Source organism: Heterocephalus glaber, unplaced genomic scaffold (genome assembly GCF_053883595.1).
Source record: "Heterocephalus glaber isolate CG9 unplaced genomic scaffold, H.glaber_assembly_v1.0 deba00001805, whole genome shotgun sequence".
Taxonomy (NCBI): domain Eukaryota; kingdom Metazoa; phylum Chordata; class Mammalia; order Rodentia; family Bathyergidae; genus Heterocephalus; species Heterocephalus glaber.
The window spans coordinates 3,966,903-4,019,268 of record NW_028258480.1 but is presented as its reverse complement, the minus strand read 5'-3'; the positions used below and the strand labels follow the sequence as shown (position 1 = coordinate 4,019,268).

Sequence of the window (52,366 nt, the reverse complement as noted above, 5' to 3'; positions counted from 1 at the left end):
CCTAACTTTATCATCTAGTTGTATAACTTTGAGAAAAGTTCATTGAACCTTCCTTGAATTGCTCTCTCTGTTTAACATGGAAATAACAATATGAACTCATTGAAAGCTACACAGATTAATTATTTAATGTCTACGAATTAGGCTGCATTGCAGCACCATGTTGCCCTAGACAGGAACCAGAATGACCTTGCCACTGACAGCTCTGATACCTCCAAACAAGATGAGTCCTCTCCAGGGTTGGCTAATTCAGTGAGCCAGGCCCTTGTGACAAAGGCTGGCAGAGCACATCTGTGTGTGGACGCTTGTCCCTGCCCATTGATGTTTCATAGACATATGCTCACATCAAGCATGGGCAAAGGTGGTGGTCTTGGTGTGTTAACTTCCACCAATCTCAGTGTACTCCTGTAGTCAGGAAAGTTCACCCCACAAGAAGATCACAGGAGAATGAAGAAAGTAAATGCTTTAACAAGGAAGAGGAGACAGCTGACAAGCGGGTGATTTACAGGTTATCCAGTCAACTCCCCCCCAAAGATTATGTGGAAATATGGAATTACTAGTCGTTAAATATTGTTTCAAAGGATTACTTTGCTACAAATTAAGGGTAATTTTTAAAAGTTTATAAAACTCTTCCCCAAAGTGAAAACATGATGGTTTTCCTTTAAATGTAGAGTGGAAACTGAGCATAAAACATAAAACGGTGTCTACTGACATGAGCAAAATTTAATTTTTAAATTAAAATTCTTCAAGTGTTTCAGGGTTTGAGTTTTCTATAAAGCAAAGAATGAGATAACTTAGAGTTTTATTGGAGGCCTGGCATTTGGATTTCCCTGTCCTGTAAAGAGTAGAAGTTTATGATTTTAAGAACAGGAAATACTGGTAGACCTTTGGAGGTTGCAATATGCCTTATACATCTAACAATAACCTAATCCACTCATAACTGTTATTAAGTTTGTACTATTATCCAGGTACCCTGCTAGGTCTTTTAGATGTGCGATTCCATATAAAAGCCAAAATGTTCTGCAGGAGGATTCCTCATCACCAGTGTGTGAAAGAGGAAGTTAGGAGCGGGAGGAATTACTAACATGCCCAGGACCTACTTGGTACAGGCACCAGGACTTGGAATGGTCAGTCGGTTTCCAGAGCTGCATACACCAGTCTAGTTTTGGCATCCACGTTCATTTCCTTCCCACTACTGCGCTGGACACCAGCGAGTCCAGCTCGTGACTTCTGCACATGTCCGGGGATCAGCAGGAGGGCAGGGCTGTGTGTGCAGCGCCCATGTCCCACCTCAGCCTTTGCTGATCTGCAGACGTTTTGATGCTGCTTTCAGTCACCCTGTCAGCCCTACCTCAGCCACACCGTAAAGTGCCTCAAGGACAAACCCTAAGAACCAGTGGTCAGTTGCTCTTATCTTTGGCCTCTTCAGCACAGCTCTGTCCTTTCCGAGAGTCCCACAAAATCATTACCACATTGGCCTAAGTTTTCAAATTATCTTTCGTGTACTTTTGAATGTTGGTAAGTTTTATTCATGTGAATCTTTCACATTCTTCATTTTCTTTTCCCCTGAGATGTTTTGCTTATTTTTCTTTTGCTGGTAAATTAATGTTGGTATCCAATTTCATCCTTTAACACATAAAAATCGGTATTTATAATTCATATGTATGTATATAAATTTTATGTAATATTTTTTCCAATGTGTCTTACTGAATTTGAGGCAGTTTAGATTAGTTTTAGGTGATATTCATGGATGTTCACAATGTAAATTTTAGCTATATTTAAACAAAAGTGATTTTTTATAGTTTTGGTAATCAAAACAGTATATTGTTATATAACCGTCTACTTCCTTATTTTTATTTTAATATTTATAAGCTATCTCTACTATTTTTCAAAAACAAATGACAAAGAATATTAGAATGAGACTGATATTCTATCATGTTAGGGAAAATAAAATAGCTCATATGTTACCAATCCTTTTTAAGTCAAAAGTAACTTTTAATTGCATCCAATGTCTTCTCAGTGCTGTGAATAAGATAGATATTAGTCTGTCATTTTTCCCTCATTCTTTGTATGTCATGTATTATAATAATATTTTAATATTAAACATATTTAACATTTGTAGTAGTCAGCTTTCCATCACTATAGGAAATAAGCAATGGAGAAAGCAAACAGAGCTGCTTCCCCCACAGTGTTGGAGGCCCCAGGTGCTGACCATGAACTCCATGCTTGGGTCTGTGGTGAGGAGCTCAGCATGGTGGAGCACCTGGCCCAGCAGTACCACTTGCCTCGTGATCTGGAAGTGAAGGGAGACAAAGAAGGAAATTCCCATCATGCTCTGTGTACCCTTGGGCATCATTCAAGGTCCAAACCATGGCACTGTCTGAGGGAAAATGTGATTCCTTGAATGATTCGTTTAAGATAATTTGATGGCTGTACTTCATTATTAATTTGTTCCCATGGCTGATTGCATTTATATGGATCATCTGTATGTTTTGATATTTAGAATTTTGTTGAAGAAGAAATTTATCAAATTGTTTCATCTGTTCACTTATTGTTAATTTTGGTATAATTTTTAAACCTTCTAAAGTCAAGTTTGGAAGCAAAGTCAAAAAGCCAAACAGGTGAATTTTGTAAAACAGAGTCCAACCAAGCTGACTCAACCTCGTTTAGCTAAATAGAAAGTCATTGTCCCATTGTTGGAAACAAATGAACTAATAAATTCTTATCATTGTCTTACAAACATTTTAAATTCTTCTTTGCCTTTATTTTACAACTTTTAGTAGATACTTAAAATGAAAATAGTATTTAGTTCCTTTATTTGAATATCATGTCTATTTTGTTACTATATTAACATTATTTTATTTTAGAAATTTGGAAAATTCTATCTCTCTAACAATTTTAGGACCCTTACTCTTCAATATGTTTTGAAAAATTTGATAAATTCTATTATAGATTCAGGTAGTAGAATTCTTATGGGGTTTTTTTTGAAAATGGTACATTTATCTGCAAACTTTTGTGTTTCAAGTCATTTATCTCTTTAACAATTCTTTTTAAGAGTAATATTAATAAGTTTTATGCATCATACTTGTTTAACATTTTTATCTGATTTTTTTTCCTAGTTTATTATTTCGGGATCTTTGACAGTTGCAGCAGGAATGAGAACTACAAGAAATTTGGTGAGCAATGTTTCTGTTTTATTTTATTTTATTTTTCTATCAAAAGAGGAAAGACAATAGGATATGCTTTCAGGAAGAATGAAAAGGGGAGCTTGTTTTTATGATTTTAAAAATTCAAGAGCAATTGTGATTTTTACTTTGAAGAATTTGTCTTTCCATAATTGTAGTCAAATGATTGGACAGTCAGAATTCAACTTTTGTGGTGCTGAATATTTTGCAAAGGTAGCAGCTAAGGGAGTCCTTACACACATGCAGAGCGATTCAAGACAAGAAATCTCAAGCAGAGTCGTCAAACAACCCTTCAGTTTCACATCAGATTCACGGCAATCATATCAAGTCATGGAGTGGCATAATGTTTATTCACTGATTGATTAGAATAGTATTTCAACTCCATCCCGAAAAGATTTTTAGTTTTCATTGTCAAGATAATTTTTTACTTAAGAAGACACAAATATAGAGTATTGTTATGAAGAGAGTATATCTCCTTTCAGAATAAAAAGAGAAGCCCGGATCTCTAGAATATTTTAGAGTCTAAATTCATATGTAAGTTATCCCTGCCTAAAACACAAACATAAAACTTTACAGCATGATCAATATGGCCTTTGCAAATCTGGCAACACCTGCCTCACTAGCAGCTCTTCAAGCTATACCTATTAAAATGTATCTACTGTGTGTAACATTTACACCAGACATATTTCCCTGAACAATTTTGCGTTCTTATATAAACTTACTTTACCATGAAAGAAGACTGGACAAAGTGAAATTCTCACCAGAGACATAATAGGCAAAAGCTGCAGAGTCATGAGGGATGTGAAGCGCTTAGTAACTAGGATTCTGGCTCTTGCAACAGAGCACAGTAAGAGGCATGGAGACAGCTGTGCAGCTGAAATGCAGGGGACTTTGAAATCCCTGCTAAGACATTCAGATTTTATCTCTTGTGCTCATTGGTGTCATCTGAAGAGTTGAGCTATGAGTAACAAGATTGTGGTTTTTCCTAACCACAGACTAGACTTAAGATGTCTGTAGTAAGAGGCATGTTAGGAGACTAATGAAATAATCAATATTTAGACAATGAAGTGTTTTGGGAAAGACATGGAGGGCTTCACATGATGAAGCAGATGTGCCTAAACTTCTGTTAAGTGACGTTCTTTCCTCTCTAGGTCCAGGTCACGGTATGCTTGGACATCACCAGCTATGTGCCGGCTCTCATGTACACACTCATCACTTTCTTCAGCTTTCTCATATTTTCAGGAAACTGCAGAGAATTAAGATGTCCTAGGATGACTTTGTTCGTTCTAATGGTGAGCGCCTCTTCGTTCCTGGGACACTGTGGTATAACCAAGTGTGTGCAGCGCTGGCTCTGTCCAGAACATCCATCCACTCGTGCAATGCTGATTCCCTTGGGGCAGTGGAAGTGACTGAGAAATAGAACAATCTCCTATTTAGGAGTCAGGCCCGAGTCTTATCTCCAGCTGTTCCTCCTCTCAATATGAGAAGGCAGCTCATAGTTACAGAAACCCACCTCCAGAGTAATGACTGTGCTGGGCAGCTTTGCATCGTTCTCATGTTTACTTTTAAAACAGTGGTCAGTATACATTGTTTCCTCATCTAGAATGGAAGGCAGTGTCTGTCCCAGCATGGCCCCAGGGCTTTGTGTTGGAGCCCAGTGGAGGCCTGTGTCTCTCTACAGGTGAAGGGAAACTGTCCCGGGCACTGACCTCCATGTTGTCAGCAGCCTGCAGGTTTTCTAGAGACCTTAGGATGATCTTGCAACATTCAGCACTTTTAGCTTCCACATTCTGCTACTGCAAAGTTCTCAATCTCTCCTCTGAATTTTACTATTTTTTTTGCATCATTTGCCCTCGTCGGATGGTATCCTCAGTGTGTAATTCGAATTACAGCTGAAATGCACTTTCATAAGAAGTCAAACTTCTGAGTCAGTGCAGGGAAACAAGTTATTGCTGGACATTGGTGGGCACTGAAATGGACAATTAAACCAATTATATTAATTATTTTAGAGTCTGGATGGACTAATACTCATGTATAGTGTGCTGGAATTCTGCCTTGCTGTGCCCCTTTCTGTCTTTGGATACAAAGTAATCTGCAGTAACCTCAGTGGAGTGAGTATTGGTCTTCATTTGAATCTATGTCTAGTAGTTTTCTGTTTCTATGTAATTAATTGCACAAAACAAATGCCTGCAATTGCTCACTCTCCATGGGTCATGGGTCAGGGCACAGCTGTGCTGGGTCTCCCACTCAGGGCCATCTAAAGCTGAGCACACATCGCTGGCCGGGCTGTGGACCCATCTGAAGCCTGGTCCTCCTCCATGCTGTGGGCAGAAACCACTCCATCTCAGGTGCAAACTCACAACCATGTACATCTTCTTTGGGGACAGCAGGACAGCAAACATCTCAAGTTCTTTCAGGCGCTTTCACAGATTTCACAGGATTGGGTCAGATTCACCAAGGATGAGTTTCCAATGCACTCAAAGCCAGCAGCCTTCTCACAGGAGAGATCTCCCATCACAGTCACCAGGCTGACCACATTCACAAGGGGACCATCACAGGAAGGTGAAGCTTGGGTGGTAGGGAATTTGTGCCTGTCTGAAGGGCTGAAGGCAAGCAGTTTTCCCCTCCTCAGCACCTCCAAGTTCATCCCTTCTGAGTTCAGACCAGTGAATGCCTCACCCGAGAATTCCCCAGACAGTGCCCGGTGTTGCTCCGTTACCCTTTTTTTTTTTTTTTTTTTTTTTTTTTGGTACCAGGGATCGAACTCAGGTCCTTGCATTTGCATAGCAGGCAGCGAAACCACTGAACTAAATCCCTGGCCCCTCCATTACCCTATTATGCCAGCCTTCTCTGGGCCCCAAAGAAATGCCAGGGCTCAGACTTCCTGTCAGCGTGCACACTGCCACGATCTCACCCTAGGTCTGCAAAGGAGAGCCTCTTGGCTAAAGAACAGGGAGGGAGGGAGAGAGAGAGAGAGAGAATGGAAAGTGACCAAGAAAGAGCCCCAGGGAGTGAGGGAGGGAGGGAGAGAGAGAGAATGGAAAGTGACCAAGAAAGAGGCTGTAGGAAGAATATTGCTAAGTACCCTCCAAATGTTGTTAGTTCTAGAATGAGGTGCCATGGCTTCATTATCCAAAGGCCCAGGGGACAGAGGAAAGTCACAGTCAAACATAGTAGTGAAATCATGGTACAATGCGATTGTTCCTGTGGTGCTCATTTGAGCCCTCGGTACCTCGCTGCCTCTTTTTGGGGTTCTGAGGGAACACTGCATCTCACAGCCTGCGAGCTCCCCCACAGAGGAGAGATGTACCAGATCGCCTTTGTTCTTAAAAGTGGATTTTGCACCGTAAGACTCAAGAACTGTGAGTCAGAAATTGCTGGAATTTGTAACTTCATTTAGGGAAGACTTTTATTTTAATTAATTGAAGCATTTGGGCTGGAGACATAAACCTTGATAACCTTTACAGCCTGATATCTGTGTCTGGCTCCGTCTGCTCTACTGCACTTCCAGAGCCAGGCGATGCTCACTCACCTCCTCTGTGAGCCACAGAGCTGTGTGCTCGGGGCGCTCGATGCCCAAGTCTGCATGTGGTCCTGGTTCCCTCGCTGCCCCACCAACTCCGTCTCACACTGAGACTGAGGAAGGATTTTCCTTAGTTTCACGGTGATTCCGGCCAATCTGAGCCAGAGTGGTTTTTTGCCATATTCATTCTTAGCCAGCAAACCATGTTTTGGAGATGTCATCACTAGCATAAGCAACTTCGTTAGAAAGGAGAGCTCTACCTTTTCCATAGCACCATTGTTATCCAATTTAATAGACATTGTCATCCAGAAGAAACATTAATTCATCATAAGCCTCAGCCACAATCCAGATCTTAGACCAAGATCTGCCAGAGAATGTGTGTCCTAGACAGCCTGAGCTAGGGGAGGACTGAGACGTGCACACACTGATCCAGAGACTGAATTCAGAGAAGAAGGAGTGAAGCTGATAGTGAGCAGGGAGGGGAGCCTGGGATTCTCCAGTAGCTCACCTGTGCCACTGAGGTTAGCTTCACAGGCTGCAGCGGCATCATCAGATCCTCACACGGCACAAGCAGCCTCTCCTGCACCCCCAGGAGGAGCTTCAAGGGCTCCACCAGCTGCAGAGAAAAGTGCTCCAGACATTGAGCCCAAGCTTCATGCATGGCCTCCAGCTGGAATCCGCCAGGATCAGCTCTGATTTATTTTTGTGTGTTTGTGAATAAATTCAGAGTCTTGGCAAATTGTTCAACTCACTCCTTAGCAGCATATCAGATTTTGAACAAAATAAATCATGGAATTTACTGGTCAGCAGCATTTGAATAGTTTTCATGCATCCTCACATGTTGACCTCAGGAGAGACTGGTGCAGAAGCTTAACTGGGCAAAGTGATGTTACTGAAATGAGCCCTCCACACTGACTGTGCTTCTACCTCCCTTGTAGGTCCTCTTATTTGTTTGACCTCTTGTCTTTTTATTCATGTTGCTATGGACTGAGTTTTTGGGTTGTCTCAACTTCGTATGTTGAAATCTAACTGTGAATGTTAGGTACTTGTGCCACTGGGATGTGATTAGGCCCGAGGCTGGCACCTGCGTGGGTGGGGTCAGTGCCCTGACGAAGCTCCCAGAGGACTGGGGTGCACCTCGATACCATGTGCAGGGACAGCAAGAAGACAGAGAGAGACCTGTGAGCCAAACGTGTGTGCCCCGCAGACATGATGATGTGCCAGAGCCTTGAACCTGACCTTCCGTCTCCCAAACTGTGAGGAGTGAGTGGGTGGTGATTCACTTGCTCTACAGCATTTTTAAATCAAACTGGCTCACACTGAGACAAGCACTGTCTACCACCTGTCATCATTATAAAGCCATAGTTTTCACTTTTTACTAAAAAGTCATCAGGGAGCTGATTTTTAAAGAGGATGGGACTCTTATGTCCCCAAACATGCACACTGGACAGTGTCAACATCCACTCAGCTTTGCATTGTGTCTTGTATTCCCAGCCTACGCTCATTAGTCACTTGCATCACACAGGTTACAGCTTAATGCCACAAACTCTGCTATCGATGCATAAATTTACATTTACTGGAAAGACATAATTGTAGTAAATTACTAGGTGAATTGATTCTGAATATGTGTCAAAGCTCTTATTCATGACAGAATGAGTTTAGAACTTGAGCGAGTTTGACAGAACATGGTTTGAACCTTTTTTTTTTTTTGTACTGGGGATCGAACTTGGGACCTTGTACTTGCGAGGCAGGTACTGGAACCACAGAGATAAATCCCCTGCCACTCCATTTTTTTTTTTTTTTTAGTTTATTAGTCCATCTGTGTAATACATAATGTTTACATTCCTAGTGGGAAATTGATACATATACATAACAATATCCATGTAGTTGATACTGAGAGAGCCACAAATCTTATCAATACTATAAAACTGTTATCACCTTATTTGCTGGCATAAATTAATAATTTGAACACAGAAATTTCAAAAAATTTTCAGATTTAAGCCATAGAACAAAATTTTAAAATAATATATGTGAGGCAAATAGCAATTCATCGAGGCTATTGCTTTGATACAAAAATGAGTTTTCTTCTAGTTGGAATCACCCAAATATTCAGAGATCAGAAGGACCAGAGGCCTGTTTCTAGCTATAAAAATTTCCCTCTCGCAGGGAGTCTGTTCTCTGAAAAGGATATTTTCTCCTTTTTGTATATCACACTTCCCTTTTCTTCTCCGTTATGTAAAGTAACTTCCCACTAACACGAGAAGTGTGAGGAGGTTTAGGAAATGATTTGTGGCAGGCTCTACCCTTTGTTTCCTGTTGAATTAGGAGCAGATGGACAGGTTTACTTAAAACTAACTGCAGTCTTCCTGTTGCTCAGCAAAATTTATCCACACGCAATTATGAGAAAGGCTAACATGCATGCAAAATTATTTTTTTCCTTCTTCACTCGAAGCATTTAGGACTTTGAACCTCTTTCCCTTAAGATAATATCTACAAATTGGGGATGTATTTGAGGACTACCGGAAAATTTAGAGGAAGAAAAAGGAGACAAATTTTACTTATTACCTCCTACCTTTGGTTTTCCAAAACTCCAAAAATAATATACCACTAAAGAGATTATGTTAGATACTTCAGAAAGATATTTCAATAGAGAAGGGTTCCCAGGGGAATTACAATATTAAGAGGAAGCAGATGTCCTCACATGACACAGGAGGATGCCTCTGATCTCGAGGGAGATAGATAGGTGATAAAATCCCCAGATAGACCTGGGAAACAGAACCTGGCAGGGAAACTAAAGCCCTGGTGAGTGTTTTGGGTCCAAAGAGTCGGGATCTTCCTATTTTCCTAGACGACATCCTTGGAACAGGAAAGGCCGGAAGGAGAACAGCCCGGGAGCTCCAGTAAAGGGAGATATTTTATGGAGACTGCGCACAAAGAGCAGGGTGTACAGCTGGGGGACCACCCCTCCTTGGCATGCACCTCTGCCTGCTTTAGGGCTCTGTCTCAGGAAGTTGATAGAACAGGATGCCTGTGACCCACACTCCTTGTGTCGCCTCTGATTTAACATACATGGACTAATATTTGCAGCAAACCAGCTGAAGTGCTCAGCCTGGAAGAAAGGTATCAAAGTGGATGGAGACATTCATGTCATTTTACCCTTCCAAACCCTTCTCATCCTGGCACTCAGGAGAAAACATCCACCTCTTTTTTCCTCCCTCAAGAGGGTAAGAAATGTGTAGAATGAATCCATCACTGGGGAATTTTTAGTTCTCTGGGGGCACTGATTTCTGTCTCATCTGACCCAGAGCACTACAGGAACCAGCAGTTTTCAGGCCATGGGGCAGGGCGGTGGGGGGGGGGCAGCCTAGGAAAAAGATGAGCACCCCTGCCTCAGCCCTGGAGAGACTGAGCTACAGCAGAGGACACTGGGGCCACAGAGGTGACAGTGCTCGGGAGCATGCAGGAAACCTCTTCCCACAAAACTGAACACATCCCAGAGGAGCTGCATCCCCATAGGATTTGGCATCCCTGAAACCACAGCTTTGCTGATGCAGAGGCTGACCCAGCACAAGCCAATGTGTAATGATGAGAGGCTCATGTTTTCTCAACGCCCAAATCCCAGCAAAGGATCATGAAGCACACTGCAGAGCATGGCTCAACCGAAACAAGATAATTCTCCGGGAACCACCCCGCAACCGTGGAGATCCACAAACCGTGCAATCTTGAAAAGACCTTTGCACACTTGTACTCCAATCATTCTTATGTTATTCTTCTTTGCATCATATAGCAGCTGCTGGATTGATTTCTCATAGTCCCTTATAATTTTAAAGAAATTTTCCTTTTCCTGATCACTAATTGCAATCTTACCTTCTATGTCTGAAATTCTGTCCTCACATTGTTTCATTCTGCTGTGTAAGCTTTCAATGGAGTTTTTTAATCTCCTGGAAATCTGTTTGTATCTGTTTTATGAATTCCATTAGTCTCCTATGTTGGGATTCTATCATGTTCCTCAGTTCCTCTATTTTTTTATCTGTGTCTTCTCTAGATTTATTTCTTTGTTTGTTTATTTATTTTTTATTTATTTATTTATTTTTGGTACCAGGGATCGAACTTGGGTCCTTGAGCTTGTGCAGCAGGAACCAAAACCACTGAGCTAAATCCCTGGCCCCTCTCTAGATTTATTAATCATGTCTTACACTATGGGCACAATCTCTGCTGTTATCTGAGAAATTATTTCTGATTTCATTTTTTCCAGATCCTCTTTTGTTGTCAGTTCAGGGAGTCCACACGGTTGAGTATCAGTGTTCCATCTCGTTTCCCTTTGCAGTTGCTTTAGGTGATCTGGAAGTGTGGTTTTGAGACTTGTTTGCATGTCTTCTCATTTCTATGGGGGGGGCAGTGTTACAGCAGCCCAGAAGCCTTCTCCTGGGCTCTGTGAGTGGCTCACCTCCTCTGCACTGGGGGAGGGGGGATGGTACAGCGGCCCAGAAGCCTTCTCCTGGGCTCTGTGAGTGGCTCACCTCCTCTGCACTGGGGGAGGGGGGATGGTACAGTGGCCCAGAAGCCTTCTCCTGGGCTCTTTGTGAGTGGCTCACCTCCTCTGCACTGGGAGGTGTGGTACAGCAGCCCAGAAACCTCCTCCTGAGTTCTGGGAGAGGCTCACCTCCTCTGTGCTGGGGGAACAGGGGGTGGTACACAGCCCAGAAGCCTCCTCCTGGGTGCTGTGAGCGGCTCACATTTTCTGCCAGGAATGTCATCTTTATACTTCTCTAAGATTATGCAAATTTACAGAGAAGAGTCAGGTATAGTGGTACACATTTGTAAATATAGGCTGAGGCATAAGAATTGCAAGTTCAAGCCTAACCTGGACAATTTAAGAGAAACCTTGTTTCAAAATACAAAGTAAAAAAGGGGGGCTAGGAATACAGCTCAGTGTGAAGACCTTGAGTTCAAGCTCTGTACTGGAAAGAATGTTTTTACACTGAGGAAACAGACTGGACAGGACAGCTCTGCTGGGGTGGGCAATTTAACAGGCTTAGCCAATTTCCCTGTAGGAGAAGCAGATGTGGTGGTCCCCTTAGGGACCAAACTCCTTCTTTGTCTGAGCTCAGGAGCAGAGGAACACCCACAACTCAGTGGATTCTGTCAGAGACCCAGGCTCAGTCAGGACAGGATGGGACCATGGTGACAGGCCCACTAGGAAGCTGAGTGAGGGAAGCCTGAACTTCCCTCAGGAAGCTCCTGCCCTGAAGCTAGCCAAGGGAGTGTGGTCTGGCCAAGGTTGTCATGCCCCTCCCCTGTCCCTTCCCTTCGCTCCCCTGGCCCCAGGATGGACCTGGACAACCTTCCTGGAGTCCTCCTTGGTTATCTGGTGGCTGCTCTCTTCCAGTCAGCAGCTCCTGGCACTTCAAATACTTTTGCTGCTTCTTTGAAGATGGGGAGAACCACCCAAACATGGCTACACTCAGGGAGGGAGGGATCTGGACCTATTATTAACATTCTCAATCTTCCCAACCCCCAATAGTTTTGATGAATGCATCTAGACCTTCCAAAGATTCTCCACTTCCAGCCTGCCATTTTTTTGGTCTGGTGGAGGTTCGGGTAACCCTACTTTCTCACTAAATCGCTGCCCTGATAGCTGGGGCTGTCCTAGAGCCCCAAACCCACTTCAACCAATCGCGGGCCTGCTCTCAGACCAATCAAAAGGCCGAAATATGAACCAGTCATAATCCTGCTTGTACCAATCCCTGACCTGCAGCTGCTATGTAAGCAGAAGCAGTGCACATTTCTCCATTTTGTCCAGGAGGCTTCCTCTGGTGTAGTCCTGTCTCTGCGCTGAGGCAGCACAGGTCCTGTTAAAAAAAAAAAAAGAAAAAGACATGCTTTGGTGGTCCTGTAAACCTGCTTGTGATTTATTTCTCAGGTAGCATAGGCTCAGGTCCCGTAGGCTTCTTATGATTCTTACTCTCTTTCTGTGGATCCAGCAATCACTTCAAGAGTGAGGAGAACTGGAGATGTTAGCCCTAAAGGGAGAGGCCAGAGACCCTCAGCCAAGGAAGAGGACTCTCAGACCAGCAGCCAGCAGTATGACTGACATCGTCCAGCATGCACAGAGCTGAGTGGCATTCTGAGTACCCGAAGGGCTGCACTTTGCTGATTCACAATTTTTATCTGAATTGAACCAAAGAACCCTCAACTGACTGGAACAGAAGGGGGAAAAGCAAAGCTGAGGAGGACAGAATGGAAGTGTTGCTGCCTCTCACCACAGATTTTGGAGCAAACCCAGTCTCTCCCTCAGACTCATGTCTCGCACTTAAGATACGGGATTATAATTAGCAACCACTGTGTCTTCTGGCCCTGAGGGAAAAAGCCAACCTTCTAAATGGTGTTTCTTGCCTCCTATCTTTACTAGAAGACTCAGAGTATGGAGGAAAGAGCAGAACACATCTTAGCATAAGGACCCGAGTTCAATCCCTGGTACCAAAAAAAAAAAAAAAAAAAAAAAAAAACCACATCTGTCCTCCGAGGGGAGAGTGCAGGTCCACCCTGGAAAGGAGGAAGGGAGCTCGAGGCACAGGCTCTGCAGAAGCAATGCTGGTCCTGGTTTCTTTGACCAATACACCAGACGCAGGTGCCAAAGAACACCCAGCCCAAGGCTGAAGGGCACAGGGACCTGCCTTCCTCATGAAACCATCCCAAGTGTGAGTCTGCTGAATTTGTGCAGGTCTTGCTAAATCTTCCCATCTGTGCCTCTCACAGTTTCACTACTTCTCCTGAAGAGGCCAGGCTTTCCTGAGGACAAAAAAAAGGAACAAGTGTTGAATTGCAAATAGTATACCTTGGCACTCTCAAACAAGTACACACACATTCCCTCACCATTTCATCCATCACAATGCCTACTGTAAATTTGACCTATGAAGCTGGAGGAAATTAAATATATTTATATATTTATTTCTAGTACCATACATTATGCTTGATTTTACATTACACTATGAGTAAGATACACTGTATGGCATCAAGAAATTTGTAGTCCAAAACAGGAAATGGAGGTGACAGTAAAATTTAAGTTCATAATGTTCATAGCATTTAGTTATGTTTAAGCAGAGAATAAACCTACCTTCTTCTCTTTAAGTTCATGGAAAATACGGAGAGAGAAAGAGAGAAAGAATGTGTGTGAAATAGGGCAGATAGTCTTTCCCGTGGAATTCCTGCCATGGGAGTCTCCATCCCCTGTGTTTCCATTCCAGCCTCAACCTTCAAGGCCAGGAACCAGCTTCACAACCAGTTACTAGCGTATTACCACGAACACTATGAAAACTAAAATGAGTGTAAGGGGCTATAATGAACTACTTTATGCCAACAAGTAATGCAATTAGATGAAATGAGAAAAAGAATCACAGGAAAATATAAATTGGCAAAAGTACCCCAAGAAGAGTTAGAAAACAGAAGAAAAAAATTAGAAAATACAAAAGGAGTTATAACAAGTGAAATGTAGGTTGTATTCAAAACCTGCCCAGACAGTAAAACTTAGGCTCAGATAGCTTAATTTTGATATTAAAGCAAAAACGTCTTTTACAAACACATTCACAGAACAGGGTGGAGGAGGGGACACTCCCAGCTTATCCCTAATGTGAAGGGAGATATTGGAAGAAATAAAGTTTCAGAGAAACCCCTGGCGGCTGGGTCCTCCCGAGCTCACTACAGCTGGGAGGTGACAGCCCCGGGCGTCTCCCACCCGGGTGTCCGTCCTAACCCGGGAGGACAAAGCCCCAGGGTCCTGTTTCCCTCTTGTACCAAGGAGACCCTTTCTGTCGGACGGCGTCTGCAGCACCTCTGTGGCTCCAGGAAGCCCTGTCCGTCTCCCTCCCAGGCGGGCACGGAGCGGGGCTTTGTCCTCTCCTGGTCCCCACGATTCTCCTTCCCTTTAATTTGCTCTGATAAATCTTCAAGATCACTTTCACGTGTCTCCAATTTATTACCATTGCACTGATAGCTTTGGATGGCGCGCCCCCTGTCGACCGAAAAGAGCAAAAAAATCAGTTTTTGTTTTGCTAAGCGGAGGCATTGAACCTGAATTTTGTCCCTCCCCCTCTTTTTCGCAGTTGCCTATTTATCCAATTTGCAAGATCTGGAGACTCTTTCTCTTATGTCATGTTCAATAACTGATTCTAAAGTTTTTGCTACTTTGAACAAAGTATTTATTACTTGAGTATTAACAGTTGATTTCCATTCCCTTTACCAGAACCATCACTTAAATTTATAAGTAAATTTCTGGCAATGTTTTTATTTTTAATTTTTTTATTCATTAACTTTATTGGCACATTTTAGGTATACATTATGATCGCACTCATCATTGGGATCTTGTACCTGGACATGATGCATCTTGGTTCTTGTTTTTGCCCATTCCCCTGCCCTCCCTTCACCTCCTCCACCCTCCCTATTTACAGAAACTTTGTTTCTATTTTTTCCTTCTTTTCTCATATTTTTTCTTTTTCTTCTTCCCCCTTTCCCCTTCCCCTTTGGACCTTTATTTCCTATTTCACATTAACTATTATACATTTTGGTCCTCATTTACACTTTTAGAAACAGAAACTCTAAACCTGTTGGAAGAGAGATTAGGTAGAGCTCTCGAAGAGATTGGCATAGGAAAAGGCTTTATGAACAAAACCTCAGTCGCATGTGAACTAGCACAAGGAATCAAGAACTGGGATCCCATCTTATTAAAAAGCTTCTGCACAGCAAGAGAAACTACCAACAGAGCTAAGAGACAACCCACAATCTGGGGGGAAAAAATTTATCAGCTGTTCTTCAGACAAAGGTCTACTATCTAGAATCTGTAAAGAACTTTTAAAAATCTGGCAATGTTTTTAGTTAACGATGCACCTGTGTCTTCACTGTATGTCACATCTGATGCAAAATCCTCTAACAACAGCAGGGTTCATGCTGTGCTCACTCATGGGCCCCATAAAACAGTGTCTACAAATGTGTGGTTTGTCTCAGGGACAGGAGATAACATGGTCACAGCATTAGGGTTCTGATAGGCCTCCGCCTAAAGGCTGCCTCACAGCAAGGGGCACAAAGGGGCCTTCCCTGCCTCTCTGTGTGTGACAGAACCACAGTAGAGCTCCACAGAACCAGAACCCCCTAAATGGTGACCCAGTTGGGCCCTTGCAGCTGGCTTGTTGGGTGGCAGATTTCTTGCCGCATGAGCAGCCCATGGAGGCCATCTGTCCATCTCACTGAGACCACACGCAAATCTCTAACCCACCGTGATGAATACTCAATGCTCCGGGGTTGGCACAAACCACTTAGTGCCTCCACCCACACTGAGCCTCAGGGAAAGGGTTAATCAGGACCTTCCTGCCTCAATCGAGGACCAGCACCTGCAGGAGCAGCAGCAAAACACCTTGCAACAACTGTCCCTGCTGGAGTTCCCCTGATGACAAAGCATATCTATGAGTGGAACAACACTGATTGGCTTTGGACAAATCATCCTTGTGTCTGATTTCTGACAGTAACTGTTGTAGTTTTGAAATTTTGCTCTGATGCTGCACCTATTATTTGTTTGTTCTTTTATGTGGCTGAGTGGTATTTCATTGCATGAGCATTTCGTAGTGTGTTTGTCCTGTCACATATGAGCTGTTTTAGACTATTGTGAGTAAAGCCGTGTGAATGTCACATCATGCATGTACATGTCTTGTGTACACATACAGTACATTCACATTTCTTGAATCGAAATGTAAATAAGAATATATATTGTATCTTTGTAGTAAAATTTCAAACCAGTTTTCAACAAAGGCATGGCATTCCAAATTTCTACAAGATCGTCAAAACAGTTGCAATTGGTCAGCATCCTTACTACTCCTTGTTATTTCCAGGGGGTTTGCTTTTCAAAAATAATTTTATCCGGTATAGGGGGATAAATATGAATGGCACTTATTGTAATTGATATTAATTTGCCTTTCCTGCATTAATGATGAGATTCAGCAACTTCTCATGTGCTTATTGGTCATTTGTACACATGCTATTTACAATATCTTCTTGTGGTTATGTTCTGCAGATTTCTTTCTCGTATCTATGGGTGGATTCTCTCCATTTTGTGCTTTTTCTATGGGTATTTTAGCTTTACCTTCTACCTTCTGTCAAATTATATTCAGGATATGTTTTGCTTGTGGAACATAAAAATTTTCATGTATATCACAATTTTGGAAAATGCTCAACCATGTCTCATGAAATATTACTTAAAAATCTCCTTCATTCTTTGCATTCTCCGGATACTGCAACTGAATATGCATTAACCATCCTAACTTTAATCTATATGCATTCTTGTCAAATTTAGCTTTTGTTTAATAGCATTGTAAATAATTTCTTCAGCGTAGTGTTGAATTTAACTACCTCTACAACTGGAAATTTCCCTGTGCTTATGCCAGGCTTTTTTCATTCATGTAAATTTTTTCAAAAATGTTTCCTGTAAGTTACGTGCTGTGTCTGTTTTCAAAACTGCGTAGCAATTTGCCGTCATATTTTGGTGCTTGTGTCTTAAGCTAAGGGCCTAGCTCTCCACAGGTGCTGGGCCAGACGCTTCCAGTTTGAGGCTCCTGATATCTTGGGAGTGGCTTCTCTTCCTGCGGGGATGCGCGTGCTCGGCTCGGGGCGTCCCTGCGTCTCTGCCCCCTAGAGGGCGCTGGACCTGTTGTGACTGCCCAGTGTTTCCAGACTCAAATTGTCCCCAGGGAGAAATTACCACCATTTGAGAACACTGGGCTGCAAGAAGCGTTGCAGAGCAATGGAAAGGTTTGGACAGAAACACCCGAGGAGTTAGGTGGAGTCCCTGCGGACGCTGTGTTGGCACTTTTCCTTGTTTCATCCCAGAGTTCTCCATCGTGTTCTTAGCAGGGCTTGAGCACTCACGCTGAAGCTAATGAAGCCCAGGAGCTGCACAGTGCAGGTCCCGTTGTCTGCATGAATGGGATGGCTGCACCACTGACTCCTGGTGCATCGTGGGTATGGGATGACAAAAGGGATTTTCTGACAGGAATCTTGTCCTTACGCCCTCCTCCCCGGGTGCTTCAGTGCATACACACAGTGTGTTTCTGTTCTTTGCTTTATGGTGCCCAACAAAAACTAGTATTCATATTCCCTACATTAATGGACCTATTTTCATTTGTTATCCAGCACACTTTCTAGAAAACTTTATATTCCTAGCTCTCACAGAGGAACTTACTGTGACCCCATTTCCCTTTCCTAGGAAATGTCCTCCCTTTCTGGTTGACGGTTCACTGAAGTTAAAAGCCTTTGTACAAAGAGTTCGGGTGCGTATTGGCACCCCGACACTGGTCCAGGCCAAGGTCCTTTGACTGCTGAGTAATCAGGCTCCTCTCTGCTTTCCTCCAGGTGAACTTGAGAAAATATAGTGGGTTAGAAAACACATGTCACCACATTATCACAGGTGACACACCATGCCAGAGAAAGAGAAACCGTTCTTCAGATATTGAGATAAGAAGGAGGAAATATCTCAGCTGCAAGACTCTACTGACTTGGAGGATCAGAATCCTACAGAAATGACCCAGTGAATACAAATATAGGACAAGTATTGAAACGGGAAGCTATTCATCTTTTATGCACATCTGCTCTATTTTCCCCTCCATTGCTCCCTGAGCTGCTTCCGTCTCTCATGGACCCTGACACAGACTGAAACATAACTAAATATGAGACACAGGAACTGCTATATTTACATTTCAATGTCTATGAAACACGGCCAACCTGCTATCCCTAGGCAAAACACATAATTGCCCCTGTTGGTTTGTGGCATTCGAAAGTTCCAGGAGGTGCTAGCAAGTTGGTCAAAACAATTCTGCCCTGAATCATCTGCAGGAGGTAAAGACACTGAAACCCACTGTGTGAGCCTGACTCAACTCTTGCCATGGCTTTGTGCAATCTTACACGGTAATGACACATTTGGGGAAATTATATGTCTTGGACTATAGGAAAGATGTATGTAAACAACAAAGAGGAATTAAAAATTACACATGGCCTCAGAAATAAAAGGTTTTCTTCCCTTATTTAAAAATGTTATTTCCTCAAAGCAAATTCTACTACAAAGGAGATCTAAGCTACAGTTTCAGTACCATGAAGGTGACTGAGCACCACTCAGTTTCAGAAATATTTCTAAGAGTGAGAGAGATAATGCTCAGAAAAAGAAACATAAAACAGGCATGTATGTGTAGGCAATATGGGTCTTGAAACTCAGAATGAGGTTAGAATGTCCCTCTGGGCAGAGGAGAATAAATATGCTCTCGATCTGATAGATGAGCGTGCAAACTTATGGAAAGAAATGGTGCAGTAAGAGCCTCCCAGACCGTGAGCCTCACTGCTCACAGTTAAAAATAAACCAAGTATTGTACACTGGGGTGAAAAGAAAGTTGCCTTGAGGGCATCTTAGGAATCATCATGATTCCATAAGTTATAGTCCAATGGGTGTAAATGCACCTTCATTCCATTTGGGAAGAGAGCCTCTGGACTCCCTGCTTGGGAAGGGCTGCCTTGGGAATGGTTACTGGGGTTATTTCACCAAGCACGGGCACCGAGGCACTCAGAAGCCACTGCAGTCATTGTCCACGGGAATGACCAGTGATCAAGCTGGTAGGAGACAGTAGCCTTGTCCACGTGGTGCTGGTTTTACAGGTATACAGAATGCAAGAGTGATGGGACCATAGATGCCTCCTCACAGATTTCAGTGGAAGACCTGTGTCTTAGTTAGGGCTCTCTAGAAGAGCAGAATAAATATAAGATACATGCATAATTATATAAAGAAATGTATTAGGAAACTTACAGGATCGGAAGCAGTAGAGTCTCAGTGGCCATCTGCAGACTCAGAGGTGGACAAATCCAAAACGGCTTTGTGCACATTGAAGAGCCAGACGATCATGGAGCAGTTGCCTGTTGAAGGCCTGGAGCCTGTGGTGTCACAGGTATGAGGCTCAGAAGCCTGAAGAGTCTATGCCAGAAGGTTGAACAAGCAGGAGACAAATGTCCAAAGTCAAGGGTGGAGGAACCTTTCCTTCTTCCTTTCTTTTTTATTCCATCCAGGCTACAAGCCAATTGATTGGTTCCATCCATATCCGGGGTGGGGCTTCGGCACCCAATTGGCTGGCCTACATGTCCGTCTTCCGCAGACATCCAGGCCTTCACTAACCTGCTAGGCAGTTCTCACTGGAATCAAGTTAGTATGTCCGATTAATGATATCAGCCTGTGAAGGTGATCAAAAATGTGTGGTAGGACCAGAGCCCACAAGCATGAGATGTGTGAAGCCTGTGAATGAAGCTGAAGGTGCAGTGGAGGCTCCAGGAAATTGAGGATGCTGGGAACATGGAACCTCTACCAAGCAAAGCTGCAGACCATTAGCAGAGTTAGCCCAAGAGATAGAGGCCATGTGAGCTACACCTAGCAAGGCACTCCGGGGTGCAGGGGGCTGACCAAGCTTTGTGGAATTCAAGTCTCACCACCAAGTACCCCAAAGGCTGCACATGGAGTGACCGGATTTAATATTTGCCCTGCTGTGTTTCAGGCCTGCTTTAGTCTGATGACTTTCTATCCCACTATTCCTCTATTTTGGAATGAAAATGTTTGCCCTTTGCTATTGTATTTTGGGCCCAGATAACTTGGTTTTTAAAAATCACAGGGCTTCCCATCTAGGAGTTGCATTGAGTCTGAGCAGAGATTTTGGGTTTTCCCTCCTTTCTGTCTCCAAGGGCATTGCCTGAAAACAGAACAGAGAATACTTCATAATGAAGAAGTGGGTCTGGGTGTGGTAGCAGATGCCTGCAATCCCAGCACAATGCGAGCTTGAGGCAGGAGGGTTGCAAGTTTGAGACCACCAAGTGCAACTTAGCAATTTAGCAAGATTTTGTCTCAAAATTTTTAAAAAAGGAGATATGCACCACAGTGCCCGATTTTACCCATGTGCTGACTTCAGCAGCTTTCGCAAGGCTCCTCAAGAAATGTCAGGTATCAAATTGCTCCAGCGGCTTGCAAACCTGCCCATTGTCTCTCCCTGGGCGGATCCTTCTCAGTGCTGAGGATGAAGGAGGCCATCTGTATTTATGAAGAGAAGCTGTCTTTGTTTGGGTAACAGATTGGGTTTGTCTCCCTGAGGTACTTTTAGGTCAGAAGGAATACAGCAAGGGACAAGAAAATATTATAATCTAAGAAGTACAAATACCTATCATCAGATAATTTTAGAATGCTACTGAAAAGATCAGATGGCAATCTGCCATCCATCCTATCTGTAAAAACAGAAACGTTACGAAGAATTGTGCAATGACAAGTGTTTGAGGAGATAAGTATGCTTGAACATTATGCAGTGTATACTCGTATGGAACACTAAGTGGTATCCCAGTCATTATGATCTTAATTATCAGTTTACAAAATTGAAAAACTCTGTAGTGTGTTACTAACTTTGTTGTAAAGACAATTATTATTTCACTATAGGATAGAATTTTCTTGAAATTATAGCAATGTTTACCAATAACACATAGACTTCTTCAAATCTCCTTTCCTGTCTTCTCATTTGATAATAATAAGGTACACTGGCAATTCAATTTCATCTCTGCTTGAAGACTCCAAATAAGTGGCTACAAGGCTGGATTGACTATTGGCGAGAACTGTCTGAAGAGTTGGAATGTTTGAGTCTGCGTTTTGGCGTTCTGAACATTAATGACTATGGTTTGGCCACACCAATGATAGTTCAGACAAGTTTTGTTTAAACTGAGAAGGATTCTGTGAATGTTTTCCAAAAATCACTAGTCTTCAGGTTAAAGTGGGACTCCATTTTTTATTTATTCCCTTTTTCTCTTTTATTAGTGCATGTTTGTGATGCGTAATGAACACATTTACAGTGGGGAGTTGGTACGTGCACATATTTCACTTATTTACTTCCTCTTCCCTCCTTTCTATTCCCTCTCCTTCCACCTCTAGAACTCTTTAGGGCTACTTCCCTGAATCCTGTCATCTAGCTTTTATTTTACTTATACCTTGTGATGTTTCTTTCTCTACCAATGTATTGAATGAGGGAAACTGACCACCATCGCTTTCCTCTTTGCCATGGTTTGGACAGTGCCTGTCCCCAAGAACCTTGTGTTGGAGACTGTCCTCCGTGTGGCAGTGGGCACATTGAGAGTTGGGGCCTAACAGTAGATGATTAGTTGTTCGGTCACTGTTCTAAGAAGATATTAAGGTACTGTTCATGGGACCCTGGTTGGTTCCCATTGTGATGGGCTTTTATAAGAAGGCAGTGCTGGCTCCTTTCAACTCTGTCCCTATGTCTGACCATTTTGTCTCAACCTCTTCTACACATTCCCACCATTAAAGCATCCACCATGCTGAGATGCAAGCAAAGGGCCCTCATTAGAGCCACCAGAGGCTGGAGCCATGCTTTTGGATTTTCACAACTATGACCTAAGTGAACCTCTTTTCTTTACAAAATTAGCCAGCCTGAAGCATTTTGTCAGAGCAATTGAAAATTGGATAATATAGCACTTTGATAAGGTAAACATTGTCCTCATTCATAAATGAGGACTCATAGGTTCAAAAGAAAACAAGGTCATACCATAAATAATAGCAACTGAATATGTCTCAACAAAACGCTAGGCTCTTTGGATGCCTGGTGCTTCACTGAGTTAGAATGGTGGCGTGTTAATTACTGCTCCGCAACCAACATGTTGACATGGTGTGGGCCTTCTTGATGAATGCCCAGCAGTGTGATTTTGTGTAAAGACCACATTTAGACTGTGTGACATAAGTGTGATATTAAGATAATGGCTTTTCATATTCTTCTAAATGCCATTAATTTACTTTGCTTCATTAGGTCCTTTCAACAGAGTCTGGGTCACAGCACAATCTCATACTGATGTCCATGTTTTCATACGAAAGACCAGAAGTTGCAGCTACTGAGTTTTCAGCCTATTTCAAAATAGATACACACCCATATGATGGACAAAAGGTCATATGACATTGCTGACATGAAGAAGGAACTACATATTCTGCTTTCTCAAGAATTCTTAGCACAGTTTTTAGGATTTAGGAAAAAATCTACTACAAGGAGAATGCAGAATTAAAGTGGAGTGCACGAAAGTGGCTGTATCTACGCACAGAACCTGAGAATCTTCATCAGCACCTGATCCTCATCGGACACAGGGCCGACACTGCAGGCCTGAAGAAGGTAGGTGTAGAGCTGTTCTTGCCTGGCTGTGGAGCTGGTGGGTTTTCATGTATTGTTTCTGTAATGTGTAAGAGAGGAGTGAGAACAACTCAGGCCGCTTCCCATGGCACAGCTGGTACTGTGGGGTGGGAAGGTTCGGTGCACCCTTACCTCAGACGTTTAGGGCAGTGGTGGGAAGCTATGGCCCATGTGCCACAGCAGGCTGTAATCAGTGAAAGCTCTAAAAGGTCCGCCATCCCTGACTGAGGAGATTTGAGGCACAGCCTTGGATGGGGAGGCCTGGAGCAGAGAAGCCCAGAGGCCTCTTGTGGACGAAGCTGTGCTGCTACACAAGCTTGTTTCAGTTGCTTCACTTTCAAATCCCATGGCTACTGAGTGACTGTAAACAGGATTTTCAAGTTCTAGTAACGATTTTCTGCTAACTTCTTTTCTTTCTGTACTTTATTATTTTTCTTCAACTTGTTAATTTTATAACTCAACGTTCAGAAAATATCTGCCGAAGGCACAGTTTGGTGGAGATGGGGTAGGGCAAAGACAGGGCCTCGGCTGGTGCACGTAGACTGGCTGTGGGAGAGACGACGCCCAGCCTGGTTCTCCAACATCTGGTGCCTTGTTGGGGCACAGGAGCCACAGCACTGTGAAGCTTCCTAGCATTGTGGAGACAGCAAGAAGGCTGGAGGAAATTGTACTAATGCAATCTTTCCTCAGAGGATGTGAAAGAGCAGGGGGACTCCCTTCCTCAGGAGCACGCGTATTAATTAACACACGAGCTGAAAGTACAGTGTAGACCTCTCACACAGTGCCCCTGTCCTTTCCTCTTCGTCTCCTAGCAAATCACACAGGTCCAGACCCGTTCTGCACCTCTACTTCGTTATATAACTCTGTCGAGGTGCTTTGTGTCTGGTCCCATTAGAATGATGTGAATATACAAAGCAGGAAGCATAGTGTGAGTGGCGCTGCCGATCCACAGGAGTTTGGAACCAAAGGAAGGAGTGGTTCTCCTACTGCACCGTCTCTGCACCAGGAGGAAAAGTAAGGACAGCACTAGACCCTTGGACATCACAGTCTTCCAAAACCATGTGTTGGATTCTTCCCTGATCCGGAAGGAATGTCCCACCGGTTCACGTAATATTCTCTGCAATTTTGGTTGCCTTGATATTGCACAATTGGAATATAGGACTCAGTAAACATATATTTTTGTGTCTGGAGAATTTATTTGCCTTAGGGAAAAACAGATGGATTTCTGTGATGGGAAAGTAGGACACAGCTACCTGAATTTATAGCCAGAGATTCATAGAAAAATATAGTACCAGCCTTGAAAGTCCAGAATCTGAGCTATGTTAGCAGAGATTATGGAAAGATCACAGGAGACCCTTGAAAGCATCACTGTGATGCTGTGTCTGTCCTGAGGAAGCAGATCCTCTTGATACCAAGGCACAAACCAGAAGAACCCCCGGGTTTGTTTGATATCACCATAACCAAATTCATTGCGCTCCCCGCAACAAGGTCAAATAGTTCTAGAAAGTCATGGGTTAAGGAATAATTCTTGGGAACCTGGAAGGCCAAAGGGGTTGGAGACTCACCAACAAAGGCTGTGTTAGGGGTAGACACAGGCTCATATGAGATGTTGGACGAAGCACATCTGATTGACAAGGTGCAGCACAGTTACACATTTTAGGTGGTCTTCTCTTCTGAAAAATTGTCTTCTGTACATGTAGGCCACCAGATGTTCTGGGTTCTGTAAATCTTTTTTATTAGTACTTATTTGCAGTACATAAAGAATACATTTATCATGGGGAATTTGTAATTAACACATCTCAGTACCTTTAAAAATCCATTTCCTCTCTCCTCCAGCCAACCCCTTCCTCCTTCCCATTTACAAAAGCTCCATTTCCAAATTTTTTCAGTTGTTTTTTCCCTGTTAATTCCCTTTTCATTCTGTCCCTCCCTCTGCCCTGTCACTTGTTCCCTTCCCATTTAAAGTATTTCTTCGTACTTCCCAATATCGGTCATCTATTTTGCTCATTATTTATACTTTGAGTTTTTCACACAAGAGAAACCATGTGATCTTTAAACTTATGTGTTTGATTTGTTCACTTAGGATTTTGGTATTGAGGTGCATCCATTTACCTAAAAATGTCCCAGGTTTATCTTTCTTTATGGCAGAGTAGTACTCCATGGTAAATAAATACCATATTTTCTTTATCCAGTCATCTGTTGATGAGCATATGGGCTGTTTCCAAAATGTAGCTACTGTAAGTTGTGCTAGGTTCTCTAAATTGTAAGAGTTGCTGTTTTGAAAGTCCTGTGACTTATATCTTTTTAGTTCTTTTTTCCAGGAATATTTAGCCCTTTATTTAATTATAAGAATGCAAAACATTCGATGACAGAAGAAGAGAAAACTTCAGCTTTCTCCCGGGCAGTGAGGAAGTGAGGGGCAGGCGACATTTCATGGAGAATGGTGTCCAATCCTTTGGGTGGTTTTGGGCAGTGGTGTCAGTGGGAAAATGAGGATGAGATGCTCAGCTGGGCAACCTTCTGAGTTAGTGTTTGTGTTACACTGATTGAAAGCAAGTGAGCCAAACGGTTTATTTAGATTTTTGCTAAGTTACAATAAGGTAGCACCTGTATTTTCTAAATCCTTGAATTGAAGTCACTGGTGAGAAATCAGGACAGAGTCTTTTTTGGATGAAAGGGGATAAACCAAAGTTCACACACTCAGTTTGACAGAAACGGTCATCATTCCTTACCTTTACAACATGTGTGGGTTCTGTGGCCTAAGAAGGAAAGAGATTTCTTCACCCCTTCCTTCCTGGCACAGGGGCAGTAGCCTGAGCCACGGCAGGTTTGTCGGGAGAGGCCAGGACTGCGTGACATAGTCGGTGTGGGAGAAGAGCAGGTGCTGGGGCCGGTTTTCCTTTTGTTGCTGCTGCTGGAGGCCAAGAAGAAAATCATGAGATTCCTGCAAAAGAGTTCAACACATGCCATGCAGATGCCCTGATACAGTGGTGAAAATATTGCTTTGAAAAAACAAAAATAAGACACATAGAATTGGGGCTTCAAAAATAAAAGGAAAGAGATTCGAGATAAAGATACTAGATGATGGCAAAAAAGCAGATTTTCTCCTAACCCAAGTACTTTTTTGTTTTGGGTAAGAATAGAGGCATGAAAGACAGTGTGTTAGAAGGAGTGTAGCACAATGGCTCTTGCATTTTACCTGATCCTCTGATATTAGTGTGGGATGATTAGACATAGGGAGCCAGCAGTGAATACAGAAGCAAGCTGAGAGGTGATCAACACAGAGTGGAGACTTTCCCACATAAGGTGGGAGAGACACAGACCTGTAAACGGGCTGGTAGCAGCAGAAGGAAATGACCGATTGGACAGAGAAGATGGGTAAGGTGGAACTGCTGACAAACTGTGAAGTTTCTAACAGGCACTACTGCGTTAATAGTTGGGTCTTCATGAAGATGAGCGCTGGGCGTTCCTCCACCCTCCATGGCTCTTCTAAACTTTACCATCTGCTCCTCTCAGGGAACACTCACTGGGCCTGGAGACAGTCTCCTCATGTAATTTCCCTTGGCTGTAGACTTTTCTGAAAGAGAGTTCCTAGAAGGCCGGAGAGCATCTACTCAAGTCTTTCAGTGTTGGAAGTTAGAATTCCCACTTCTCCTTTTGGAACAAGTTCCTAAATGATCACATTTTGGGTTTCTCCTGGTGACTCTGAATGAAGCTCAGAGGATTCAGTTTCCCTGTATAAAACTCTATAAGGAGGGTTGAACAGATGTATGCACAAAAGGAAGGCCCCCTGCTTTATGCTACCTCTTCTCTCCAGAACAGATTTGATGCTGTACTGAGAGCCTACTAAAGTCTGCAGATAGGTCCGCGTGCACCTCCTCAACAGTGTGTGGTGCACAGCATGCCTCCCAGACATTCCTGTAAGAAGCTGCAGGAGAAGGGTGAGGGACACTTTGCCTGGCTCTGCATAGGCTTTTATCCACCTTATCCCATGAAAGCAAAGAGAGAGGAAAATCCTGATTCCTCTGCTAGCCTCAGAGACAAACTTCTGGATAGAAGGACTTCCTGGCACCGGGAATAACAATCTTAGAAAGCGCTTGGGCTCCTCTCCTGGGCTCCCCAACCTTCTCCAAGTCAGGGAAATCAGAGCAGGAGGAAGCTGAGAACAAAGTCTCTCTTCAGTATGTCTTGAATGGAAGATGCTTTAGAGGAAGTTTCTGCTTCACACTTAAAGCACAAAAAAGAAAAGAAAAGAAAAGAAAAGAAAAAATGGAGAGAAGTGGGAACAATGACCTTAATGGTTAATAGATATTTGCTGTTTATCTTCTGACATGCACTAATTTCAGTGCCTTACAAGTATCATCTCATCATTAAATTTTCACTGGGTGTAGGCAGCAGGATTTACATTTTAAAACTATAGAAAAACTAGGCAACATAGGCAACGAGTAAAGAATGGCAGAACTGGACTACAAATCCAGGTGGTTAATTCCATAACTTCTTGCTTGAAGAAGACTCAGCACATTGTTGGATCCTTTTTTGTTTGTTTGTTTCTTCTGCTTGGTGGATATAAGAGGCATCACATTGTGCTTTTGATGTGTGTTTCTTTAAGTTAAAAATGATTGAAGTACATATCCACATATTTATCCCCCTGTATATGTGAGGGGTGCTTATTAAATTATTTACCCATATCTAATTGAGTTATGTTTCTTTTTTATTATTGAGGGGTCAAAGTTCTTAAATACTCTAAATATGAATACATTAACAGATACAAGATTTGCAAACATTTTTCCCAGTATAGAGTTTGTCTTTTCACTTTTTGTGGTTCCATTTGAAGTAAGCAAGTTTTTTTTAAGTTTGGTGGTATCTATTTATTTCTTTTACTTCCATTACTTGAGCTCTTTTTGTCATAGGTAAGAGAGCATTGCATAAGTGAATGGCCTGAAAATGAGCGCCAAATTTTCTTCTAATTCTTTTATACTTTTAGATCTTACATTTAGGTCTTCATTCCATTTAGAGTTAATGTTCAGTTTGGTCATTCTGTGCTTAACTGATGACCTTTTTGTGCCTTGTGACAAATTTTTACTTCAAGTCTCTTTTAGCTGATAGAAGTATAGTGAACCCTGTTTTCTTTTGAATAACAGCCTCTTTGTGTCCATAAATGTAAAGTGCCTCTCCTGTAGACAGCCTAGAAATAGATTGTGATATTTTATCTATTCAGTAATTATCAGCCATGACTTGGTAATATGGGGTAGTACTGAGCTTTACTTGTGCCATTTATTATTTGGGTATCCACTGTAGTGTTTTACTTTATGCTTATCATGAGGTTTATATAATACATCTTATAATCAACCCCTTTACATTGAGAAAAATTTAAATTTTTTCACATACCCACTTTAGAATTTTACTACTGCTCTAATGACTTATCTTTTTGATGTCATGATTTACATCTTTTTGGGCCTATTTCTGTATCTCTTCTGTAAATTTAATTATTTTGGCCATTTAAACCTTTAACCGTCACAGTAGTGATACAAATGATTTACACAACAGAGTATTGGTTTCTTTTGAATTTGGCTATGTAGGTAATTCCACTAGATTTAACCTCTTTGTGTTTTCATGATAGTAACTATCATCTTTCAGTAGTTCTTTTAAATTTTTACTTTTTGCTCATACGTGTTTGTGTATATCTGTTATGGTTATTCTAGCAGTCATAAGTTCCTTAAGTTTCAGTCTTTGCTTGCCTGGGAAAACCTGGATTTTCCCTTAAGTTCTGAAAGTAAAGATTTAATTGGCTGGCAGCTATGCTCTTTCTGTCAGCACTTTGCATTTATTCTCCCATTTTCTCCTGGCCCACATGGATTTATGTGGAAAAATCAACTGAAAATCTGAAGACGATTCTCTGCTTTTTGACATGTTTTCCTCTTGCTGACTTTTCTGTTTCTCTCTGGCTCTGACCTCTGACAGTTTAATTACATGCATTGTGAAGAATCTCTTTGCTTGAAACCCTTTGGGACACTTTTGGTCTTCATGGACCTGGATGTCCATATCTCTCCTAGCACTTGGAAAGTTCTCACCAATTATCTCATTAATTAGACTTTGTATCCCTTTTCATGTCTCTTCTACTATTTTCAATCCTTTGAGGGTTCTTTTGCTCAATTCAGATGGAAATCATTAATCATCAAGTGCAGCTCTGCTAGTAGTCCTGATGTCACCAAACAATGCTGAATGCCAACAGTTCATACAGCTCACTGCTGGTCATTCCCACTGCCAACCAGTGCTCCTGGCCACTGACTCGTGCTGGGTGCTTGTTTCTGCTGCAGATCTTCTCTGGCTGTGGGTCTCTGCAGCTCATCAGTGCTAACAGCCCTTTGTGTTTACTGCCATTCCTTTTGAGATGACTGCTCTGTCCGCACTACTCAGGATAACAATCCTAGGTAAAGCTACAGGACGTTGGGAGCCCACCCTACCCAATAAATGAATACTGAGCCAGTTTACAAGACCACTGAAATGAGCCTTTATTTTAACAGAGGCTGTGCTGCAGCATGGGACATTGGTATACTGGAGGGAGCCCTCTCAGACTAACCTGAGGAGTGGCTCTGGTGTGCTGCTTAAATAGCAGCTGCAGATCTTTGATTGGTCCAAATGGAGGCCTGTGATTGGTCTAGGAGGATGAGGACAGCTGCAGCTTCCATGGAGGAAATCAGTGAGTGGGTGAGATGAATTGAGCTGTTGATTGACAGCTATCATGTCCTTGTCACAAAAACTTGGGACTGAAACCAGAGAACATTCAGGAGTATTAACTGTGCTCATTACAGCTAATAGGGGGTCGAGGAGGTTGGGGATGTTAACGATGTGCCCAGATCTTTCTCTCCATCACTCATCCACATCTGCATGGCCCCCACTTCTTCAAAGAGGCCACAGCAGAATGGGAAGTGGTGGGAGTGAGGGAGGAGCACATGGCTGAGAGTCCAGCTGCATCGGGTCAGAGTGGCTTGGAGGAGAGCAGCTCCTGAACAAGCAGGAAGGACACCACAGCTCATTGTCCCTGTCCACTGGGAGAGGAAGAGGAGCTAAGGCAGAGAGTGAGACATTTGTGTCTGTCTCACTGCCACGAGGTGAATATGTTTTCATTCGTGGCATTCCACCAGTCCCTCAGCCTTCTTCAGACTTTTTCATTGTTCTTTTTGTTTGTTTGTTTTCCAAAAGCTCTGTTTGTAAGTTTCCAATTTTATTCCTTTTCATCCAGTCTAATATTGAACATCTGTATTGTATTTTAAATTTTGTTTACGAAATTTTTCATCTTCAATGGTTCTGTTCAGTTCTGTTTCATGAACATACCTCTTAAATTTATCCTTCAAAGAAGAAATCGTTTTTCTGATTTCATGATATGATGTATCTGCATTCTTGTCTCGCTGAGTTTCCTAAAGAATATCTTGAATAATTGGTGTTGCAGAACTACTGTGTTCCTATGATGTTGTGAGGCTCCCTTGTTTTGTGTGTGTTTGTGTATATTTTCTTCTGTCCCTGAGTTCTCTTCCCCACAGTGTGAACTCTTAGCTGAGAGGCTGTCCTGTCCTCTTGCCTCATATCCAGCTCGGAGCGGCAGTGGTGTGTGGTCGGGCACGCATGTTCACAGCTATGATGCGGCTCGGTCACTGGGCTCTGGGTTCTGCAGAACTGCTGTGGTGTCTGGGACTTTTGCACTGGCTTTCTCACTAGGGCAAAAGAGGATGCAGATTTCCCACAACTCTGTGGTCTGTACCCTGAGGCCCAGCCTAGAAGCTTGGGCAATCTGAACAGAGCTGGAAACCTGACTCCCCAATCTTGGAGGCCCAAGTGCAACCTCAACCTGGCTCTGGGAAAGACACGGTGCTGTGAAGGCTCCAGACCTTGAGTCAGTTTGTACCCTCAGATTTCTTCAAAGCCACATGGGAGACATCAACATGGGTCTCTGGCCACAGTGTGAGAAACTTGGAGGGTGAGAGGTCGGGCACAGCTCTACCGCAACCCTTGTGAGCTCAGGTACAGGCAGCAGACACCCAGCAACAATGAGGGCCAGCCATGGCTTGGGCCTCATGGAGTCGCACAGCACAGTCTCCACTCCAGGGCTGCAGGGAGCCTGGGAAGCACACAGTCATAGAGACTAGTGAAGTCCCAGCAGGAATCGCACAGGGCTTTCAGACTACAGTGTGGGGTGTGACCACTCAAAAGGCCTCATTCCCTGGGGCAGGGTCACCACATTACCTCACCTCAGAAGGCCCAAGAGGCTCTGCTTTCCCAGGAAGCACACAGCCATTTCACCCCGTGTGCAGGGAGCTCGATGGCTCTGGTCAGCCGTGACTCTAGGTCTCTGCAGGGCAGGCACTGGGTCACCTTGGCTTCAGACTGGGAGTAGTGTCTGCATCTGCCCTGGTTGGCCACATTTCTGCATCCCAGTGTGGAAAGACTAAGCTCACACCTGTGCCCTCAGGATGAGGCAGCACCAGAACATGGGCTGGGGAGACAGAGCAGCTCCAGGGCACCTAGGACCTAGCGGTATTTGTAGCCACAGCCTTCTCTTGAATGGTGGGCTGAGGGGCTTGGTGCACTGGTGCAGAGCCCTCAGGCATTGAAGGGCTGGTGGTCAGTAGTCCATGGAACAAGTGCGCTATTAGTCACTTGGTTCCAAGAAATGGCGGCTCAGGAGCAGCTCGGGCCCAAGGCCCACAGCAAGCGAGGGGTGTGAAGAGGGCTCCCTGTCTGGTAACCATAGGCATGAGAACCTGGCGGCCTCTCGGGTGGGCTCAGTGAGGATGTGACTGCAGGAGTCTTCAGAGTGAGCCTGCGATGGTGGTGTGCAGTGCTGGGTCCTCACTTCATCTTCCTGCAAGGGACTCTCCTGGTCAGAGCTGGTGCCCAGGGTGGGGAGGGAGGGTGATTCTCCCCTTCTCTCTGACAGGCAGCCTAGATTGTGACACTCACAGGACCCTTGCTCCTCCCTTCCTGCCTTCTGAAGCTCTTCTTCAGTCATTCGCTGTAAGCTTGGTTGTGTGCTTGTGGTTTTGGTTCTCTTTGAGGAGAGAACAGACATTAAGAACTTCGAGTCATCCTTCAGGCTGCAGTTCTACAGCAAAATAATTGACAGTATTTTGGACCTCGTGAGTTTTAAATTTTTAAGCTTTTAAACTCTCTTGTATCATGCCTTTTTCTTGTTTTTCTACATAGCCTCTATTCTTTTCTTCAGAATTGTAGTGCTGCTTAATTAATTTTCTCTTTTGTCATTTTTATTTAACATATTAAGCAATTTTTATATCAACATTATGTTTTTACTTTTGAAATCTGAGCTCTCTGGTAAATCTATCACGTAGCTTTTTCTACTTCTCTTTGACTTCTCCATATTGGATTCACTTTTGATTGAAATACTGTCATGCATCAGTTAATAGTGCAGATACATTCTCAGAAGTGAGTTGGTAGGGTTTCACCACCTGAGTGCATGGAGACAAAGTGAGAGGGATAGGACACCAGCAGGTGACAGTCTAGTGGGGACGCCCTCATATTGGTGGTGCTCACAGCTTGGAAAGTCCTGTGTGGAGCACATAGTCACCCCAGTGTTTCTCATAATGCTAGCTTGTGGAACCTTCCCCTTCTGGATTCACTGATGTTTGATTGTAGCAATACACTGAGCTGATCACAATGAGTATTTGTTTCCTTCTTTATGGATTTCAGTGTAAAAAGCATTCAGAGACAGATTGCTTCTTACAAATGAGCCCTTTTGTCATGTTTTCCCCTGTTGTTTTACTTGGCATAATTGTCACAACTATACATGAGTGGGTGAAGTTACAATTGTCAATTGCTGCCTTCACCCCCACTGTTGTGAACCATAATTTCATGTTTTATATTTCATAAGTCTTCCATCTAGAATAACTGTACTCTGAAATCTATAACCATGGTATCCTGCTCCATTGATACAATCTCCACAATTCCCCTCTAATTCATCCTGTGACCTTTAACAATCATTTTACATGGGAATTCTATGTTTTTCTAACTTTCACTAGAAACTAGAGTTCTAATTCTGTTTCTCCTAATTGTTTTTTGAAAAATTCCTTAAAGAGGAGACAAAAAAATGACTTTTGGGTTTCATTTTCATATCTGCATCCTTATCTTTAAGTATTTCAATGTGATTCACTTGTTCTTCACTAGTGCTTGATAATATTATCTGTATTCTAGCTTTTTAAAATAATATTTTATGATTTGTCATTTCATACTTTTAGACAGAACCCATAAGTTTGAACATGTAATAAAATCAATGTTTTACAAAATTAATCTTTTATTTTTATTTACACCCCCCCAAGCTTTCTCTTAAATTCAAACTCCATCCCCTAATTTCTGTCTGTTGTATTGTTAAATAGCTAATAATAGTTCCTTTGGTCTCTTATACACAAACATAAGTTGATTACCTGGAGAAATCTGAATTCCTGTTCAGAACAGACAATTTGAATAGATAAAGTATTTTTAAAATTTTGTGAAACCAATAGAAGTGCACACATACAAACACAAGGTAAGTATGGACTCAGAGAAGCACAGAGAGTTATCTGGATCAACGGTGGCTTTAATAGTCTTAAGATTCACTTCTGTCAACAGTTATGGAAATCAGCATTGCATCTGAGCATCTGAGTATGGATTCAAAGGAGCACATACAGAATTAATGTCCCTTAAACCTGTCTATAGACACCTGGTGGACTCAGTATATTCACCAGGGAAAAACAGACATGAGTACTAATTTCCTGTTTGTAGACTGAGAAAAGAATGTTTGCATCTTCCCTTTGCATTGGTCAGGATTTAAAGCACTGTAAGAAGACAAAAGATTTAAATGTGTGGTGGCAAGGATGCGATTCAGAGCCACAAATTGCATTTTCAAAGTTCTGACTTTTTAAGACCAAATTCCAGATTTCAGGGATCACGTTGAGTATACAGATGGACCAGGGAAGGGTTCCAGCTCTGAGAATGTACCTGAACCACTAAATACTACAGGACACATATTACTGCAGATGACCTCGATTAAGTCATCTTTCCATGACAGAAGTGGCTGTCACCAAGGGAATAAGCTATAATAGGGGCAGAGACAAAATGTGAACAGCCTTGGACTGAGGCCTTGAAGTTTTTGTGTTGGAGTCCATCCTATGTAACTCGTCCTTATACAAATCTCCATCTTTCTATCACTCTGATATCACATGCTCCTGTGTTAATGTATTCATTTATTTACTTTCCTGCCCTCAGATAGCTGCAATAGTGCCGAAAAGGAGTGTTCATGAGAATTTGCCCTTCTGGACGCACTTGTGAGCTGTCCTTTTCTTGTCATTTCCAGGACCTCATCCTAAGCTGCATTTTGTCTTCCAGTGCTTTCTCTGCTGCCATGGCGACTATCCACCGAATGGAGAGGGCCTCAGTGGCAGCTGGACCTGAGCCCCAGCTGGGGAAGCCCATTTCTCTGCACTCCAGTCTGTGGGAAGGGATGACAGAGAAGTTTTTGAAGGGGAAGCCCAAGGTCCTTGGTGTAAGTTGTCTTCGGATCTGAGGAGAGCAATGGTGTAGAAAACTCATGCCTGGTCAAGCCAATGCCACACACGGTCCCACTGGGCTCCGAGCACTGTGACCTGTCCTGTAGTCATCAGTGTTTGGTTTTCAGGCTGAAACATGGAAAATGATATGATATTGACTCAATCGCATGTGGTTCCCATCGAGTTGTGTTTTATACACACTGACTTCAGATCTGTTCTGGGCTGTGCTTCATCCAGGACAGTTACATGGAGGAGCAGCAGTGGCTGTGTCCCCCACAGGCCTGCCTCATAACCCAGGACCTGCGTGTCCCTGTATGTCTCTGGTCCCCTTTCTTAACCTGCTTTCCAAGAGGAAACACCTTCCTTCTTCCAAACAGTTCCTTCCAGAGCCTCCTGTAGGGTGCTTGAAAGAAGAATCAAATGGAAAGATTTATCTGCCTCCTAAAGTTGAGTCCATGGAGCACAAATCATTGTGGACACTCCATGTTCTTCTTTCCCACTAGCTCTTATTTTTAGTGAATTTTGGAAACCCTATTTTCATGAGCCATAAAACCCACTGGGTTTAACTTTTAACATGTTGATAAGTATTTTTAAACAGTCTTTACTTTTCAGAGGAGCTTTAGGTCTGCAACAGAATTGAGAGGAAAGACAGATTCTTCCATGTGTCTCTGTACCCATTCATGCCTAGTATCCCCATCAGCAGTCACCCCACCTAGCAGTGGATGTGTTACAACCTCTCATGCCCAGCAGTATCACTCGCAGTCTATGTCCATAAAGCTGCCCTCCATGGGTTTCGGAGTCTACAATTCTGGAAAATTTACAAACGCATGTGCTCACTACTATAGTTGCAGGCAAAGTAATTTCACTGCCCTAAAAATATTCTGTGCCTTGCCTAATCTTTCTTCACACCCCTCTAGCTCGTCACAAGTGCTGTTATTTTCATGTCTGTAGGGTTCGCTTTTTCCAGAAGGTCAGGCATACAGCTGGCAGTGTGTAGCATTCAGTCTCTGGGTGGGTTTCCTGCACTCCAGGTAAGTTACATTTCTCCCGTGGGTTTTCATGGCTTGATACCTCATTTAACATTAACCAGAACTCCACTGCCTAAAAGTGCCACCTTTTATTCATGTTTTTATCTATGTAAGGGCAATGTTGGCAATTATACATAGCGCTTCCTAAATATCCTTGTGTACTTGTGGTGTGCACATGATTTTTCAACTCATTTGACCCAGCATGAGAGACAGATCATGTTTTAGTTCACTTTGGGTTGGTATGACAAATATGGGAGGTACTTAACATATTATAATGAAACTGTACACAGAGAGAGCTCCAACTTCTGCTGCCTGGAAAGTCCACGGAGCATGGCGCTGGCCACCTGGGACAGTCTCCCATTCTTAAGGAAATCAGTTTTAGCCATTTTCTCTTTTATGGATCAGACCTTCAATACTGCATTGAAAAAGATAGCACCATATCCAAAGTCATGTAGATACTCAACTATGTCTTTTTAGGAATTCTATTTGTAATTTTGATTGTGTATGTGAGTCATTTTGAGGTAATTATTACAAAGGATAAAATTCTGTGCCCAAAGTCTTTGCATGTGGGAGTCCCTCTTGTCCAGCATGATCTTTTCTTGATTGTATTACCCTTTCACCTTTCTCAGAGATCAGCTGACTCCAATCACATGTCTATTTCTGGGATTTCTATTCTCTTTCATTGATTTAGTTGTCTACTACTTTTGCCAGAATCATAATTCTGGATTACTATAGTTTTATACTGCACCCTAAAGTGCAATTTTGTCCATTTTCCAACTATCTTTCTTGTTTTCTTCAACAATGTACTTGGTATTTTGAAATTTTTGCCTCTCCATATAATTATTCAAATTACTGTTTGATACTCATAAATTATGGGTTTTGGAGTTTGACCAAGATGGCATGCAAATGATAGATATGCTGGGATAAACTATCATCTTCAGTGTATTAAGCTTTCCTTCCCAATAGACTAGAATCTCTCTATATTTATTTAGATCTTGGGTTTATCTCATCAGAGTTTTATAGTTTTTGTGCATTTTGATAGGTTTATGATTAACAAAAACAAAATATCATTACCTAAGTACGTTACTCTCAGATTACAATTTTTTTTATTTTTCCCCCATTATTTTATACATTTTGGGCATAAAATACAGTTACATACTTCATTTGGATCTTGTACCATTACAAGAGTATCTTGGTTCTTATTTTTTTCCCCTTCCCCTGCCCTCCCTTCACCTGCTCCACCCTTCCTTATTTGCAAAGACTTTGTTTCCATTTTTTCCTTTTCTCGTATTTTTTCTTTTCCCTTCTTTCCTTTCCCCTACCCCTCCCACTTCCCCTGCTCCTTTAGACCTTTACTTCATATTACACAATATCAATTGTACATTTTTAAAATTACAGTATCAAGATCTAGGAGACATTACCGCAGATTTTACAGAATTTAAAAGGATATAGAAAGCATATTACAAAGCTCTTTTTTGAAATAAATTTGACAACTTCTAAGAAGTACCTTGGAAGAGAAATTAATGAAACTAAAGCTGGAGGAAATATAAAATTTGAATAGCACCTATTAAAGAAAGTATATTCCTACCTTGAAAACCTACCTATATGACAACAGCAGGCTAGTATACATTTTAACTGATAAATTGTATCAAACAAATAAAGTAGAAAAAAAAGAACACTTCTCCCCTTATTTTAGGAAATCAACATTGTGCTAATCCTAAAACTGGATAAAGATAATAGAAGAAAAAAGTATTAACATAGATAGAAATTTGTTTAACAAAACAAACTATTAAAAGTCAGACCTGGCAGTATATAGAAAGTGGTTTTATTATAGGGATGGCAGTGTTGGTTCAGCATTGGAAGATCCACCCCCAAAAGTCATCATTTTAACAGAGGAAAGGAAAAAGCCATATGATCCTGTCACTAGTTGTAGAAAAAGTATTGGACTAAATTCTACAGCTGTTCATGGTAAAAGCTATCAGGAGACTAGAAGTAGAACAGAACCTTCTCAACAGATTAAAGACATGTACTCCATACTTCCAGCAAAAACACCTTATATGAATGGAAAAGATACAATGCGTTCTCCCCAAGGTGGGTAACAAGGGCAGATATGCCTACTCTTCATCTGTCCATTAAACTTTGAAACCTAGTCCCAAACCAAAATAGTCTGTAAATAAAATGACACAATTAGGATAGAATTGGCAAGGTAAAGCAAGCAAAATCTTTGTATGTAGATGAAATGATCATCTATAGAGAAAATACTAAGAAATCTCTAGTAGCTCTTAGAACTTGAATTTGAATTTAACAGGATTAGAAAACACAAGGTATATGTAAAAATTCAGGTCAATGTATAGTTGCTATAAAAGAAGAACTGGATATTGAAATTTAAAAGTTAAGTAGGAGTACAAAAGACCTAGAAAAGTAAAAAGAAAAAGAAAAAAAACAGTGTTGGAAGATGCTAAATACCTAATTTTAAGAGTTCCTCTAAAGCTACAGTAATCAAGGCAATGTTGGTGTAAGGAAAGACATATAGATCATTTGAATAAAACAGAGAATGTAGAAATAGAACCACACATATATGGTCCACTGACTTTTGAAAGATTATTTAACATTAACATTTTATAGAATATAAACTCAATTCAAGAGCCGAGAAAAAGATAGTGTTTTCAGCAAGTGGGACGAGAACACCTGATATCTGTATATAAAAAATTAACCTCAACCCTTTATTTCCATACATAAAAATAATTTGAAAGGATGTATGAACCTAAATATTATAAAATATTATAAATTTTATAAAATTATAAAACTTTAAGAAGAAATTATAAGGGAAAATTATTATGAATTTAGGGTAGGCAAGAACTTCCTAGGATACAAAAAACATGATTTATAAAAGAAAAAAATTGATAAATGAGATTCCATCAAAATTTAGAACTTTAAATGACATCATTAAAATGAAAAGTAGTCCTTAAACTGACCATATTTACAATGCATATAACCTATGACTAGAATATATAAAGAACTCTTATAGCTCATTAATAGACAATCCAATTAAAAAGTGGACACAAGAAGATGATAAATAGTACAGTACAAGGAAAGGTGTGCAACACTAGAATAAGAAAAATACTAATCAGTACAATAACAAGATTGAATTATACACTCATTAGGGAGATGAAGTTAAAAGTTTTAAAAGTCTTGTTATGACTTTTTCTTTTTGTTGGATTCTCCCCCTTTGCATTTAATTTGTCCCACCCAATGGATTTATTCTGCTGGGCTTCCTGGGGTATTGTCTAAAATTTTTTGGAGTGTTGGTTTGGTATTCATAAAGTTCCTAAGGTGCTCTTTATCATGAAAGTATCTTATTTCTCCATCAATTTTGAAAGATAGTTTTGCAGGGTACATCAATCTGGGTTGAAGGCTATTTTCCTTTAGGGCTTGAAATACATCACTCCAAGCTCTTCTTGCCTTGAGAGTTTGCATTGAGAAGTCTGCTGTGATTCTGATGGGCTTTCCTTTGTATGTGATTTGTTTCTTTTCTCTCACTGCTTATAGAATTTGGTTCTTCTGTTGGATTTCTGGAATCGTAACTATTATATGCCTATGTGTAGATTTTTTTTGATTAAGGCTAGCTGGAGTCCTATATGCCTCACTTATCTGTATGTCAAGTTCTTTTCCCCTGCTTGGGAAGCTTTCTGCCATCACTTCTGTGAACAGTTTTTTTATGTCATCTGCACTCTCTCCTCTTTCTTCATTGACTCCTATCAGTCTTATGTTATTCTTCTTTGCATGGTCTAGCAGCTGCTGGATTGATTTCTTGTGGTTCCTTACAATTTTAAAGAAATGTTTCTTTTCCTAGTCACTACTTGCAATCTTATCTTCCATATCTGAAACTGTGTCCACACATGTGCTCATTCTGCTGCGTAGACTTTCAATGGAGTTTTTCATGTCCTGGAAATCTGATTGCATCTGTTTTATGGATTCCATTTGTTTCCTATGTTGGGATTCCATCATGTTCCTCAGCTCCTCTATTTTTTTATCTGTGTATTCTCTAGATTTATTAATCATGTCTTGCACTATGGGCACAATCTCTGCTGTTATCTGAGAAATTATTTCTGATTTCATTTTTTCCAGATCCTCTTTTGTTGCCAGTTCAGGGAGTCCAGGTGGTTGAGTATCAGATTGTTCTGTCTCGTTTCCCTTTGGGGTTGCTGTAGGTGATCTGGAAGTCTGTTTTTGAGGCTTGTTTATGTATCTTCTCATTTCCACGTGGGAGGGTGGTTACTGCTGGTGCCTGCATGGCTCACCTCCTCTGCCCTGGAAGCAGTGGAATGGCAGCTGGGGAGCCTCCCCTGGGTGCTGGGATTGGCTCACCTCCTCTTCCCTGGGAGCGGTGGAATGGCACCAGATTACAAATTTCAATGGTGTTATATTTTTAATTTCAGTTTTCACCTATTGGAATCACACAGAGAAGTGGTTGACTCTTGTGCATTAAGCCTGTATCCTCCAACTATTAGTCTCAGGATTTTGTGAACAATTTCCCCTTCAGACATTCTACATAGATGATCATGTAATCTAAGAAGAAGCTGAAATTGTTTCCTTCTTACCAATCTGTATGTTTCTTACTTCCTGTTCTTTCTGATTAGTTTAGAACTTCCAAGAGAATGGAGAGAGGAGTGGAGGCAGGGCACACATTACCTTGTTACATCTGTTGCTAGGAAACATCTTGGTTTCTAACTGTTGACAGTAATGGTGGGTAGCTCTATGGGTTTTGGTAGATTTCCTTTATTAAGTTGAGATGGTGCCTTATATTCCTAGTTTACTGGGATTTATTTTATAGTGAGTGAGGGGTTTTTTTCAATCCTTTTTGTCATCTACTGATATGATCATATGTTTTTTCTGGCTATTAATAAGATGGATGAAATGAATTGATTTTCAATGATAACCTATCCTTGTGTACCTCCTAAATACCACTCATTCACAGTTCTCAGTTCCTTTTATAAACTGTTGGATTAAATTTGTATAGGATTATCATATCTATGTTCATGAAAGATGTTGCTCAGTGGTTTTCTCTTTTGTGACATTCATCCGGTTTTGTTATTTTGATATTTCTAGTCTCATAGAATGAGTTAAGATATATTTTGACTAAATTACAGAGATTTATTATAATTCCTTCTTCATGCATCAAAAAGAATTTATTCCTGGAAACCTTCTGGGGCTGGTGTAATTATTGGATTATTATTAAATAATCATTTATTTTATTTAATAACCTATATAGATTGATTTTTTATTTATTGTGAGGTTTTGCCCAGTGGGTTTTAGGGAGTTATCCATTTCATGTTGGTTATGAAACGTTTGTACAGTTTCTCATATTGTGCCTTTATTAAGCTTTTGACTTCCTGTGTTCTATAATGATGGCTCTAATTTCATGCTGGCATACTTAACTGATATTCTCTCTCTTGCTCAGCCTGGCTAGATAATAACTAACAATTTATTTTTTTTTTAAAAAGTTTTTTTAAAACTTGCTTTTGCCTGTTGGTTTCCTATTTGCAATTTCATTGATTTCTCCTCTAAATTTCAATTTCTCTTCTGATTTGTTTAGATTTAATTACTCTGCTACTTCTACTTTCTTGGATATAAGCTTAGGTAATTGATTTTAAATCTTACATTTTTCTATCATATGCATCTTATGCTATAAATTTCCCTTTCAGCATACCTCTGTGTCTCACTAGTTTTGGTAATTCACTCTCCTTAGCAAAGTTCAAGTTTGAATTCACTGTACTTTTGGTCTTGAGGCTCAAGGTCCTAAGAGAATGTCACAATTGCTCTTTCTTTTATTTTTATGCCCCTAATTAATTTTCTTTCCTGTGTCAGTTCTGCTCACTAGAATAATGGCTTCCTAATTTATGGGTCACCCTAGTCTGAGCAAGTGGTAGGCCACAGCAACAGATGAAGTACAAATAGCACTATGGATATCACATAAGTACCTTTGAGAAGATTTTAACAAACTCCTCATAACCTTAAAGTTACTGGGGCAGTGAAAGGTATTCAGAGGGATAATTGGAGTCAGTTAGCATATCCATAATACTTTATGTAAAAAAGTGTCAGGAGAATATCTAAAGGTTAGTAGACTGCACCAACAGATGGAGAACACCTGTGTGGTTGAATAGCAGGTAGCATGAACACCCTTTGGGTAGGATAACTCTTTTCATTCTCATCCTTTCCAGGCTATGCAGATCATGGCTGGCCTGATGAGCCTCAGCGTGGGAATAGCAATGATATGCAGCACGCCACCTTCATATGGACCAAAACCCTTTACAGTGTACACAGGGTACTTAATTTGGGGATCGGTGATGGTGAGTGGCCCCTTTTCACAAAATTCCAGACTACGGAACATTATTTGTGCTATGCTCAGATTTGCAGGGAAACCTTTCCTAACTGTACCATAGAGTACTATAGCTTCGAGACAATGTGCTTAACTTCCTTTGTCTCACTTGCTTAGTTAATATAGAAATGACACCATAAATTTATGGAAAATTAGACACTAGTTATTTTATACCTGTCAATTAGATGAATAACAGCACAGTGTGCCTATAGACACAAAGCAGGATGATTGAAACATTGACAGCATGGATTCTTCCAACAAGCAGCCTGGAGTGAGGCACCTGCAGGCGGTGGTGAGTTCAGGCAAGGACCTCGGGCACATGGCTGGCAGCGCATATCCGTTTTGCTGCCATGCATCATTGCTCGTTGGTACTTTACACCCTGTCTGCACACCACGGGTGAGCAAGGATGCCAACCTTGTCACTCTGGACTTTCACTACCACAGATCACTTCTGAAGCTGGGAAGGTGTCTCACTGCTCTGAAGGTCACAGGAGAAGGAAGAAAACCAGGGTGTTGGCAATTTGCCAGCTCTGCCAGTGGCTACCCTAGAAAGCAGAATTAGTTTTAGATCAACTTTGTTTCAGAAGTTTCCTAAAAATAACTTTCATCGAATTTGAGAACGTTTAAAATCTATCCCCAAGTCAAAACACAAGAGGGTTTTCATGGACATTAGGGTATACATGGAGTATAACATATCATATTTTACCTACTGACCTGGAAAATATTTCTTTAATTTGTAAATGTGTTTACGTCAGCATCAGGGAACGTATCCTAGTGTTTTAGGGCATCCATTTTTCTATAAAATGAAAACAAGAAAGATTAGAGTTTTATTATAAGCCTGGCTGTAGATTTCCCTCTTCTGTTCAGAGCAGAAGTTCACTATGTGCAGGACAGGAAATGCTCGTCTACATCTGTAAGTGGCAACAGGACTTTTGTGTCTAATAAAAACCTAAACAAGTCAGTTTATATTAAAGTTTTACTATGATGCAGGAACCCTGTGAAGTGTTTTATATGGGTAAATTGATCTCAACCAAACATAAAAATCTTCTGAGGGAAGTTTCTTCATGCTGATTATTGTATGAAAGAGGAAATAAGGAGTCAGAAGAGTTACTAACTTGTCCAGGATCTATCAGGTTCAAGACTCGGGCCTCAAAGCAAGTAGTCTGTTTCCAGACTGCTTACACCGACCCAGTCTAGTCTGCAAGTCCTCTTTTCACTTTCTTCCCAGACCGAATTGGAAGCCCTCTTACACAGATTCTGACTTCTGCGTGTGTTGGAAGGGTCACCACGAAGGGCAGCCTCTGCGTTGTCACAAGTGAGGCACCGACTGGGTGTGGCGGGCATTTCTTACTTCAGCTTCTCATTAGTTGGTACAAACATTTTGTTGACCTCACTCCTGTTTTAATTGTATTCCCAAGCCTCGCCTGCACAGCGCCCCCTTTGGTTCCTTCTCACAGTGCAAGTACAATAGTAAGGATTGCAAATGTCTTGTTTGGCTTCTTCCAGCTCCAGTCCAGCTGTCTGTCTTTTATGACAGTTCCACAGAATTACTGCCACATCCGTATCAAGTTTTCTTAGGTGTACTTTTGGAATATTGCAAAGTTTTATGCATAGCAATCTCTCACGCTCAATGTTTATTTTTTCCTCTAAGATGCTTTGTGTAGTTTTGTTAGTATGGTAAATAAGATTGTATTAATAAATCCAGCTTTTAACATGCGTTATCACCAGTCTGGGACTTTAACACATGCACTTGTGCAGACACTCTCGCGCAAACCCACAGCACTATTTGAAAAAAAATCAAATATTCATGATTTATTTCATAGTAAAGGATGGGTAGTATTCTCTGTTAATTTTTTCAGGGTGATTTTCATGATAGTGTTTTGCTTTGCTATATAAAATTTTGTGAAAATATATTTATTAAGCTATGTATTAATTCATTCACCTTGGAATTCATTTATAATTTTTAAATCTTCTAACATCAAATTTGGAGTACTGATTCAGAAATTTTTAAAGTTGAATTATGTAAGGCAAAGAATTCAACTAAATCAACTCCAGGTGTTTTAGAAAATGGAAAACTGTTGCCCAGCTCACAAAATGCAATAAGCTGGTTGTTCCAGTTGTCATCAAATATGAAATCTAAATTTTTCTTTGCCATTATTTTACTCAGGACTTTTAATAGATATTTTAAATGAGAATAGTAATTTAACTTCTTTTATTTTTATTTGAGTATCATATTAGTATTACTTCCTTTCAGGAATTTGGATGCTATATGTCTCAGGGATTTTAAACAAGTTTAAGACCATTACTGTTAGTTATATTTTGAAAAAGTTGATGAATTCTCCCATGGATCTATCTCGTAGAATTCTTGTGTTCGTTATTGGAAGAATGGAAGAGTAATCAGCAAACTTCAGGGTTTCTTTTAAACTATTGCTCTGTTTAACATGGTGATAAAATTTAGGAGTAAGTTTTAATAAATTATGATTGGTCATACTGTTAAAAGTTTTTAACAGACTTTTTTCTCCCATTCTTAGTTTATTATTTCAGGATCTTTCTCAGTTGCAGCAGCAAGAAGAACTACAAAAGGTCTTGTGAGTTCTACTTTCTTTTATTTTATTTTGGTATCAAAAGGGGAATGATTTCATCAAATATGCATTCTGACTGAGTACATAAAACAGATTGTTTCTTTAAAAAATCAAGAGTCCTGAGCTTTACCTTGAGGGATCATTCAATAGTTAAACTCAAATACTTGGGTAATCATGATGAAGCACACGGTGCTGAATATTTTGGGAAGATTATGGCTGAGGGACTCTGCATGGAGACATGGAGGTCCTGGAGAAGGAACATCAAGCAGAGTCAGAGCAGCTGGAAGTGAGATAGAGCTCAGGACACAGGCACCATGCAATGTTCATTGATTAAAATACTACTTCAACTGCACCCAGAAAGGGTTTTGAGCTTTCAGTTTTCCAGTGAACTTTTACTCAAGAAAAAAGAAATTTATGCTATCACTCTCATGCCAGCATATCTTTCACAAAGCTAGGTTAAGACAGCATAGATAGATCTAGATCTAGATCTACATCTAGATCTACATCTATGAATCTGCTGAAAATGCAAACATAAAACTGCAGCGCGATCAAGGTGGGCTTTCTGGAATCTGGCCAGCACCTGCCTCTAACATCTCCTCTGGCTACAGCCATTAAATATCCATGCCAAAACTCACACTTTCCTGAGTGATTTTCATTCTCATGAAAAGCTTATTCCACCATAAAAAGAGATTGGGAAGAAGGAAAGACACAATATAAGACATAACATGCAAATGGTAGAGAGCCATGAGGAGCAGGTAGAATTCAGAGCATTTGGAGTGCTCAGCCCTGCAGCAGAGCATGGGGCAGCTTCAGGGAGCAGGCCGTGCAGCTGAGGTGCAGAGGACTTGAGGACCCAGGCAAGGACACTCGGAGTCGATCCCCTGTGCTCAGAGACACCATCAGAGAGAGTTAAACTGGGAAATAACAAGGCCATATCTTTGTCTTGGCAAGAGATTAACCGTTTCAAATTTAGGGAAAGATAATTTTGGAGACTATTAAATTACTGAAGATAGTATGAAATGTGTTGGGAAAGAAATGGTAAGGCTTCACATGAATAATGGAGGATCAGCTGAGTGCGCTCCTGGATTGTTTCCCTGACTTTTATTCCTTTCCAGGTCCGAGCCAGTCTAGGCCTGAACATCACCAGCTCTGTGTTTGCTGGAGTGGGAATGATCCTCCTCGTGGTCAGCTTGATCTTAAATACAGAGCATCATTTTTCCTGCTACTACTATTACCAGACAACTGAAAATTGTCACATGAGAGAATCTATCTTAACAGTGAGTTCCTCCTCTTGCCATGGGATGCTAGTGTGGTAGCCAGGAGTGCACAGCACTGGCTCTGGCAGAACCAACCATCAGCATTGGGAAAGGCTGGGTCTTTGGGGAAAGAGGAACCCAGGGAGAAATAGAACCAACTCTTACTTAGGAGTCGAGCTCATGCATCATCTCTCTTTGTCCTCTACCAGTGATGAGGCCAAGTGAGAAGGAAGTGCCGAATGACAGAAGACGTGCCCTGTACTGCTCACTGCACGTAGCACTCGGGGACCACTTTTACTGTTTAATTAAAAACACCGATCTGTATCTATTTTCATTCCATCAAGGCAACGCCAGTCCCCAAATGCCCCCAGGGCTTCCTGATGCAGCCCAGAGGGCTTCTCTAATCATAAAGGAAAATTGTCTTGAACACGATGCTACCATGTCCTGCTGGACATCCCTGGGGGTTCCTGCAATATTTACCAGTTTTCATCTCACCAATCAGCCCCCGGAAGTTGTCAAACTTCTGTCTGCATTTTATTGCTTCTTTTTGCATCATCTGCCCTCGTCTACATGATATCCTCATTGCTTTATCCTGTAAATTATTACTTGCATGAGCCCATGTGAGTAGGGAGAGTTCTTGGAGTTTGTGCCAGGGGTGAGTGCAGGGAGCTACTTCTGCACACTGCTGCACACGGGCACAGCCTGCTACACCAGTGCAGTGAGGCGCTGCTGCCGTCGTTAACGCAGTCATGTTTCTGCTCTCTTCTGACCATGCGGCTTCCGGACTTGGCTCGCTGGTCCACTGTGTCTGTTCCCTTCCTCTCTCACCTCAAAGTGGAAACTTTTACCATGGCACAGTGTGCAGGAGCAAGTGTAGCGCTTTTCTTTCATCCCTTATTAATTCTATGTAAATCTAGGGCCTTGTTTATTCACACCAAAGTAACCTCTTCAAGTGGACAGTAGGAAAAAATCTCTCCCGGCTACCCTGATAAAGGATTAATATCGATAATCATAAAGAATTTTTAAAAACTTAACATCAAAAAATCATATAACCTATCAGTAAATAGTCAAATAAGTTGAACAGACACTTCTCAAAAGAAGATGAAAATATAGTCAATGATTGTGTGGAAAAAAGATCACTATCTTTAGCCACTAGAGAAACAAGTCAAAGCCCCATTGAGGTTCTATCTCGTGCCACTCAGAGTGGCTGTCATCGAGAATCCAAAAGACAATAAATGCTGGTGAAAATGTAGGAGGAAAAGAAACTCTTCATGTGCTGGAGGGAATGTAAGTTTAATATGGCCACTATGAAAATCAGTATGAAGTTTCCTTGGAAACCAAATGTAAAGCTGCCACATGATTCAGTACACCGTGGGTGGATCCACAAAGGAATTACATTCAGCGTACTATGGGGTTACCTGTGTACCCTCGTTTGCTTTGGCACCGTTCACGGCGGCCATGATATGGAAATGCCCAGGTGCTCACCAATAGATGCACAGACAAATCAAGTGTGGTAAGCGCACAGAGTTAGGAAGGACAAAATTACGTCTGCGGCAGGAAATTGGATGACGCTGAAGATCACCGCGTTAAGTGAAATAAACCAGACTCACACCGTATCCCATCTTCCTTGCCACTGTCCCAAGCAGTTCTGGGACTCCTCTTTTGTGTCTTTAGTTGTAACGTTGTGGCTGGCTTGGGTCTGGAGTTCACTCAAAATGTTTGTCTTTAGTGGTCTTTTTGACTCTGGGGAAGAGCCAGGAGTCACACAGTGCCTGACCCAGAGAATAAGGTGGAGGAGGACGCAGCGTCCTGTTTTTATGAGCTGCCTTTCTGTTGAAAGGTGCTTGGCACCAGCATTCACTATATTTTTGATCCCACCTCATAAAACACTCCAGGCAAGGACTTCCAGAGCTGCTTCAGGATGTGACAAGAACAATGGAATAAGTGTGTTTGAAGTGAGTGAATATTTTGACAGGGATGAATGGCAATTTATCTTGTACTATAATATTTTTTAATTCAAAAATTAACAGTATATGTTGATTAACCCTCATAATTATAAAAAGAGGTTAGAAAATGTGAATCCTTTGTAGAAACAAGGATCATTGGACCGAACCATGTAAATTTCCAATCATCAGGTATTTATACTTATAATAGAGAGATATCAGTATTATAAGGGTCAAAACAATGTATTGAGGATGGCCATTATATGTGTGTGTGTGTGTGTGTGTGTGTGTGTGTGTAATCTCATATTAGTTCATATATATATTGTATTATTATGGTATGTATATATGGCTTTTAGGGCTGTCCTCTTACAAAGACAAACAGAAAAAGTATATTCACAAAATTCAAAAATGGATGATGTCCTTGGGAGGGAGTGTGGGATTGATATGGAGACTCAGCTACATAATAGAGATAGATATACAGGAAGAAATGCAAACCATGTAGATGTAGATATTTGCTACTATTTTGCAAGTATTGCCTGCCACTTGTTTTTGTAAGATGAAATTGGACTATAACCAAGTCCATTGGTTGACATACTGTGTGATGTTGCTTCTATGATACAGTGCCAAAGTTGAGTCCCAGAAGCAAAGAAATTAGGGCCAGCAAACCTAAAATATATACTATCTGATCCCAGAGTTTTCTAACTCCTAATCACCTCTGCTAGATGGGAAGATCCTTGGAGACTGGGAATTGTCTGTTCTGTTAGCTGCTGTCCACGTCTAAGGCTACAGCCATCCCTGGCATACAGAGGGTACTGAGTCTATTGAAGGCATGAGTGCATAAAGAAGCAATGAAGCAACACCTTCTCAAGGTCCACTAAGTGTGTGTCTCTCCAGAACTGAGCTTGTGGTCCATGGGTTCTTTCACAGTAGATGGACTATCTGTCCCTAAGCATGGAGAGGAAAATACAGAATATTTAAGCCAAAGAATCTCAGATCCATCCAGGGTAAGACATTAGGAAGAAATGCGCTTCCTAATATTCCTCAATTTGAGCCCTCAGGTTGGATGAAGATAAACTTTAAACCAACTGCCTTTTGGGGTGAATTAAGCAGGTGTTCCTTATAGCATCACTTTCTTATTGTGGCTTAAACAAGTTCCTACTAATTTAGTGTACAATTCAAATTTATTATCACATTCAAAATGAGTCTCTCTAAGCTAAAGTCAGAGTCTTGGCAGGGATATATTCCTGTCTGGGCGCTCTAGGGAAAATCAGGTTTCTGATTTTCTAGCTTTGAGACCTGCTTCCTAAATTCCATTGCTCATCACACTGCCCTCTGTCTTCAAGTAAACCAGAGCACAAGCTTCAAATCTCTTCAACTTTGAGGACTGTGCTGTCTACTTCCACCTATTTCAGACCCAAATGAATAATGTGGAGAAATCCCTCTACCCGAGTTGTAAACAATTCCATTTACAAACTGGATTCTCCTTTGCTCTATAACTGTATGTATCTTCAGCTTTTAAAGATTAGGGACCTTTATCTGCCAACAACAACAAAAATACAGAGTCACGTAATTGCGTCCATGATGTGGAATTTCTAGTGCCTGAAAGGACTGAGATGACAGAAATGTTTATCACCAGCCCACGTGCCATTTTAAAGCACTTTCATGCTGTATTTCCATAATAGCACGAGAAAGCAATGAGAAAGCCTGATTATTTTACCAGTGAAGTGAAGTAAATAAGAGGATGACTGGCATCCAGTATGCAAAGAATTTGCCAAGTTCCAGGATGTAGTAGGAGCCAGGTCTCCAGACTCCCAGCCAGTGCTTTTTGCCTTTTGACACCATAACTAGGAGTCAATGTGTGGGATCTGCGATTGCCCCTCCTCACGCCTGTGTTCTGAATTGATCTTAAGGGGCTGGATGGACTGATGTTCGTTTTAAGTGTGCTGGAATTCTGCCTTGCTGTCTCCCTATCTTCATTTGGGTGCAAAGTGCTCTGTTGTCATGCTGGTGGGGTGAGTACTGGCCTTCCGTGCTGTCTGTAGTAGTTTCCATCACTGTGGCATCAAGCACACAAAACTCGTGGTTATTCCCGCCCTTCTGCAGAACCGGAGCCTGGGCGCAGCTGCTCAGGCCCCGCTCAGCGTCTCACAAGGCTGTGCTCACAGAGCTGGCCGACTGTGCTCCCATCTGAACCTCTTTCTTGTCCTTCCATACCCAGCCACAGAACCCACACCCTCTCAGATGTTGCACTAGTGACCAGAAACAACTGTTTTGAGGACAGCAGGAAAGCAAACATCTTGAACTCTTTGGGGTGCTTTGAAAGTGTTCACACAACTGTGTCAGGCTCACCCGGGATAGTGTCCTTCCAATTCACTGCAAGCTGAGGTGACACAGGAGAGACAGTCTGCCATTCCCATGGGCCCATCTGCACTCAGGAAGGGACAGTACCTGGAATCTGAGTCCCTCAGGGCCAGTAGAATTATGCCTCTGGGAATGGCTAACGGAAGCTGTTCTCCCCATCTCCAGCACCCAAAGCTCAGCCCTTGTGAGTCCAGGTCAGGGCACACCCCACAGGGAGAGGTTCCCGGGCTGGCTGAATAGGACTCCGTGACCCCAGCAAGACAGTCATCTCGTGGCTCCTAAAGAGCTATTGGTGCCACATCACAAGGTGCACTGATGCACTCTGAGACCCTGCATCAGCCATCGGCCTCTCAGCCACGGTCGGCCACTGACAGCCAGATCTAGGGGAAGCCTAGAAGTCCAGCACACTGGTCCTGAGACTGAAACCAGGCAGAAAGGGAAATAATGATATTAAGTAGGGAGGGGAAGCCTGGGTTTGTCTGTCACTCACCTATGGCGTTGTCGTTGATTTTACAGCTTTTGTTGGTTCTGCCATCAGACCTTCGCTCGACAGAAGCAGCCTCCCCTGCAGCACTGGGAGGAGGTTTCATGGATTCAACAGCTGCTGAGAAAAGTGCTCCAGAAAATGTCCCCTGACTGCAATGCAAACCCCCCTGTGGAAAACCACCTGGAAGCATCTCTGTAGTGTGTGTGTGTGTGTGTGTGTGTGTGTGTGTGTGTTCAGAGTCATGTTCTCTGGTTTTCCTAGGAACTTGACAAATCTTTCCACCCACCCTGAAACAGAATACCAGAAATAGAATAAAAATAATTCAGCTGATTGAACAACCTCAGCCGAGTGGCTTTATTCACACTCAAAACTCTATAGGAGGGTGTTCAGTGGGCACAAGCTTCGGCCACACACGGGAGAAATGGTGTTTCTGAAATGAGGCCCTGAGGCTGAGCACCCACTGTCTTGTCGGACAGTCCCTCTTGTTCGGCTTCTTTATATTCACTCCACATTTGAAGAAAGGGCTTTTCTTCTCCCACAAAACTACATATCTGTGTTCTCCCACTTTATTTCCTTTCTCACATAACATAGTACGTGAAGAGTACAGGCGATCCTTGCATCTGCGTGAGCCTTTGAGTGTAAACCACTGGGCAGGGTTGTGTCTTAGTAAACTACGTATCCCGTGCCATATATGAGCCAGTGCAGTACATGGTGTCCATCAGTTACACAGGAAGTGTGTCTGGTTTTATAGTACAGTGCCAAAACAAATTAAATCAATTCAGAACTGGTACATTCATGTGCTACCTACTTCCCATTCTGACGGAATATCTGAGAAAATTTAATGGGAACAGTAAATATAAGGATGTGGTAAAGCATATGGGCTTTCTATCCACCCTGGGTTTTTATCTTGAAAATCTCATTTCTGTTATTTGCATCCTGTATAATTAAGGACATAATACAAAATTTCCCTACCCTTCATATTTCTACTCAGTTTAAGGAAAAAAGGTACCATTGGGCTCTGAGAGCTACCGTGATAACTTGCTATAATATAAGTAGTACAACCAGTTCTTGGATTGTCATCCATTGATCCTCTCATTTTACATTGGACACCTAAAGGAATATGTGTGCCCATGTATGTATTATATCCTCTAATGTATCATATTCTCCAACACATGGTCATAAAGTGTCTATAATGAGGCTGACATTATTGTAAGCACATGAGACAATACTGCCGTCCAAGAAAGACGATGTCCTTCCATTGTTGTGGGTTATAGTTTTATGGGGCAGGATATGAGTGAACGTATAAATGGTCAAACTAGTTTGTGAATGGTTCAAGCTAAGTGGGAAGTATGTGGCCCTTAAGAATGCATGCTGCTGCTGCATCTCCAGTGCAGCATGCTGCGGTACCTGTCAGGAGGGGGCTATGCTCTGAGGGCTCCTTCCTCGTTACTGGGACCAGGGCCTCATCTCTCAGGGCTGGGCCCCTATTGTCCCTCCTCTCCTGTCATGCCAGCATGCGGCATTCACAATAACAAAGCACCATGGTGGAAGCACAGACAGGGACCACACCCAAAACCTAGTTTATCAGTGCCTAATCTTGGACTTTCAGCCTCCCACACTGTGAGAAATAAATCTCTCTTATTTACAAATTATGCAGTTACCAGGTATGTTGTTACAGTGCCAGAGACTGAGCTAATAGTCCACTAATTTTCAACAATGATGCCGAGAAGAAATAATGAGGGAAAGGATAGGATCTTCAAAAATGGGCCTAGAAAACTGGATTTATGCTTTCAAAATTAGATGCTTATCTTACACCATACACAAGAGCAACTCAAAATTATAAGAGACCTAAA

The 52,366-nt window shown here is 41.8% G+C and overlaps 1 protein-coding gene across 1 annotated transcript; it reads left to right on the top strand.

The window, feature by feature from the left end:
* The first annotated feature begins 19,631 nt into the window (after nt 1–19,631).
* LOC101700053 (membrane-spanning 4-domains subfamily A member 4A) lies at nt 19,632–50,851 on the top strand. The gene is made up of 7 exons (XM_087203639.1): nt 19,632–19,676; nt 22,788–22,925; nt 41,727–41,855; nt 44,416–44,472; nt 45,582–45,743; nt 49,576–49,677; nt 50,543–50,851. Exons 1-7 carry the CDS (start codon nt 19,632–19,634, stop codon nt 50,660–50,662), a joined length of 753 nt encoding a protein of 250 aa, XP_087059765.1. The 3' UTR covers nt 50,663–50,851.
* The last annotated feature ends 1,515 nt before the right edge of the window (nt 50,852–52,366 follow it).

What these genes read in the sequence shown, in the direction of transcription:
- LOC101700053 (XM_087203639.1), top strand. Translation starts at nt 19,632, where the DNA reads ATGGAGCAGTTGCCTGTTGAAGGCCTGGAGCCTGTGGTGTCACAG. An exon ending in TGAGAGAATCTATCTTAACA is followed by an intron (nt 45,744 to 49,575) that starts GTGAGTTCCTCC and finishes ATTGATCTTAAG; the next exon opens with GGGCTGGATGGACTGATGTT. An exon ending in TCTGTTGTCATGCTGGTGGG is followed by an intron (nt 49,678 to 50,542) that starts GTGAGTACTGGC and finishes TTGATTTTACAG; the next exon opens with CTTTTGTTGGTTCTGCCATC.